This window comes from Lipotes vexillifer, unplaced genomic scaffold (assembly GCF_000442215.2).
Source record: "Lipotes vexillifer unplaced genomic scaffold, Lipotes_vexillifer_v1.1 scaffold439, whole genome shotgun sequence".
In the NCBI taxonomy this organism is placed as follows: domain Eukaryota; kingdom Metazoa; phylum Chordata; class Mammalia; order Artiodactyla; family Lipotidae; genus Lipotes; species Lipotes vexillifer.
In genome coordinates this window covers 3134600-3206688 of record NW_006798732.1, presented here as the reverse complement: position 1 = coordinate 3206688, position 72089 = coordinate 3134600, and the positions used below count along the sequence as shown (strand labels likewise).

General features: G+C 38.3%; 1 protein-coding gene across 3 annotated transcripts; it reads left to right on the top strand.

The window, feature by feature from the left end:
* The first annotated feature begins 21224 nt into the window (after positions 1-21224).
* On the top strand, positions 21225-54214 carry RAB18 (RAB18, member RAS oncogene family). Of its 3 annotated transcripts, XM_007470912.1 has the most exons (7): positions 21234-21355; positions 25647-25702; positions 43251-43312; positions 47281-47353; positions 48676-48794; positions 48868-48934; positions 52271-54214. In XM_007470912.1, the coding sequence occupies exons 1-7, from the start codon at positions 21288-21290 to the stop codon at positions 52444-52446; spliced, it is 621 nt and encodes a 206-aa protein (XP_007470974.1). In that variant the 5' UTR covers positions 21234-21287; the 3' UTR covers positions 52447-54214. The 3 variants fall into 3 exon arrangements, with proteins under 3 accessions (XP_007470976.1, XP_007470974.1, XP_007470975.1); XM_007470913.1 differs by lacking the exon at positions 43251-43312 and having other exon boundaries at positions 21288-21355; positions 25647-25692; positions 52271-52670; XM_007470914.1 differs by lacking the exons at positions 47281-47353; positions 48676-48794 and having other exon boundaries at positions 21225-21355; positions 52271-53687.
* The last annotated feature ends 17875 nt before the right edge of the window (positions 54215-72089 follow it).

Sequence of the window (72089 nt, the reverse complement as noted above, 5' to 3'; positions counted from 1 at the left end):
GGTGAGGCCAAAACAGTGAGAGGCCCGCGTACCACAAAAAAAAAAAAACAAAAAAAAAACTGTCTCCCTGTGTTCTCCTAGAAGCCGTTGACTGGAAAAATAAAAGCACAACCTAAAAGTTGAGAGTTGTTTTATTTGATGGATATTCTGAGGACTTCAAGCCTGGGAGACAGGACTCTCCCATAGCTCCAAGGGACCACTCTCAAGAGGTAAGGGAAGAGCCAGGATATATAGGAGGTTTTGCAACAAAGACTAGGTAGTTGGAACTTCAAAGGATGACCATTAATTAAAGACAACAAGACATCTCAAGTTAAAATTTAGCACTTTTCTATTTATGGGAAGATGCAAGAGTCTGGGCTCACTGAAATCATTCCTTTGATGTGCACAATTGTCCTTTGCTTTCTCATGTGGGGGGGTGGTGGCCGCGTGCAGCAGTTGACTGCTGGATGGCAGGCTTTCTGTTTCCATTCTGAGCTCCCTCGGGGCGCACTGTCATTGGCTGTAATGTGATGGCTGCAATACCCCTGGTTTACTGATATGGCAGGCAACACATTTTTCATGGACAAGGTAGATGATACTAGAACAGAATAGTTCTGTTTTTTCCCCAGCTGAAGCCTCTCTCATTATGGATGTAGTGAATGAGTCATATCTATTTACTCAGACTTTTGCTATACCTTTGAAGCTATGAGTCTTCAAAGTACAGTAGCAAAAAGAAGTAACAGGATAACTCTGAAATGTGTTTCTAGAAGTTAGAAAGTACATATTTTTAATTCACGGCCTCTCCACTGCTGCCGGAATACTACATTCTTGGTTTTGTTCTTCATAGTTATAAAGACAACCTATAATTTTGTAGCTATATAAAAAAAATTTGTAACTTTAAATAGCACTAGGAGTTCACTGTGAAACTTTTAACCCCTCTGAAAACAAACAAAAATAAAAACTAAAACTACCTTTGAACACATGAACACAAAAGAACCCTCATCAAAATGACTTCCTGTAACTGGAACACGTGTGACTCCACATTCTCAGAAAGAAAGAAAGATCTGTACATTCTCTATGAAAACAATCATATTGAGTAAGAGGAAGTTAAGGGGACTACAGATCCTTTCAGGGCAGAATAAATAGCTAAGAGAGTTAATGAAGGGAATAAGTCTATGCATTCAGGCCATGACATTGCTAATTCAGAACAAGCCATCTTCAAATGTTTAAAATAGTCATCCTGAAGAGAAACATATTAAATCACAGTAATATGGTTTAAATTAGAGTAATGGAGTAAAATTAGGCAAGAACAAAATTACTTATTATTTTATTTAAAGGCTGACTTTTAAAAAATCTTTCCAGGATGATTGATAATGATATGAAAATGACTTTTTAGGAAACAAACGATTTTCTCAAAGATTTTTGTAAGGCTGCTCCTTTTCTGGTTTGGAGAAAACCAGCGAGTTAACATATATTTGCTCTGGTGAAGGATTTCTGCCCCATTTCTGCACCCTGCAGGCCCTGCTCTGCCAACCTGGTACCTCCACTTCTCCTTCACAACTAGGATAAGCAAATCAAATCAAGAGAACTGAAAGGAAAGGACCATAACGTTAAACTTTAAATTTTTGTGTACAGAAGTCTACAGTAAGAGCTGAAAGATCTAGACACTTAAGAGCTGCATGATTTAGAATAAGACACTCAAACTTTATAGGTCTGTTACTTTGATCTGTAAGCTAGGGATAAAATTACTTACCTTGCCTACATCATTGGGTTGTTAAAAGGATCCAATAAATAAAGTGTTGTGAAAATAAAAAGTAAAGGAGAGGGTCATTATTACTCTAGGACAACCCCGTGCTGCTTGTTCCAGCGCACTTTCCTAGGAACCTTTTCCCCGACCCAGCTCTGATCTTGCTGTTGGACCGCCAAGCTCTGTCACTGAGCCAGTGATAGGGCAGAAGCAGTAGTGGTCTTGAAACCACACTCTTAGGATGGGATTCGAACCCAGTCGCACCTCATATGGGACTTGAACCCGCAATCCTGGCTTAGGAGGGGACTCAACCCCACAGTCTTCTGACTGAAACCGCACACCTGGTCTCAGGACTTACTGAAGCTCAGGTTCTTTGTGTCTTCACGAAGAAAGAATTCATTGAGAGGCAAAGTGATCGAGAGGTTAAGGAGTGGATTTAATAGTATAGGATGCTTGTGAGAGATACAAGTGGGCAGGCGAGAGGGTGCTGCCCCAAGAGCTGGGTGAACTACATTTTTATAATCAAGGAAAAGTGGGGAGGGGTAGAAGACCACCTTCTTCCTCACTCTGGGAGTCTTCAGTCATTAGCTCCTCCTACATGTTGGGCAGAGGAGTTTTCCACCCTATATGGCTCAACCAAGACTGTCATGGCACTATGGAAATGAGCAAAAAGGTGTAACTTATACTAAAATGTGGTGAACAATCTCAGGTTTCAGTATAATGTCACCTTTCCCATATATTTCTGCTCTTAATACATGTAGAAAAACCCCCTTCTCAAGGATCATTAACTTGCAGACTTCAGTGGGCTGGATGTAGGCCTCATTCCACCATTGTTTTATTGTTTGGGGGCATGTCTCCTGCTTCTACTGCACGGTTTTGTTGCCAAGCAAGCCTGCTCTCTTGAGTGATCGTTATACAGGGTCTCCCATGCCTCTCTCTCTACTTAACGATTCGCTAGTGGGATTAACACTATTGAATCATCTACTTTGTCCCTTTACTCTGTCCCTGTCAGCCTGGCCAATGGGAGGCAAAGAAGCTGCACAGAGCGGCCCTAACGGCTACGCCCCCTGCCATAGTCATAGCCAGGAAGAACGTTCCTGATAACTATTCTGTGATAGAAATGTTTCTGATCAATTTTTTTCTACCTCAGAGTCGTCTCATTCTGATCTCTAAAATGAAGATTTGAGTTGGCGCGAAGGACACAGCTCTTCCTCGGAAGCGATCACCTTCTCCACCAAGAAGAGCTCCATCCTCACTGCTGAATCATGGAATGAGTGGAGGATGGTGGAATTTGGTTTACTAAGTATTGTGTGAGCTAGGCAGCACTGTTCAGGTCTACAAAAAGGTGATGCTCTACAAAATAAAATGTATCTTCTAGTGGGTCGTGAAGAAGAATGTCTCATGGCAGGTGCTTTCCAGACTTTTCTGGGCAGAGCACAAGCCTTGCATTGATATTACAGGTGCATAATTTATGTGTCTAAATACATAATCATAGGGGTCAGTTTAGAAAGGAATTTTCCCATTCATTATGAGAGTTCACAGGCTAAGGAAGGAATGCGTTAAGGTTAAGGAATGCCAATATGTATGTGGGCATCAACAAAGTTGAGACCAAGACTAGCCAGACTCACTTGCCTTACCACAAAAACAGGGTTTCTCAACAGTGGTGTTATCCACATTTTGAGCTGGATATTTCTTTGCTGTAGGACACTGTCCTGTGCACTGCAGGATGTTTAGCAGCATCTCTGGCCTCCACTCACTAGATTCCAGCAGCACCTCTCCCACTTACGACAACCAAAAATGCCTCCGGACATTGCCGAAGTCTGCTGGGGAGCAAAATCAATCCTGGTTGAAAATCACTGTACTAAAACCATTAATTTAATTTACTGCATAAAAATACTGTATCTGGGCTTCCCTGGTGGCGCAGTGGTTGAGAGTCCGCCTGCCGATGCAGGGGACGCGGGTTCGTGCCCCGGTCTGGGAGGATCCCACATGCTGTGGAGCGGCAGGGCCCGTGTGCCACGGCCGCTGAGCCTGCGCGTCCAGAGCCTGTGCTCCGCAACGGGAGAGGCCACAACAGTGAGAGGCCCGCGTACCGCAAAAAAAAAAAAAAAAAAAAAAAAAAAAAAAAAATACCGTTTCCACCTCCGGAAATTTTCTCTTATAAAGTAATATGCTTTTCAAATAATCAACAAATTTTAGTTCCCACTAATTTTACTAACAATGTTTTTATGGCTTTATGAGTTACAAAATAGTTCTACATACAATATTATGGAAGTGAAAGAAGGAAGGGAGGTAATATTTATTGAGTATTTACTACATGCCATTTGCTAAAGGACTTGCTTCAAATACATTCTTCTATTTAGATCTTGGATAATGTCTACAGGAGAGTTATTTCCCCCCGTTTATAGACGAGGAAACAAACGTACAGCTGTTAAGTATCTTTCCCAAGAAATCTAGCTTTTTACCATCTTGACTTCAAGTTTTAACTGCTCTTGTCCCACATAACAGCTGCCAGTGAGACACTGATCTTTTATACTTGAAGGTAAAAATAGCAACTATAATCTATGTGTCAGAATTAGTTATCTCCTTAGGGGCCCAGGTCATTTTTTATGGGGTGTCACACTTTTCCATTTTACAATTTAAGATTCTGGCCCCAAAGCACCAAGTTACAGGCATGTAGCATCATTAAAAGAAAATTCAATGCAGTGTTCTGCACCAGGCCAGTTAAAATAACCAAATCAACCCACACTCTCTCTGGGTTGGTAAGTTACATTACCCTTCCATGCAGCTGGTCTGTAATATTAGAGGGCAGGTGTAGCTAGGGTAGCAGATGTTAGTGGGGATTTGCAACAGTGGAGGGAGTTTTCATTGCAGCCACATGAACAATTGGGCATTAAATATTAGATACCTCTTTTCTTAAAAGTCCTTTGCCCACTGCATCTCAGAATTCATCCCATTCTTTCTGGTCATCTTTTTCCCAGGCTTCAATCTGTCATCACAAAGTTAATCAGTCCTATCCCTCAGGTATCCCCTCTTATTCCCTGATTCTCTAGGTCCCTTCACCTTTGGCTCTCCCCTAAATTAGATTCCCTTCATTTACAGAGCAATTAGCTTTCTACTCTCTCAAAGATGCATCTATCATTTTGCCAAACGAAAATCCATCTCCTCAGGAGCTCACCCCTGTGCAGCTCTGAAGAACTGGCAGACCTTGCAGTTTCTGTCTTTCCTAAGTCCCCACTCCACCCCCATTTTCCTCCTCCCAAGCTCTGTGAGTGGAAGAGTTCAACACCGACATTTGTTTTCCCATTGATAAGAACTATCTAGCCACCCTGATACACATCATGAAAGGAAGCAGTGGTTAGTCGGTTTTTTATTTTTTTTTAATACTTTGTATTGAAGTATAAAATACATACTGAAAAGAGCACACAATTTATACGTGTACATCTCTATGAATTCTTATAAGCTGAACACACCTGTGTAACCAACGTCCAGAGCAAGAAACAGAACCTCACAAGCTTTCCAGAAACCTCTTTGTTCCCTCTACCAATTAGGGTAATATTTTCTAATGACAGGGTTTGTATATGCCAGCATATGCTCTCTAAGCAAGAGCACTGCAGTGAGTAACTTGGTTTTATTACTGTGTTGCATTCGATCAGAAGTTTACCACATGAAGCAGAATTGTTCACATTATTTGTACACAAGTCATTGAACATGTAGTGACTGTTTTAATATTGTGGTTTAAAGGTTCAAGAGGAGAGAGAAACCTCCTAGGTCCTCTTCCTGGGATTTCCTAGAGCCCATGAGCCCTCCCTAGGTGAGGTTCTCTCCTAGTCACCCAAGAACTCCCAAATTTCTTTGCGTTCCATGGGTATTATCTATTCTGATAAGTGATTACAGCTCTCCCAGCAGAGCTCACACTAATTCCATGTGAAGCTATTGCTCCCAGAATCACCACCACCACCATTTTACACTGTCTCAATGCACACGAGAGCTTGAACTCAGAGAATTCTCTACCCCAGTGGATCTCATCCCTGGTAGCATGTGAGAAGTATCTGAAGAATTACAACCCTCCCCCAACCAGCAAAACAAACAAAAAATATGCCCACCCTAAACCAATGACATCAGAATCTCCTGAGGGGTAAGTAAGGTCCAGCATTGATAGTTTAAAAGTTCCATGTGTTTCTAGAGCATTGCAACTTCCCAACCTCTCCTTGGAGCTCCCTTCCATTTCAGTTTTAGGCATCTCAGAAACTCCAATAATGTTCTGAATGTGTCCAAAAATACAGCCCAGGGCTTCCCTGGTGCCGCAGTGGTTGAGAGTCCACCTGCCGATGCAGAGGACACGGGTTTGTGCCCCGGTCCGGGAAGATCCCACATGCTGCGGAGCGGCTGGACCCGTGAGCCATGGCTGCTGAGCCTGCACGTCTGGAGCCTGTGCTCCGCAACGGGAGAGGCCACAACAGTGAGAGGCCTGAGTACCACAAAAAAAAAAAAACCAGCCCAAACTTGATTCCCTAACCAGCTGTCAAACATAGGGTAGGGCATTTTTTTTAAAGCAAGGCTTTAATACTTAAGTTGCCAGAAATGAACAAAACACATCTATTATCTCCCAATTTCCTTCCACTGAGCATTGGGCAGGATGGCCAGGCAACCTGGGGCCCCTGTGGTGAAGGTCTGCTCACTAGGATCCACTGCTTGGGGATGCTGAGTTTTCTCCAGCACTAAAGTGTGCCTCCATCTGGTTCCATTCAGTTCATGACTAAGGTCTGCCACAGGAAGTGTCGGGTCCAGAAGATGCCCTTGGAAGTGCATCCTGCCTCCACTGCCTGAATGATGCGGTAACTGGAGGGTGGGCAGGCAAGAAAGCATCCCAGAGGTGACATGTCACCTGACCTGGGGCTCATACACGGCTATGAAACTGGCCCCAATACCTCTCCCCCCATTACACCTTGCTTCACAAGTTTCAAAGAAGGTACTTGGAAAAAATCCCACCTTTTCTTTCTGTCCTCTTCTCTGCATGCTGCTTCTGTTTCCCCCCTCATTTCAGTTGCTCTAACATTTTCCTGTGTTGAAGGCTAGGAGAATGGATGTCACACTGAGTGATCTGCTCGAAATCACCAGACTTTCAAGAGATGTCTTTTCTGGAAGTAAAAGTATACCCTCTGATAAATTTACCTTTAAGCCCCAGCTTTGAAACTGGGCCCAAGGCAAACAGTTCTCAGGTCATCCTTCCACAGTGAAACCCCTATGGAATCTTCAACATTGGTGGCAGTCCTGACTGATGGAACTTGCTGAAATAATAATAATAGTATCATTATTGGTAATATGCTAGTCACCAGATACTGTATATTCATCATATTATATAATATAACCAACCCTTGAAGGTAGGTTAGCATCTCATTTTACAAATGAAGAAATCAGGGCTCAAAAACTTGAATGGCTAACCACACAGACAGTAAGAGCCTGAATGAAGGTTTCAGACCAGGTCTGTCTCATTAGAACTTGCTGCCTTTCACAACCAACATCAACCTTCTATGTCTCCTCTAAGGCAAAGCTGCTAACCCTTCTCAGGTGGCTGGTGCCCCTTAGGCCAACCCTGGATCCCCAGTCTCCCCCAGTTACAACCCAGAGCAAGCCTTTCTCCTTCAGACTCTCGCATAAAGAGGGTTGCCTACTGCTCTCCACCCAAGGCCCTGTCTTATTTTAGGAGGTAGCTGACCAAAGCGGCAACAGTTCTATGCACCTTGCAAAATGTGGTGAGCTCGCCTTTGGCTCTTCCTGGATAATACCTTTACTTTATGAGAGACTTCCAAAAGCAATGCCTTAACCAAGATTGCTGCTGATGGTTGGGATTTTAGGCACCTCAAAGAGAGAGATACATGGGGCACTTTAAGATGTTTCCTGAAAGGGTCAATCAGAACTCTTTGGTTGACAAGTAAGGGAAACTCATACTCAACCTGACTAGAGGGAAAAGAAGATATACTAGCAAAATACCAGAACATCAAAGAATGATGAAGGGCTTCCCTGGTGGCGCAGTGGTTGAGGGTCCGCCTGCCGACGCAGGGAACACGGGTTCGTGCCCCGGTCCGGGAAGATCCCACATGCTGCGTAGCGGCTGTGCCCGTCAGCCATGGCCACTGAGCCTGAGCGTCCGGAGCCTGTGCTCCGCAACGGGAGAGGCCGCAACAGTGAGAGGCCCACGTACCGCAAAAAAAAACAAAAAAAAGAATGATGAATACATAGCTTTATGGAATTTAGAATACAGCACTTTAAGTGAACTAGAGCTGCAACTCATAACAGTTAAATCTCCAAAACATAACATGGAATGAAAATGTCAAGTTGAAGAAGTATCTGTATAATTTGATAAAATTATGAAGTTTAAAAATATGTAAAAAAGTTTAAGGATAGCTAGATAGGTAGTAAAAATATAATGTCATGTATGGACATGATAAACCCTGAATTTATGACAGTAATTGTCTCTGGGTTGAGAGGAGGGATCAGGGAGAAGCACACAGCGTATCTCAAATCTGTCTTTAATGTTTTTTTTTTTTTTTTTTTTTGCGGTACGCCGGCCTCTCACTGCTGTGGCCTCTCCCGTTGCCGAGCACAGGCTCCGGACGCGCAGGCTCAGCGGCCATGGCTCACGGGCCCAGCCGCTCCGCGGCATGTGGGATCTTCCCGGACCGGGGCACGAACCCGTGTCCCCCCGCATCGGCAGGCGGACTCTCAACCACTGTGCCACCAGGGAAGCCCTGTCTTTAATGTTTAATGCTTTCTTTTAAAAACATCTAAAGTATGGATGCTTAACAGATTTGATAAAACTGGGTTTCATTGTATTATTCACTACTCTGATCTATATGTTTAAAATATTGCCTAATTTTCTTTAAAAGGGGAAACTTCTGGCTTACGTAACAGAAAGATCTGTGCGTAACTGGCTCAATCAGGTTGATCAGGAGCTCTCTGGCTCCACATCTAGGCCCTACTTTCTTCCTCTGGGTTCTGGGTTCTATTCCATTCATGTTCCTTATCCATGATAGCTACAGGGCTCCCAATAGCTCCACTCCCATGTTCTAACCTCTCAGCAGCTCTTGTAAAATGCAATTCTCTCTTGCGACAATTTCAATAAGAGTGTTAGAATTTCATCCCATTGAGTCATGTGTCCATCCATGAATTAAATCACTTTGACTAGGGGACTGAGCTGATGAGCCAGGCCTTGGCCCTGTGCCTCTTCCTAAAACTAGTGACATGGAGATCGTTTCCCAAATGACACTGAGGGAGGCATTTCCCGAGGAAATTAGGAGAGTGCTAGCAAGAAGAAGGGAAAGTAGAAGAAACAGCAGATGTCTACCACAATAAGCCCTGCCACAAAGAATTGCCTGTATGTATACTCTACCTGTGATTATCTTAGAACGATGCTGTTGTGCTCTTTCATGGCTAAGTGAAAGTAAATCAGTCTCACTTCGGAATGTATTTATATATGCCAACTCATAAATGAAATGCCAGAAAATATCATTGAACAGTATATAAAGGAATAACTTACCAAAATCAGTCAAGATTTATCTCGGCATAGAATAATATAACAAAATCCATTATTATATTACATTAATAAGTTATGAGGAATAACAAACAATAGGTGAAACTCTATAGGCAGTCCCATTAAAATCAGGAACTAGAAAAAAGTGATGCACATTATTCTCATTATTATTTAATATTTTTTTCTGAAATGCTAGTCAGTGCGATAAGGCACAAAGCAGATATAAAAATATCATAAATAGAAGGTGGGAGAGTTTTTCTAGCAATAAAAGACCAAAACTAACAAAAGTGGACAGATTCAGTCCAGTTTATCAACAAGGAGAACCTGATCTAAAGGACAAGGGACAGACTTGCTCTGGAACGAGGTCAGTGGGAGTATAGATACAGAGCCAGGTTGTTCTCAGAATTACCTCAGAACTAGCGAAAAACAAGAACAAGACCCAGCCTCCAGGAAATAGGGCTGGCAGGGATGAAGTGGGAAGCATTTTCCAGCCAGCTGGCTAGATGTCCAGAAGACACTGACACCCTAGCACTGACAGTAGGGAAGACCCGTGCTCTCAAGAGCTCCAGGTAGACAAGAGTCAGGTAGGGGCCCAGACTTGCCATGTTCTGTATTTGTCAGTGCCTCGTGGTATACTGGAACTATAGACATACTTAACACAAGCACACTGAGGTGAGAGCAAAGGGCAAGAGGCTTTGATGTGGTGCTGGGCTGGCAGCCTATTCCTAAATAGACACTCCTTTGACAATACAACTGGGTTGAGAAGTTATATTCTCATGGGACAAGTCCTGACATCTTCCATGTGTATCAAGGATGTGAATTGCAGGTAGGAAGTGATGTTGTGTGGGTTTTAGAGTCAGTTACAGCACAAGGCCCTCTTCCCAGTCTGAGCTGTCCCATCCCGTGGGCCTTGAGACAGCACAGTTTGTGTCAAGCAACAAAGCCTCTTCTGGCTACTCCAGCTCTTGACCTTGACCTTTCTTATCCTAGGGTTGAAATCCCACCCACGGAGCCAAGAGGGCAGGCCAGCTACCTCCTCCAGAGACTTACCCTCTCACCCATCTCTCCCAAGTCCCTGGGGCCTTAGTAAAACAGCCACACAAGAAAACAACTCCTCCTGGACTGCAAACCCAGGCTCCTGTGCATACCAGCAGAGGCTGGAGCTGTCTGGAAGGCGGGGGTTGTTGGAGCCTCTGCTCAGCTGGGGCAAATGGGCTCGGGTGGGGGGAGAAGAGGGGTACTGTACGGCTCTTCTCACCAGGAGCACCTGAGCTGTAGCCACAAAGGCCTCTTACGCTCAGACACAATTAGCCCCATCCAAGCCATGAGTCACAACGCTCGTGTTGGTGCTTGTTCAGAGCATGTGAATTCTGCCAGCAGCATTTCTAGTCTTCTCTGCACCGATGCTGAGAGAAACAGCAAAAAGGTGCAGAAAAATCAAAGGTCCAAATTTGATCTTTTTTTCTCCCTTGCTGTCCTGTCCCTTTCTGGGGCTGCTGCTGTGGGCATGTCGCAGACAGCACAGACTCCAGAAGCCCTCCCATCACACCTCCAGGTCATTTCTTAATTACAATCCCTACCTCCATACTGGGCTTGCTCATAGGTCATCCCAAGCTTCAGGTCTTAAAAATATTCCCTTAGATGTACCTTTATGAGCTGATCATATCTTCTCAATATGGCAGAAAGACTTAATACTAGAAGATGGATCCGTAAGGAAAATGACAATTAATGCTAGAAGATGGATCCATAAAGAAAAGGACAATGTCTGAAGCCTGAGAAAAAATGACTATTTTTTTCCTAGGAATTTAAGGATAATAGTGCATATGAGGCCCCCTCCTACCTACCTCAGCCCTTCGTACTGGGCCATTGGGGAGGGAGTTGTGGCAGGCGGAGAGAACTCATCAAGGATTCTGAGCCGTGTGGCTGACAGGGTCTTAGTGCTCCAGCCGGGCATCAGGCCTGAACCTCTGAGGTGGGAGAGCAAAGTTCAGGACACTGGACCACAAGAAACCGCCCAGCCCCATGTAATATCAGTGGGAGAGAGCTCTCCTAGAGATCTCCGTCTCAATGCTAAGACCCAGTTCCACTCAACGGCCAGCGAGCTCCAGTGCTGGACACCCTATGCCAAACAACTAGCAAGACAGGAACACAACCCCACCCATTAGCAGAGAGGCTGCCTAAAATCATAATAAGGTGACAGACACCCCAAAACACACCACCAGACACGGTCCTGCCCACCAGAAAGACAAGATCCAGCCTCAACCACCAGAACACAGGCACCAGTCCCCTCCACCAGGAAGCCTACACAACCCACTGAACCAACCTTACCCACTGGGGGCAGATGCCAAAAACAACGGGAACTACAAACCTGCAGCCTGCAAAAAGGAGACCCCAAACACAGTAAGTTAAGCAAAATGAGAAGACAGAGAAACACACAGCAGATGAAGGAGCAAGGTAAAAACCCACCAGACCAAACAAATGAAGAGGAAATAGGCAGTCTACCTGAAAAAGAATTCAGAGTAATGATAGTAAAGGTGATCCAAAAATTTGGAAATAGAATGGGGAAAATACAAGAAACGTTTAACAAGAACCTAGAAGAACTAAAGAGCAAACAAACATTGATGAACAACACAACAAATGAAATTTTAAATTCTCTAGAAGGAATCAATAGCAGAATAACTGAGGCAGAGAACGGATAAGTGACTTGGAAGATAAAGTAGTGGAAATAACTACTGCAGAGCAGAATAAAGAAAAAAGAATGAAAAGAATTGAGGACAGTGTCAGAGACCTCTGGGACAACATTAAACGCACCAACATTCAAATTATAGGGGTCCCAGAAGAAGAAGAGAAAAAGAAAGGGACTGAGAAAATATTTGAAGAGATTATAGTTGAAAACTTCCCTAATACGGGAAAGGAAATAGTCAATGAAGTCCAGGAAGAACAGAGAGTCCCATACAGGATAAATCCAAGCAGAAACACACAAAGACACATATTAATCAAACTATCAAAAATTAAATACAAAGAAAAGATATGAAAAGCAGCAAGGGAAAAGCAACAAATAACATACAAGGGAACACCCATAAGGTTAACAGCTGATTTTTCAGCAGAAACTCTGCAAGCCAGAAGGGAGTGGAAGGACATATTTAAAGAGATGAAAGGGAAAAACCTACAACCAAGATGACTCTACCTAGCAAGGATCTCATTCAGATTCGACGGAGAAATTAAAACCTTTACAGACAAGCAAAAGTTAAAAGAATTCAGCACCACCAAACCAGCTTTAAAACAAATGCTAAAGGAACTTCTCTAGGCAGGAAACACAAGAGAAGGAAAAGACCTACAATAACAAACCCAAAACAATTAAGAAAATGTTAATAGGAATATACGTATCGCTAATTACCTTAAATGTAAATGGATTAAATGCTCCAACCAAAAGACATAGACTGGCTGAATGGATAAAAAAACAAGACCTGTACATATGCTGTGTACAAGAGACCCACTTCAGACCTAGGGACACATACAGACTGAAAGTGAGGGGATGGAAAAAGATATTCCATGCAAATGGAAATCAAAAGAAAGATGGAGTAGCAATTCTCATATCAGACAAACTAGACTTTAAAATAAAGACTATTACAAGAGACAGAGAAGGACACTACATAATGATCAAGGGATCAATCCAAGAAGAAGATACAACAATTGTAAATATTTATGCACCCAATATAGGAGCATCTCAATATATAAGGCAAATGCTAACAGCCATAAAAGGGGAAACTGACAGAAACACAATAATAGTAGGGGACTTTAACACCTCACTTTCACCAATGGACAGATCATCCAAAATGAAAATAAATAAGGAAACACAAGCTTTAAATGACACATTAAACAAGATGGACTTAATTGATATTTATAGGCATTTCCATCCAAAAACAACAGAATACACTTTCTTCTCAAGTGCTTATGGAACATTCTCCAGGATAGAGCATATCTTGGGTCACAAATCAAGATTTGGTAAATTTAGGCAAACTGAAATCATATCAAGTATCTTTTCCGACCACAACGCTATGAGACTAGATATCAATTACAGGAAAAAAAAAACTGTAAAAAATACAAACACATGGAGGCTCAACAATACGCTACTAAATAACCAAGAGATCACTGAAGAAATCAAAGAGGAAATAAAACAATACCTAGAAACAAATGACAATGAAAACATGATGACCCAGAACCTATGGGATGCAGCAAAAGTAGTTCTAAGAGGGAAGTTTATAGCAATACAATCCTACCTCAAGAAACAAGAAAAATCTCAAATAAACAACCTAACCTTACATCTAAAGCAATTAGAGAAAGAACAAAAAAACCCCAGAGTTAGCCTAAGGAAAAAAATCATAAAGATCAGATCAGAAATAAATGAAAAAGAAACAAAGGAAACAATAGCAAAGATCAATAAAACTAAAAGCTGGTTCTTTGAGAAGATAAACAAAATTGATAAACCATTAGCCAGACTCATCAAGAAAAAAAGGGAGAGGACTCAAATCAACAGAGTTAGAAATGAAAAAGGAGAACAACTGACACTGCAGAAATACAAAGGATCATGAGAGAGTATTACAAGCAACTATATGCCAATAAAATGGACAACGAAACAGAAAAATTCTTAGAAAAGCACTACCTTCTGAGACTGAACCAGGAAGAAATAGAAAATATAAACAGACCAATCACAAGCACTGAAATTGAAACTGTGATTAAAATTCTTCCAACAAACAAAAGCCCAGAACCAGATGGCTTCACAGGCGATTCTATCAAACATTTAGATAAGAGCTAACCTTCTCAAACTCTTCCAAAATATAGCAGAGAGAGGAACACTCCCAAACTCATTCTACTAGGCCACCATCACCCTGATACCAAAACCAGACACAGATGTCACAAAAAAAGAAAATTACAGGCCAATATCACAGATGAATATAGATACAAAAATCCTCAACAAAATACTAGCAAACAGAATCCAACAGCACATTATAAGGATTATACACCATGATCAAGAGGGGTTTATCCCAGGAATACAAGGATTCTTCAGTATATGCAAATTAATCAATGTGATACACCATATTAAAAAATTGAAGGATAAGAAACATATGATAATCTCAATAGATGCAAAAAAAACTTTCGACAAAATTCAACCCCCCCATTTATGATAAAAACTCTCCAGAAAGTAGGCATAGAGGGAACTTACCTCAACATAATCAAAGAAGAAAAAGAAATAAAAGGAATCCAAATCAGAAAAGAAGAAGTAAAACTGTCACTGTTTGCAGATGAGATGATACTATACATAGAGAATCCTAAAGATGCCACCAGAAAACTACTAGAGCTAATCAATGAATTTGGTAAAGTAGCAGCATACAAAATTATTGCGCAGAAATCTCTTGCATTCCTATATACTAATGATGAAAAATCTGAAAGAGAAATTAAGGAAACACTCCCATTTACCATTGCAACAAAAAGAATAAAATACCTAGGAATAAACCTACCTAATGACCTGTATGCAGAAAACTATAAGACACTGATGAAAGAAATTAAAGATGATACAAATAGATGGAGAGATATACTATGTTCTTGGATTGGAAGAATCAACATTGTGATAATTACTATACTATCTGAAGCAATCTACAGATTCAATGCAATCCCTATCAAACTACCAAGGGCATTTTTCACAGACTAGAACAAAAAATTTCACATTTTGTATGGAAACACAAAAGACCCCAAATAGCCAAAGCAACCTTGAGAAAGAAAAATGGAGCTGGAGGAATCAGACTCCCTGACTTCAGACTATACTACAAAGGTACAGTAATCAAGACAGTATGGTACTGGCACAAAAACAGAAATATAGATCAGTGGAACAGGATAGAAAGCCCAGAGATAAACCCACGCACACATGGTCACCTTATCTTTGATAAAGGAGGCAAGAATATACAGTGGAGAAAAGACAGCCTCTTCAATAAGTGGTGCTGGGAAAACTGGACAGCTACATGTAAAAGAATGAAATTAGAACACTTCCTAACACCACACACAAAAATAAATTCAAAATGGATTAGAGGCCTAAATGAAAGGCCAGACACTATAAAACTCTTAGAGGAAAGCATAGGAAGAACACTCTTCGACATAAATCACAGCAAGATCCTTTTTGACCCACTTCCTAGAGAAATGGAAATAAAAACAAAAATAAACAAATGGAACCTAATGAAACTTCAAAGCTTTTGCACAGCAAAGGAAACCATAAACAAGACGAAAAGACTATCTTCAGAATGGGAGAAAATATTTGCAAACAAAGCAACTGACAAAGAATTAGTCTCCAAAATATACAAGCAGATCATGCAGCTCAATATCAAAAAAACAAACAACCTAAACCAAAAATGGTCAGAAAACCTAAATAGACATTTCTCCAAAGAAGGTATACAGATTGCCAACAAACACAGGAAAGAATGCTCAACATCACTAATCGTTAGAGAAATGCAAATCAAAACTACAATGAGGTATCACCTCACACCTGTCAGAATGGCCATCATCAAAAAATCTAGAAACAATAAATGCTGCAGAGGGTGGGGAGAAAAGGGAACCCTCTTGCACTGTTGGTGGGAATGTAAATTGATGCAGCCACTATGGAGAACACTATGGAGATTCCTTAAAAAAACTAAAAATAGAATTACCATATGACCCAGCTATCCCACTACTGGGCATATACCCTGAGAAAACCATAATTCAAAAAGAGACACGTACCGCAATGTTCATTGCAGCACTATTTACAATAGCCAGGACATGAAGCAACGTCAGTGTCCATCGACAGATGAATGGATAAAGAAGATGTGGCACATATATACAATGGAATGTTACTCAGCCATAAAAAGAAACAAAATTGAGTTATTTGTGTGAGGTGGATGGACCTAGAGTCTGTCATACAGCGTGAAGTAAGTCAGAAAGAGAAAAACAAATACCATATTTTAACACATATATATGGAACCTAAAAGAAAAAAAATGGTCCTGAAGAACCTAGGGCAGGACACGAATAAAGACGCAGACATGCAGAACGGACTTGAGGACACGGGGAGGGGGAAGGGTCAGCTGGGATGAAGTGAGAGAGTGGCATGGACATATATACACTACCAAATGTAAAATAGATAGCTAGTGGGAAGCAGCCGCATAGCACAGGGAGATCAGCTCAGTGCTCTGTGATCACCTAGAGGGGTGGGGTAGGGAGGGTGGGAGGGAGACTCAGGAGGGAGGGGATATGGGGATATATGTATACCTATTGCTGATTCACTTTGTTATACAACAGAAACTAACACGACATTGTAAAGCAATTATCCTCCAATAAAGATGTTAAAAACAAAACAAAACAGTGCATATGGGAAACAGATCCCCCAGGCCAGACTGTTGGCCAGGAATGTCATCTTCCTGATTCTTCTGTTTTGGTGTCTTGCTATCTGGCCTGAATTTCAGAAGCACAGCTCTAAAAGGGTTCTGAAAAAATTTTCCTCCAAGGTGTACCTTCACATAAAATTCAACCTGGCTGAAATGTAACCCATTTTCGTCACCATTTCTGTCATAAGTTTTCCTGCTTATTGGTGGCACTGAGACTTACAATAGTAGAGAAATTCTTGATATTTTGATCACCCTTTTCTTCTCCTCATCCTTCACTGGGCGTGGGGCAATTGTTCCTTGCGTCATTTGTATATATGCCTCCATTTCCAGTTCCCAACCCCCATCACCACCACATTCAGGTCTTCCCCTAATTTCCTATGAGGTCTCCATGCTGTGGACTAAAAACAAAATGCACAATCTAAAAGGTGAGAATTACACTTCATTTGTGTTGCGGTCCGGGAGCCACATGCCTGGAGTCGAGTTCCCCGGTAAATGCAACGTGTCCCAACCAAGGACACTCGAGAATCACCAACACCAAGCAGAAAGATTAGCAAAGGATTTATACAAGTACAAGTATAGAAGCTTACACAAACTGTCCGGACAGGGTCCCACTCAGAGAGAAGTGAGTGAGACCCCAACTAACAGTCGGGGGAGGCCTTTATACCCTTCACAGGACGGGAAGTTCCCAAGGCGGGAGGGAGCTGTTTAATTTTGAATGAGCCAATCAGGAACCCGGTTCTTCCTGCCCCATGCAAGTAAGCAAAGCAACTTTCTTACGGAAGTCAAAACGTGCTGTTAGCCCTGAAGCTGTTCTTCCGTTTCTTTCATCACATTTGGTTGACTTAACAGAGGACTTAAGCCAGGGATACAGTCTCTCAGATAGCTCTGAGGGACTGTTCCAAAGAGGTAAGCAAAGAGCCAGCATATATATGAGTTTTTGGAAAAAAGCATAAAACAGGTGATCAAACATCAAAAGATTACTGCTAATTAAAGAAACAGACATCTCAATTTAACGGATTTAGCATTTTTTCTATGCACGGGAAGATGCAGGAGTCTGGGCTTATTGAAATCATTCCTTTGATATGCATCTTCACTATCTAGTGCCAGTATCCTCTTCTTTCCGATTTTGAGCCCCCTCAGGGTACACCTCTGGGTGCGGCTGCAGTAGCTGACAGCTTGGTGGTGGCAACATCCTTTGTTTACTGATATGGCAGCTGACATTCTTTGTCCACAATGTCTTTACTCCTGTCTGTTCCTTAATTCTTCCTGTACATAGCCAGATTTATCCATCTAAAAGGTTTTATTTTACGTAGAGTCCTGATGTCTTTGTTTATGCTAGATTCATTCTGCCTGAAGCGGTACCTCCTTTCTTGCACTTGTCTAAACTGTACCCCTTTTCAACTCCTGCTTCCTTCCTGAAGCCTTTTCTGGTGGCCCTAAGCTTCAGTAATCAATTACTCTTGCCTGAATTTCCGGAGCATTTATTTTCTGTGTCACCTATTTAGCACAAAAAATACTACCTTGCCTTACCTGTGCATGAATGCTTGCTTCCTTTCTAGCAATACCTGGTAATGGTTGTGCATTAAGAGTTACCGAGGTTTTTCTTCCCCTAATGTTCAAGACAGAGAGTCAAGAGACACTCCAACCCATATAAGCAACAAATAAATAAGAAGACCTCACTGTTCCAAATTTCTGAAGTTGATTTGAGGTTTTTATATTTACAAATATTTTTTGAGCAGCTACTCTATGCTTGGCATTGTACTGCATGCTGGAGACAGAACAGTGAACAGGACACTAATCAATTCTGCTTTCAAGAAGCACACATTCTGGTAGGAGAACAAGCAATTATAATACTGTGGAGTACATACCACAATAGACGCATAGGACACTATTGGAACACAATGTAATGCTGACCTGGGAGGCCTGAGAAATCATTCCAGAGAAATAGATCCAAAAGCTGGAACATGGAGTATGAGTAGGAGCTGCCCAAGCAAAAGTGTGTGTATGTGCAGGGATGGGACTGGGGGCAGAGGAAAGAAGAGGACTCCAGGCGGAAGGGATGACAAGGTCCTGGAGACTGGCGAACACGGCTCACTGGAAATATGAAAGGAGTTTAATTTGGCCAGAACACATAGTGCAAGGCGTGAGATAGCAAGAGATGAGGTTGGAGGGATAACCAGGGCCTATGATAAAATAATAAATACTTGGAAGGGCAGTGAGCAACAAAAAGAAGGTGGGATGACTGGACTGGGTTTGCACTTCAGCAGTTGCCACTTTGGCTGCAGGGTAGACAAGAGTCCGAGGGGAGAGAAGAACGAAGGCAGGAAGGCCAGCGGGGCAGCTAACAGGGCAGGTGATCCAGCAAGAAACTGAGGTGGCGACCTGACATTAGCAGTGATGGTAGGAGTGAAGAAAGTGGATACATTTCGGGATGCTTAAGGGATGCGGGTAGTGAGGCTGAGGAAGGTGTGTGGCTGTTAATGTCATTCCTTAAAAAGGAAATCAGGAGGAAAAGCTAGTACAGAGGAGAAGACGATGACGTCAGCATGATTCATGTTTAGCTTGGTTTTCTGCACCTGGACAGACCCACGTGGAGACGTCTTGGCAGCTGTGCCATGCAACAGTTCTCAAACTTTTTGGTTGTACAGATTATTGTACACTGTTACAAATTATTGCGGACTTGAAAGAGCTGATGACTCTTCATATTTACTATTCAAATTAGAACTGAGAAAATTTTAAACATATGTATTAAACCATCTTAAAACATAATAAACCTATTACTAGTTAGTATAAATGTTTATGAAAATAATTATTTTAAAACAAAAAATTAGTGAAAAAGTGGCACTATTTTACGTTTTTGCAAATCTCTTTAATGTCTGGCTTAATAGAAAATAGCTGAATTCTAAGATCTGGTTCTGCCTTCAATCTGTTTTGCTATCACACTGTATATAGCCTCTGGAAAACTCCACTGTAGTATCAAAGAACCAGAGTGAAAAAAGTAAACAGCATCTTGAATAACTGTGAACATAGTTTGACCTTGTGTTCATCCCTGAAGGGGATCTCTAGGGATCTGGGGACTACACTTTTAGAATCACTGCCCCAGAGCAGGAGAACTTGACAATATTGTGAGTCTCACTAATAAGTTCTTGATGCCATGGCCAAAAGTAGGCTGCATAGTCTTGATTGAGGTTTCAAGTGCTATTTTGAGAGGTTGAGGTTGCCTGGTTGACATCACCTTCCAAAGTTAGGAATGGAAGAATGTTCATTCAATTAATTCATTTAACAAATATTTATTTAGCACATATTATATGTCAGGAACTACTCTAGACACAGAGGGTAGAGCGAACAAAACAAAACAAAAATCCTTGCCTTCATGAAGCTTCCCTTTTCTTTGGGGAAGATTAGACAGTGAACAAAGTAGTAGAATATATATCGGAGCGCAGTAAGTACATGCAGAAAAACAATGGAAAGAGGTATAGGGAATGTTGGAAGGATTTGCAGATTTCGAGTAGTGTGTACAGGAAGGCAACATTAGAGCAAAGACCTGAAGGCAGAGAAGGGTATCGGCGGGTGGGGTACCATTTGGGTATCTAACACAAGAGCTTTTCCGGGTATTTAAAAAAGATTATTTCCTTAATTTATTTTAACTTTTATTAACATGTATTCTTTAATTAAATATCTATTGTATCTGGCATTAGCTGCAGGTAAAAGAAGATGGGAGGCTAATATTTATTTAGCGTCTGTCACATACCAGGCACTTTGTTAGTTACTATACATGAGGTTTGGCGCCCTCACTAAGAGTTACAGCTTGCCAAGAAGACCAAAGCATGTACATACTTTCCTGCAGTTGTGGTGTAGCAGCTCTTATGAGTAACAGTTAGCTTGAGTTGCACCACCAGAGATCTGTATGCACCTGATCTATGTGAGGTTTACATCTCTCTGAACATGAAGTGAGGTGTGAATGGTATTTGTCAAACGGCCAGGAAGTTAATAATACCAGATCACACCTTTTATAGAGCACTTGAGTTTACAAAGTGCCATCCGAAATTAACTCATTTAACCTTCATAATAATTCTAAGACGCCGGTCTTGTTCTTAGAAGTATAATTGTGCCGACTGAGGGGAACAGACTCAGAAGTCTAGGTAATGCAAAGCGGTTATACGGTGGCTGGGACCTAAAACTAAGATAATACTGCCTTCGCGCACAAGACTCTTGCCACTGCAATGCAGCTGTTTTGAGCAGCTATTGAAATCAAAGAGCACCATACTCCCCTGACTCAGTCCTCTTCCGAGTACGTGCACCAAGGAAGGACGGTTAAGTGAGGGTTGGAGAAGCGGAAGAATCTGCAAACCGGGTGAAATCACAACCGGCGCTCTCCCTCTGCGCTTGCGCAAGGGAGGAGTTGCCCTCCCCGGAAGGACACCTGGGACTTGGGTTTGCGCCGACGCAGAGCTACCTCCAGGCGGAACCCGGGCGTGCGGGGCTCCTGCAACCTAAGCACCCGGTGTGAAAGGAAAGTGGCCCCGGCGGGGCGGGGCGCATGCGCGGCAGCTCCCCCTGGGGAAGGGCTGAGAGGCAGAGCAGGGCGGCCAGCTGTGAGCCGAGCGGAGCAGGGTCAGGATGGACGAAGACGTGCTGACCACCCTGAAGATCCTCATCATCGGCGAGAGTGGCGTGGGCAAGTCCAGGTGAGGCGGCTCTGCGAGCCGTGACAAGGGTGACAGGGCCCTTCCCGTCTCGGTGGCCGCTGTCACCTGGGCCGCGGCGGGAACGGTAAACGGCGACGGCCGGGCGCGGCCCGAGCTGGGGCGGCCTCCGCCCGCGGCCTCCGGGCCTTCTCGCTGCGCGGCCCCGCGGCCCCGCCACCCCGCCACCCGGTCCACGGCTTCTGCCAGGCCCGGCTCCCTGGATCGCTTCGCCTCCTGTCGCACCCAGAGGAAAACAGCTCCGGGGCCGCCGCCCGGCCGGCGGTTTGCTGTAGAGGAGCCTAGGGCGCGGCGGGCGGGCTTGGGCCCGAGTTCGGCCGAGGGCGAGGCCTCTGGGCCCCGGGGCCAGGCTCCCTGCACCCCGCGAGTTGAGAGGTGTAGCTCTACCGCTGGGGTTTCGGCCGGCCTGCCTCGTAATGCGTCAAGTTCTGCAAGGGAAGTTTCGCGACGCCGTAGGTCGCATTCCTGGCCTATTATGGTGCACCCCTCAACCGCTTTTTTTTCTTTTTTCTTTTTTTTTAAATGAGTCAGCTGTGAAAGAACTCTTCAGTCTTCTGGTTGCTTAAATAATTCACTTTAGCCTGAGAAGGTAGAGCTTAAGCTGTGGGCCGCTTTTGAAAATCAAGTGTGATTGTTACTTGTCATTGTGCCGCATCATACAGAGGTAAAAGAACACATTAGCATGTGTCTCTTCTTTCTTGACGCTTTCTTGGGGGAAAATAACGTTGACAGTGGAGTTGAGTATAAGGGAAGACGTGGAGCCTGGGGCATATCGCAAGAGGGCTGTGATTTCATCCACATCCTGGAACAAAGTTGTCCAGGTGAAGGTATCCTCGCCATATGATAACGAGCTCCTTGTATTCTACGCTGCTTTGACCTTCAAATAATATCCAAATTCCAGGAGCTGCAAGCAATTTCATATTTTAGCTATACCTCCTGATAAACTTATCCTTCACATTACTTCGTGAAGTCTTAACTTTTTAAAAAATACTTTAGTATTTGAAACCTTACTCTGTAAATATATTCTGAAACTTTATGTGTTTTTAAAGCATGACAGTACATTTTCATAGTTTCTCTCATTTAATGTACTCTGTATGTTAGAGTGAGGGATTTGTACCTAAGAAGGAATAAATTAATGAAACACTAATGGGCTAAAAAGATAGTATGATTTGTGTGTGTGTGTGTTACTTAAAGGGCTGAATAAAATCATTTTCATGATCACCATCTATTGTATTTGAGGGTTAAAAAGCTAGGTAATATATAAACATTGTCTTAATAGGAATTCCTTGGCCTTGTGACCATTTTCTTCTTGAGATGTGACCCTCATTTAGGTTAAGACATATGAAATTGCTGATTTTGCAGTTAGGAATGGTTGAATGTCCTTTCATGTGGTTCAGCCCCAAACATGGTTGATTGGCACCTTTTCTAAATGTGTTAGATGGGTGATTACTTGAAAGCTAACTGCAGTGCAGTGTTCACATAACTGAAGTTCTTCCTCTAGAGTAAAATCTGTTAAGTGGATTTACTGGTTCCCTCCCCTCAAACAAATTTATTTGGATCTAATATGCTCCAGACTTCTTCTCAATAGTTAGTGGTGAATTATCAACTACTCACTGCAAAATTTTAACACCTTTACCTCTTTCAAGAAAGGATTGCATTTAAGGAGAAAGTTGGCTTATTTTTCTGGCTAGATATACATTTTTGGTGTATGTCATAAGCTACGGAAAAAACTTTGAACACTTTCTGGATAAGATGAGAATAAATGACTTTAGAAGCCTATCTTTTTAAGGTAAGTACAAAAACACTTGTCATGGATATAATCTTACAGGGTTGTTCTAACCAATGGTTTCTATTTCTTTATAAATCTAGAGTTAGTGGAAGTGATGTATCACTTGTGTTGTTGAGAAATCATTGCACAACAAAGGACATCTTAACTAATTCAAACTAGTGGGTTATTTTTCCAGTTTATTCCATACTTGGAGTGTAATAAGCATGTGTGAGAGGAGCCAGGAGACGAGAATGACGAAACTGGTGTTGCCACTTGTGTGACCTTTGTCACTCGGACACTCCAGGCCTTCATTTCTTTGTTCGAAAAGTGAGGTTGGGTAGAAATCTCTCAGGCCCTATCAAGTGTTAGATGTGCAGTGGTCTTTGATTCCGTGGCTATAGCCATAGGGAAGTGAAGTACCCAGGTGTTTCAGAGACTGGGAGGGATTATAGAGACCTTCTGTTATTTAAATTGCTGTCCCTCCTGTGCCCCTTATATCCCATCCTTTTTGACAAATTTCATTTGTAAATTGAGAAATGCGTGTTAGTTATAATCGCACTGATTAATTACAGATTTGGTCTCCAAGTGGATTGGTGGTCTCCTTCCATCTATAGCTCTACATGGAGAGCATTTTGCTCCTTTAACTTTGAAAATATGAAGGCTTAAACGTACATCCTTTAGAGCAGTGGCTCTTAATCATTTTCGGGTTGTGGGTTCCTGTCAAATCTAATAGAGAAATAGACTCCCTGCCTAGAAAAATGTACACATAGAATTTAGAATACATTTCGAGCTAATAGTTTACCCCTGGCTAAGATCTGCTGCCTTATACTCGAAGTCTGTATTAAAATTTGTTGCTTTAAACCCTTTTCTTTCCTGACAAAATACCATAATGACAAGCCAAGAAAAACCACTGGCTCAGTGTCTGCCACATTGTCGATGTTTAATAAATAATAGCCAATACCACTGTTATTATTTATGTTATTATGGTGTTATTATTACTACTCAGCAAGGTTCTGTGTTTTTGTAATAATATTTTCTTCGGTGACTGAGTATAGATACACAACCTTTCTATTCTTAAATTGTGAGTAACTGAAAGTTTTAGTGAAATCTTCACTTTTATTGATTTGAAGTTTAATGTTGGGGAGAGAAGAAAATTCTCATGAGTAGTGTTTTAAGATTCTTATTAGTGCTGTCACCTAATTCATGTTGGAGGTAAGTAAAATGAGTTATAGTCAAGAGTGTTCAATGTTAAGTAGAAAAACCTACAATATGATTCTTTTTACTTTGCTTTTGTGGTGCTGGTTTTATGATCAACAAAAAGCAAAACCAGGAAACGGAGAGTTAATCCTTCAAATAGAATTAATGACACTGGGTTCGGGAACTACCAAGAGGCCATTACGTTTTGCAACCCTGTGGACAAAAAAAAAATCTTTAGCAGCAATAATTATAATCTATAGAAATATTCATACATTGTTTTGCTGCAATTCAGACATGAGACAGCTATTGTCTTGATTTTATTAATGCAAATAGGTCAATAGAATGGTCTCGCCCTACTTAGGAGATAACGTGAGGGGCAGTTGATTAATTTTATAAATCTAGGGCTTTAACAAAAGCTTAGATTTTATTTTTGAACAGCTAATAACTGACACTTCTGCCTTATGTTAAACAAAATAATTCTGGGAGACAAAATCTTGCAGTACTCTCATGGTATCTTTTCGTTTCATGCCTTCCTTTCTAGTTTCTTTACCATTTCCTAGGTTTAGTCCTTCATGATCTCTCACTATAATCATGGCAGTTGTCTTCTGTTGTTTTTCTTGCATTTTTTTGCTGGCGTTAAGTTTTCAAGATAAAGAGAAGTTCCTGCCATTCCTTTCGGTGAAAGCTTTTGGTGGCTCCATGTTGCCTCCTTGATTTCATACACCCTACCCAGCATTTGCCGGAGGCCACCTGCTCTGGCCATCATGTGACCTTTCTGCCTTCGCTTTTTATTATGTCTCCTTCCACTTGCGTAATAGTCTTACTACTTGTTTCAAAATGCTAGACTTCACACCTTTCTGTTTTTACCTGAATTCGGAGTGAATTATGCATTAGATTTTTTAAAAAATTAATTTGTTGCATTCCAAAAGACTTAACTTTTCCCCTTTTTGTCCATGTCAGTTAAAGTGTCACATGTTTGCTAATATCATTTTCTCAGAAGGACATACCAATACAGTTATAAAAAAGCAAAAAACACAGTCGTTTTCACACGTGGGGAATTGAGCAGGGGAGCATAGGGAACATATTTTCAAGTAAAAACTACTTTGCTTTTGGGACTCTTTAATTGCCGTTCTAATAATTTAATTCCTCTGTATATACCTGCACTGAGGCTGTATTTCTGGGAGCGGGCTACATCAGCTATTCTTATCTGCGTCTAACTAGTGACAAAATAAAACAATCAGGAAGATTTATCAAGTGATTAGAAAGAAAAGCCAAATTACTAATCTGTCTTCTTAACATCTCTTTTAGCCTGCTCTTGAGGTTCACAGATGATACTTTTGATCCAGAGCTGGCAGCAACAATAGGTAAGCCTATGTTTAAAAATTTAGTAGAAATGCCAAATATTTTCTTGCTTCAGGCTGTTTCATCTAACTCCCCCTACCCATCCTCTCACCACCCCATTGCTTCCATGTCTGTCAAAATCTTATTTGTCTTTCAAGTCTTAACTTTGGTAGTCATTAAATTTCTGAAGCCTTTGTAGATCTCACCAAGCAAACAAAAGTCCTTTCTGTTGTCTCGTGGTACTTTGTTAACACTGCGGATATTACGATTATCTGTATACACAATCCTGTGCTATGGGTTGTCTGTTATTTAGCAGCATACAGTCATTTGAATGTTTATTGCATGCCAGGCACTGTCCTAAGAGGTGGGTTATAATGTTCAATAATGCAGACTTGGTCTGTGTCATAATGGACCTAGCAGCATCACCCAGCAGTAGAGTGTGTTAATTTTGTATTTTTAGCACTCAGTACAGTATCTGGCATGTATTCTGGCAGCATATTTATTGATATTAGTTATTAAAGACTGTTAGAAGCAGTAATACATAAATGCCTTTTAAAAATGAAATTTAGATTGCCTGAAAGTGGTTTGTCACACCAGCTTATTAGGATATATGAGAAGATAGAGCTAAATATTCTGTTGTCACATGTTTAGGGAGTAGGTGACAATGTAAAGGAACAAGAGACAGCTTGCAGCAGTAGGAAGAGCTGAGTCAGAGCAGGATAATAGTCTTGGCTCTGCCTTGAACGTTGTCATCTTGAGCAAGTCATTCACTTCCTTGTCTTCTGTAAGTTGAGGAATTTTGGTGAGAGAATACATTTTTCTTCCAGCTCTAAAATTTCATGATCTGCTGAGTAGAATGTAGTAAAGATGATCCTTGTGTTATTATTAGGCAAAATAGTTTCTATTAACTGGGTTGATTTTTTTCCTTTTTATTGTTAAATAATTTCATACTTGGAGAAAAGTTGTAAAAATAGTTCAAAGAATTCCTGTATATCTTAATCAGATTCCTCAAATGTTAACATTTATCACATATGCCTTATCTTTCACTGTCTACATACACATACACAGTATTCTTGCTTTTTTCAAATTGTTTGAGAGAAAATTGCAGACAGTGTCTTCAGTGTCTTTAACCTCTAAGTACTTTAATGTGTATTTTCTAGATGAACATGGATACAGTTCTCCTGTACACAGACAGATTTCATCAGTTGTCCCATGAATGTCTTATATACCAGAGAAAAAGAATTGTTTCTGGTCCAGAATCCAGTCCAGCATCACATATTGAATTTTTTTTTTTTTTTTTTTTGTGGTACGCGGGCCTCTCACTGTTGTGGCCTCTCCCGTTGCGGAGCACAAGCTCCGGACGCGCAGGCCCAGCAGCCATGGCTCATGGGCCCAGCCGCTCCGCGGCATGTGGGATCTTCCCAGACTGGGGCACAAACCCGTGTCCCTGCATCGGCAGGCGGACTCTCAACCGCTGCGCCACCAGGGAAGCCCACATATTGAATTTTGTTGTCATTTTTCCTTAGTCTCTTTTAATCTGAACAGTTCTTCACTCTTTCTATGTCTTTCATGGCCTTGACATTTTTGAAGAGCGCATACAGGCCAGTTATTGTAGAATATCCTTCAATTGCATTTGTCCGTGTGTCCTCATGGTTAGATTCAGGTTATGCATTTTGGTCAGGAATTCCTCAGAAGTGCTTGTCAGAGCATGGTGTATATCTGTGCCATTACTGGTGATGGGACTTGGTTCCTTAAGATGATGTACACCAAGTCTCTCCACTGTAAACTGTCAACCTGTCATTCCAACTATGGTGGTTGTCCAGCCGTGGTTTTTCAAATTCCATCCTTCCATTTCCATTTCTTATTTAGAATTCTGTAAAGAAGAGTTCTTCTTTGTTTCTTTCCATCAGTATGAGCTCACGGTGCCTCTAAATGTTTAATAAATTATATCAGGCATTACTTAGCTTTTGGATGACATGTTAACATTGACAGACTTACTGTTATGTGTGTAAAAGGGAATCATTTAAAACACTAGTAATTCAAAATCTATTTAATTTGGTTTTGGTATATCATTTGCTCCTTTAAAAAATCAGTTATTAATAAAACTTGATTTTGTTCAGAACATACCTGGTATTGGATAAGCGAGGAGTAGAAGAATAATAACTGGCAGGAAAATAAACTTGCCTAGAGTTAAAATTTTCCTAAGGGAGTGATCTTATATATATTATAAATTATCTGTCTTCATTTCAAACCCAAATGTAACTGGGGACTTGCAGATTGACAGATCATTCGTTGTCTTTATTACTAAAAAGGCTTTGCTTTAAAAGCAAATACTAAGATTGTAGCATACTGATGAGAATATACATAATTTGTTCCCCCAATGGGCCTTGGGCCTTGAAAAGTATCTTTTACATTTCGGCATCAGATAATTTTCTGCCCTAGGTTATAACCAATATACATGAGTTTTTGAAATAAAAATAATTAGTCCAGTTGTTAATGGCCATATGAAAATTAGTATTTACCTCACAGTATAATAGTAAGGAAAGCACACCTTTATCTTTCAGTAATACAGTGAGACACTCAAGTTTCTGTCTTGTATAAAATACTCTATTAAGGTAATTATTGGATTTGGGGTTTGAAGATGGTACTATAGAGTTGGCATTTTCATCTTTTGCTTTCTGGCAATTGACTAATAACAAAGAGAGGGAGAAACTAAAACGCCAACCCCGTAGACCACTATACTAGAAGGCAGCTAAAACACCAACCCACAAAATAGGTGGAATGGCTGCCAAGAGCAGTGGGGACCAGACAGGCCGCCTGTAGGAGAAAGTAGGCGATGCCAGGGCTGCAGAGCTCGGAGCCAGCAAGAGGTGCTTCATGAGGTTGAGAGGCCCACTGTGAGGTGCAAAACCTATATCCCTTGTTTGTAAAAGCAAAATGGCTTCTTAAGCTAATGGCAGGAGTTGCCCTGCATCTGGTTTGGTTTTAAGAAGTTGGGAAGGTGAAGCCAAACAAGGAGTCATACAAACCAGCCATTTTTGCATTTTGTCTGTCTCTGTAGCAGTAGGGGAGGAGATAGATGCCTTTGAAAAACCTCAAGGTTGCCTATCTCCTCTGAATGTTGAGAAATAAAAAACTAACTGATTCTCATGTAAAACCCTGAATCAAGACAAAATTTTTCCAGTGCAGAACTGATCCACTATGGCTTTCTGCATGAACCTCCTGCAAATAGCTTGTCCAGGAAAACCTCACCACTTTCAACTATGACTTAGTAAAAAATAATCCAGCTCAAGGCCACTACCACCATTCAGGAATCGAAAAGGAAGAAAGGAATGGAAAAACAAAGGACAGTTGAAGAATCCTCACCAGAAAAAAATATTGCTGTAAAGAAGATGAAAATAATGACCAAACATTTTGCCATGAATTTAAAAGCCTTAATGGAAATATTTATCAGTGAGAGCACAAAACAGTGATATAAGAGGTCGGGGAAGAGATAGTGCGACTACATGAGAAAATGCAGTGTGAGCTGATTGAGTGGAAAGAAAGAAAAGATAAGAAAATAGAACCATCACTGAAATGAAGGTGAGATTGGAAGGATCACAAGGGACAGTAGAAACTGGGAAACACAATAAAGAACATAGAAGCTAGGAATGCAAAAGTGGGTAGAATTTACCAAAGTGAATAAGAATATTAAAACAAATTAGAGTGAGAAAATGACAGATGTGGAAATCAGAAAAAGAGATTTTACATAGTATGTTTGAGTCTTAAAAGAAGAAACATAATGAAACACAACCAATATTTAATGACATATAATCCAACTCTGACCTAAAAATAAACACGCACAGACAAAATTGGAAGAATATTTTGACCAGGTTTTTGTTTGTTACATGGGAATGTTTGGGGGGAAAATAATAAGCATTAGATTTCTCTTTTTGCTATGGTCAGGCCATAAGATGGTGCTTAATCAGGTCTTTACCTGAGGTGTTTAATCAACTGCATAGATACAATTGGTTGAAACTTAAGCATGGATATAGAAAGTAGTTACATTAACTTTACATAGTATGATTAAATAGGCAAAATTTGCTTTTTGTTTTTTTAATTTACCCTATTTTAGGTAACTTTGAATACAAAAAGAGCACTTTAAATAAAAATTTTCAAATAAAAAAATTAGAAAATTTAAAACTGGCTCTCTACTTAAGACAGGCTCACAAACTATTTCTTAATCTCGAAGACTTATAATTGTTACAATATGTGAAAGTGTTTTTTGAGGGTTGATAACATTTCAACTAAATTTAGACAAATTTTGTTTGTTGTTGGTTGACTTTAGATCAGTGATTCTTATCACTCCCTTGGTAAGTTTTTAGAAATACCCATGACTGTTTGGCTTCTAAGGGCAGGTGTCAGATAGATTTCATCCACAAGTTACCTTATAGTTTGGGCTTACTTAACAGAAAGATAATTTAATTAAAATGCAAAGTAGTTTATACATCTTGCTTAACGCCACAACATAAACTTGTTAAAATACTTGGGAATATGAGATAATTCAGAAACTAAAATAGAACTATTCTATTTCATAATATTTCATTCAATTAAACATGTTAAAGTAATAAAAATGGCTCTGACATTTCTTTATTTAGAATAATGACAAACGGTCTTGATCATATATAGATTGTTTCTTTCTTCCATTCTACTGAGAGGCTTTATTAGGAAAGGTTGTAATGTTTTTCATATGCCTTTTCAGCACTGACTAATGGTCGATAGACCTTTTTATACTGAAATGTCCTTGCTTTCCTAGATAAGCCTTCACTCATTTTGTTTGATGTATTTCTGGATTCTGTTGACTAATTTAGAATTTTTACATCTATTTTTATATGTAAGATGGACTCTTCTTTTTTGTATTTTTAAAAAATCAGAATTTGGTATTAAAGTTGTATTAGTTTATACAATGAAGGAGCTTTCCGTCTTTTAAAATTGTCCTTACTTGCTTAAATACTACTGGAATTATCTGTTCTGTGAAGGTTATATTTCACCTGAGTCAGTCTGATCCAGCTTCTTCCTCACTGTTACAGCCTCTTCAGGTTCTCTGTTTCTTAGGACAGTCTTAGGAGTGCAGCTAGGAAGGAAAATCCCAACTCACTTGTTAAGTTAGTTGCATGTAGTATCTTTTCTTTTTTTTTGGCCAGCACACAGGATCTTAGTTCTTGGTTCCCGACCAGGGGTGGAGCCCGTTCCCCCTGCAGTGGGAGCACCGGGCCACCAGGGAAGTCCCTGTCGGATTCGCTTAAACTCTTCATTATCTGTGTTTATGTTCCCCCATTTCTAAACTTGTACATTTTTTTGGTCTGTCTTTTCCTTAAGGAATGTATCTATTTTATTGTTTGAGGAATTGCTTTATTTCCCCCCTCTTTCTCCTTCCTACTTTTATTTTGGTTTATTTTGTTAGTTTCTTGAGTATTAAGTTCCCTTCTTTTTAGTCTTTATTCTTTAATTAAAGATGTTCTCTAAGAACACATTTTACTGTGTCCCATAGGTTGTGATAGGCTGTTTGTTTTTCATTGCTCTCTGCATAGTTTAAATTTTCAGTTTTGCTTTCCTCTTTGAATATTTGAAATCTTTGATTTAGGAATGTGTTTCCTAATTTCCAGGCTTTTTTTGGTCGTTTTACTTCTTATTTATTGGATAATGACTTCCATTTGGAGTAGAGCCACCCACCCCTCTGCCAGCCTCATGTCCATCTGCAAGAGTCAGGTTAGCCTCAGAATTTAGCCTACTCCTGACAAGACCTTCCTCCACACCCCTCTTTCCCCTCCAGATGTTCTTATCTTGCTACTGCTAGCCGCCGTAAGACCATCAGGCATCATAACCGTTTTTCCCTCTAAGTAGCCTCCACGGAAAGGCCTGGTGTGTCTTCATTTCCCAGACTTGGATCTTCGTAACCTTGTTCACCGTCTTTCCTCGCCTCCAGTGCTCACTCCTTCTCAGCTCTGTCTTCTGGGGGAGCAGAGCACTTAGCACATTTCATTGTTAATACTTTTTAAGTTGTTTGTAATCTGAGACTTGGGGATCTAGGTCTTCCTAATCTTGTTCTCCTTGGATCCTTAAAGCTTTTATCGTATCTGTCTTGATGCCCCCTCTCTGCTTATCCTCTACCCCCTCCCCCAAAATAACTAAATAGCAGATAAACCAGGAATTTTTATATTCTTTCATGAGAAGGGGGAAATTGACTTAAAGAGATTAATTAATAAGCTCTTGGCTATCGAGACCTTAGTAAGAGGGGCTGAGACTAAATCCAGCCTCCTGGCTTGGTATTCTTTTAATTACAGCACAGAAATACAACTCAGCAATGAAAAAGATCAAACAGAGATTTGAACAGAATGTCAGAAATGCTAAACATAAGAGGGAAGCAGCAAAATTAGATTTATCAGTTAATTAAATGTAAATGGGCCCAATTCTCTTAATAATTCAGATTGCCAGATTGGAGTTGAAAAGTACTTAAAAGAAATATGGAAAGGTTGAAATAAAGGGATGCACCAGTATAGAAGTAGAGGTGGTAATATAACATGATTTAAGGTAGAATTCAGGGCTAATGCACTGGACAAAATCAAATAGGATATTATGTAATGATGAAAAGCCAAATTAATTAACAAAACCGCTATAATAGTCATAAACAAGTAGGCACCAAACACAGAAGTGATATATAAAAGCAAATCTGTTTCAAACACAAGAGAAGAATTTGATGAAAATACATTTATATTAGGAGATTTGTTATATCTCTTTCATAATTAGATAGATCCAAAAGAAACAAATAAGGTCATGGGAAATAGAATAACACAGTCAAGAAATATTTTGAATGAAGAACTAATTATTTTAAAAGCCCATGGAACAGTTTTACAAAATCAGTCTTCGGCAGCAAAATAAATTGGAAAGAAGCAGAAATTTTACATGTTCTCTGATAATTTATTCTTTCAGAAAGTATTTTTGATCTATTATGTTCCAAGTAGATAGCAATATTTTTTAAATTATGATATAGTAAAATTGACTTCTTTGGGGCTATAGAGTTCTTTGAATTTAATATGTGTTATAACAAATGTATCGCAGTCAGGATACCAAACAGTTCCAACATCCAAAAGAGTTCCCCTAGTGCCATCTTTTTTCAGGCACACTTTTTCCCCGTCTCTATTCCCTGGCAGCCACTGCTAGGTCTTTATCACTATAGTTTTGTGTTTCTGAGAATGTCATATAGATGGAATAGCGTGTGTAACCTCCAACCTGAGTTTTTTCACTTAGCATGATGCCTTTGAACTGCCTCTGAGTTTTTGCGTGTCAATAGTTTGTTCCTTTTTATTGGTGGGTTGTATTCCATTTCGGAGTTGGTTAAGTCATCTGCCCATTGTAGGACATTTGGGTTGTTTCCAGTTTTTGGTGATAATAAATAGACCTGTTAAAAACATTTTAAGTACAGGATTTTACATGAAAATTAATTTTTATTTCTCCAGAGTAATTACCCAATAATGGAATTGCTGGATCATATGGTAAATGCATATTTAACTTTGGAAAACAGTCTGTCCATCTTTTTATAAAGTGGTTGTGTCATTTTACATTCCCACTAGCAGTATATTTTTTTTTTGTTTTTTTAATTTTTTTTGCGATACGCGGGCCTCTCACTGTTGTGGCCTCTTCCGTTGCGGAGCACAGGCTCCGGACGCGCAGGCTCAGCGGCCATGGCTCACGGGCCCGGCCGCTCCGCGGCATGTGGGATCTTCCCATACCGGGGCACGAACCCGTGTTCCCTGCGTCGGCAGGTAGACTCTCAACCACTGTGCCACCAGGGAAGCCCCTTTCCTGTTCTTCTGTAGCCCCATCCATTATACTTAGTATGGTCAGACTTTTACATCGTAATCATTCTAATAGGTGTGTATTGGTAATCTCATTGTGATTTACTTTGCATTCTCTAATGACTTATGATGTTGAGCATCTTTTAAAGTTCTTATTTGCTATCCATATGTATATATTTTGTGTGTGTGTGTGAAGTGTCCAAGTCTTGTTCAGTTTTTAATTGGGTTTTTTCTTATTGTTGAGCTTTGAGTTCTTTATATATTCTGCATTTAAGTCCATTATTAGATGAAATATGCTTTGTAAATGTGTTTTTCTTAGTCTGTGGCTCCTCTTGTCATTCTCTAAACAGGTTATTTCTAAAATCAGAAGTTGTTTATTGTGATGAAATCTAACTTACCAAATTTTTTCTTTTATGGATGATGATTTGTGTTATATCTTGTGCTCAACAGATGATTGCAATGATTTTCTCCCGCATTTTCCTCTAGAAGTTTTATATTTTTGTATTTTACACTAGGTGTATGGCTCATTTTTTTTTTTAATTTTCACTTATAATGTTCTTTTTTTAAAAAAATTTTATTGGAGTATATTTGATTTACAATGTTGTGTTAGTTTCAGGTATATAGCATAATGATTCAGTTATACATATACTTATATTCATTCTTTTTCAAATTCTTTTCCCATGTAGGTTATTACAGAATATTGAGTAGAGTTCCCTGTGCTATACAGTAGGTCCTTGTTGGTTATCTATTTTATATATAGTAGTGTGTATATGTTAACTCCAAGCTCCTAATTCATCCTTCCCCACTCTATGTTTCCCCATTGGTAACCATAAGTTTGTTTTTGAAATCTGTAAGTCTGTTTCTGTTTTGTAGATAAATTCATTTGTATCATTTTTTAAAAATGAGATTTCACATATGAGTGATATGATATTCGTCTTTCTCTGTTTGACTTACTTCACTTAGTATGATAATCTCTAGGTCCATCCATGTTGCTGCAGATGGCATTATTTTGTTTTTTTTATGGCCAAGTAATATTCCATTGTATATATCTACTACATCTTCTTTATCTGTTCTGCTGTTGGTGGACATTTAGGTTGCTTCCATGTCTTGGCTATTGTAAATAGTGCTGAAGTGAACATTGGGGTGCATGTATCTTTTCAAATTATGGTTTTCTCCAGATATATGCCCAGGAGTGGGACTGCTGGATCATGTGGTAGTTCTATTTTTAGTTTTTTAAGGAACCTCCATACTGGTGAGCTTTCCCAGTCATAATTTTCTTGTTTCTAGTTATGGCCTTTTCTTTTCTGCCTAGAGAAGTTCCTTTAGAATTTTTTGTAAAGCTCGTTTTGTGGTGCTGAATTCTCTGACCTTTTGCTTGTCTGTAAAGCTTTTGATTTCTCCATCAAATCTGAACAAGAGCCTTGCTCAGTAGAGTATTCTTGGTTGTAGGTTTTTTCCCTTTCATCACTTTAAGTATATCATGCCACTCCCTTCTGGCCTGCAGAGTTTCTGCTGAAAAATCAGCTGATAACCTTATGGGGATTCTTTTATATATTAATTCTTGCTTTTCCCTTGTTGCCTTTAATTTTTTTCTTTCTGTTTAATTTTTGTTAGTTTGATTAATATGTGTCTCAGCAAGTTCCTCCTTGGGTTTATCTTGTATGGGACTCTCTGTGCTTCCTGGACTTGAGTGTTTCCTTTCTCATGATAGGGAAATTTTCAGCTATAATCTCTTCAAATATTTTCTCAGGCCCTTTCTCTCTCTTCTCCTTCTGGGACCCCTATAATGCAAATGTTGGTGGGTTTAATGTTGTCCCAGAGGTCTCTAAGACTGTCCTCATTTCTTTTCATTCTTTTTTCTTTTTTATGTTCCACAGCAGTGATTTCCACTACTTTATCTTCCAGTTCTCTTGTTGTTCTTCTGCCTCATTTTTTCTGCTATGGATTCCTTCTAATGTATTTTTCATTTCAGTTATTGTATGGTTCATCTCTGTTTGTTCTTTAAATCTTCTAGCTCTTTGTTAAACATTTCTTATATCTTCTTGGTCTGTGCCTCCATTCTTTTTCTGTGATCTTGGATCATCTTTATTATTGTTACTCTAAATTCTTCTTCAGGTAGATTGCCTATCTCCACTTCATTTAATAGTCCTTCGGGTTTTTATATTGTTCCTTTGAAACGTATTTCTCTGCCACCTCATTTTGTCTGACTTTCTGTGTTTGTGGTCTCCGTTCTGCAAGCTTCAGGATCGTAGCTCTGCTTGCTTTTGGTGTCTGCCCCTGATGGGTGAGGCTGGTCATGGGGCTTGTGCAGGCTTCCTGGTGGGAGGGACTGGTGCCTGTCCACTGGTGGGTGGAGCTGGGTCTTGTCCCTCTGGTGGGCAGGGCCATGTCAAGAGGGTGTGTTTAGAGGTGGCTGTGGGCTCAGTATGACTTTAGACAGCCGTCTGCTGATGGGTGGGGGGGGCTGTGTTCCTGTCTTTCCAGTTGTTTGGTCTGAGGTGTTCCAGCACTGGAGCCTGTAGGCAGTTGGGTGGAGCTGGGTCTTGGGGTCGAGCTGGACATCTCTGAGACAGCACACACTGATTAATATTCCCTGGGCACAGGAATTCTCTGGTGGTCCAGCATCCTGAACTCAGTGCTCCCACCCCAGAGGCCCAGGCCTGACCCTATTTCCTGGCTTCTGGGGTCTCCTGAGGTCACAGCGCTGTAGGTGCTGCAGCAAAAACACCTGAGACCTTTAGGTGCAGGTAAAATGCCTCAGAGTGGTTACATACATACCTTTCACATCTTTTGTGAGATTTAGCCCTAAGTATTTTATAGGTTTTTATGTACAATGGTAGTAAATTTTTAAAAAATATTGTTTCTTTTCATTACTATTATATAGAAATACTGTTGATTTTTTTTAATGTTTATTTAGTGTCCTCCAACCTTGCTAAACTTGCTTATTCGTTCTAGGTGCTTTTTTAATCCCATAGATTCCATTGGGTTTCTACATTCTTCCTTTCCAATCTGGATGCCTTTTATTTCTTGTTTTATTGCCTTGGCTGAAGATCTCCAGTGCAGTGTTGTGATGAGAGCTGATATCCTTCTTTTGTTCCTGATATTAAGGGGAAGACATTCAGTCTCTACCACTGAGTGTGCTGTTAGTTGTATCTTTTCATAGATGCTGTTTATCAGGTTGAGGAAGTTTCCTTCTGTTTCTGCTTTGCTGAGAGGTTTCATTAGGAATGCATGTTGGATTTTGTTAAATTCCTTTTCCACATTTGTTGAGATGTTCATACGAAGTTTCTTTTTTGGTTTAAAATAGTAAAATCCACATTGATTTTTTTTCTCCCCGTGTTATGTCAACCTTTCATTTCTGAAATAACGTTACTTGGTTGTGCTGTACTGTTCTTTCACACCTATTTGGATGACTTATGGTAAAATTTTGTTTAGGATTTTCATCTATGTTCATGAGGGATATTAATCTGTAGTTTTCTTTAATTATAGTGTCTTTGTCTGGTTTTGGTATCATGGTACTGTAGAACTCATAGACTGACTAAGGAAGTACTCATTCCTCTTCAGTTTCCTGCAAGAGTTTGTTTGTAATGGATTATTATTTAAATGTTCAGTAGAATTCATTTGGGGCCTGGAGTTTTTTCATGGAAAGGTTTTATCCACAGATTTAAATTCTTTCATAGATATAGGATTCTCCAGTTATCTATTTTTTATTGTGAAACTATATATAAGATAAAATTTCCCATTTTAACCATTTTTAAGTGAATGATTCAGTGGCACTATGTTCACATTGTTTTTCAACCATCAATACTCTCCATTTCCAGAACTTTTTCATAACCTCAAACAGGAACTCCACCAGTTAAGCAATAACTCCCTCCCCCACATTTCCTCTCAGTCCCCGGTAACTTGTCCTACCTTCCATCTCTATGAATTTGCCTCTTCTATAGATACCTCGTATTAGGAGACTTATACAATATTTGTCCTTTTGTAATTTGCTTATTTCACTTAGCATAATGTGTTTAAGGTTCATCCATGTTGTAGCATATATCAGAATTTCATTCCATTTTATAGCTGTATGTATTGGAATTTCATTCCATTTTATGGCTAATAATGTTCCGTTATATGTACCTACCACATTTTGTTTATCCATTCATCTGTCCATGGACACTTGAGTTGCTTCCACCTTTTGCCTTTTGTGAATAATACTGCTGTGAACGTTGTTGAACAATTATTTGTTTGAGTTCCTGTTGTCATTTCTTTTGGGTATGTACCTGAGTGGAATTGCTACATTATATGGTAATTCTATTTTTAGTTTTTCGAGGAACTGCCAAACTATTTTTCACAGTGACTGTGCCATTTTACACTCCTACCAGCAATGCACAAGCATTCTAATTTCTTAATGTCCTTGTTAACACTTGTTATTTTTCACTTTTTTCTTTAATTATAGCTATTTTAATGGATATGAAGTAGTGTCTCATTGTGGTTTTGATTTGCGTTTCCCTAATGGATAATGATGTTGAGCATCTTTTCCGGTGCTTGTTGGCCATTTGTGTATATTATGTGGAGAAGTGTCTATTCAAATCCTTTTCCCCATTTTTGAATAAGGCTTTCTGTTGTTAAGTTATACGCATTCTTCATATATTCCAAATACTAATCCCTTATCAGATAACTGGCTTGCAAATATTTTTTTCCCCATTTTGTGAGGTTTTTTCCCACTCCCTTGACATTGCCCTTTGATGCATATAAGTTTTTAATTTTGATAAAGTCCAGTTTATTTTTCTTCTGTTGCCTGTGCTCTTGGTGTTATATCCAAAAAATCTTTGCCAAATCCTATGTCATGAAAAATTTTTCCTATCCTTTCTTCTAAGAGTTTTTAAGATTTAGTTTTTACATTTACATCTTTGATCCATTTTGGGCTAACTTTTGTATATGGTGTAAGGTTAGGGTCCAACTTCATTCTTTTGCATCTGGATATCTAGTTTTCTGAGCATCATTTGTTGAAAGGACTGGCCTTTACCTATTGAATGGTCTTGGCTTCCTTGTTGAAAATCAGTTGGCTATATATGTGAGGGTTTATTTCTGGGTTCTCTATTTATTCCACTGGTTTAAATGTCTGTAGTTAATGCTAGTACCATTGTTTTAATTATTGTAGTTTTGTAGTAAGTTTTGAAGTTTGAGTCCTCCAACTATTCTTTTTTTTCAATATTGTTTTGTTATTTAGAGCCTCTTGTAATTCTATACGAATTTGAGTGTCAGGTTTTCCATTCTGCAAAAAAAAGCTATTAGACTTTTTATTGGATTGTGTTGGATCTGTAGATAGCTTTGGGTAGTACTGTCATCTTCACAATATTAAGCCTTCCAACTCATGAACACAGCATGTCTTTCCACTTATTTGTGTCTTCTTTAATTTCTTTCAGCAGTGTTTTGTAGTTTTCAGTGTATAAATATTAAAGCTCCTTGGTTAAGTTTATTCCTGAATACTATTATTATTATGATCATCGTCATCTATTTTAAAAGTATTTTATTCTTTTTGATGCTATTGTAAATGAAATGATATTTAAAATTTTTCTTTTTGGATTGTTCATTACTAGGGTATAGAAATGCAACTGAGTTTTGCATGTTGATTTTATGTCCTGCAACTTTGCTGAATTCACTTATTAGTTCTAACAATATTTTTGTATGTGTATGGAATATAATCATTAGGATTTTCTACATATAAGAAATGTTGTCTGTGAACAGAGATAATTTTACTTCTTCCTTCCCAATATGGATGCCTTTTATTTCCTTTTCTTGCCTAATTGCTCTGGCTAGGACTTCCAGTACTCTGAGAATAGAAGTGGTAAGAGTATGCATCCTTATCTTGTTCTGATCTGTGGGGAAAAGCTTTCAGTTCTTCACCAATGAGTATGATGTTAGTTACAGGTTTTTCTTATGTATTCACTTGTGTTTTCTTCTGCATTGTCTAATCTGCTGTTAATCCCATCCTGTGTATTTTTTTTTTAATCTCAGACATTGTCATTTTCATCTCTAGATGTTTGATATGGGTTTTTAAAACCTCTCTCACGTCAGCTTAACTTTCTGAACCTGTGTGGTGTACAGTTATGTGTTTTTAATATCCTTCTTTGCTAGTTTTAACATCTTTGCTAGTTCTGAGTCAGTTTCTCTTGATTGCTTGTTTTTCTTTTGATAAGGCAGATGATTCCATTGATATGTTCTGGTTTCCCATTCATTGGTATTTCTTTACAGTGTAGTTGATATTATCTTTGGTAAATTTTCATGTCTCACTTATTGCTTGTTTCAAAGGCTTTATTGGTTATATTATCTAGTTTTAACTAACTTAACCTTCATAAAATAGGCGTGTGCCTATAAAAAGATTCCTGCAGAGGAACAGAATTGAATATTGTATTAAAAATGCAAGCCCAAATGAACAACTAGAGAAAAGCTGAAGTGACAGTTCTTCTGTGATTTTGTAATTTATGATAAGAAATATACGTTTGGTTCCTAGCACTGAACTCCGAAAACCCTTGGATTTTCTTAAGTGATAAGAATCATTAAAGATGTCTTTTGTTTTTCTTTTCTTTTTTTTTTTTTCTTTTTTGGCTGCACCACATGGCTTATGGGATCTTAGTTCCCCGACCGGGGACTGAATGAACTTGGCCCCCGGCAGTGAAAGCACCGAGTCCTAACCACTGGACGGCCAGGGAATTCCCAGCATGTCTTTTGTATTTTCATAACAAGCCTTTTTCAACTACACCTCAGTTTATGTTAATGATGTGACTTCTAGAAAGCCCCTAAGCATAGAGGCTGGTTGCCAGGAGAACCAACCATGTATTGGGTTGGCCCAAAAGTTCGTTCAGGTTTTTCTGTAAGATGCTATGGAAAACCCAAACAAACTTTCTGGCCAGCCCAATAATTAGAGGGTTGGAACTTTTCAGCCCTATCTTACCTCCCTCACTTCCAGGGTGCGGAGAGAGGCTGGAGGTTTTGTTTAATCACCAAAGGCAAATGATTTAATCAGTCCAGCCTCCATAAAAAAACCCCACAGGTTCAGAGAGCTCTGTGTTGGTGAACATGTGGAGGTACTGGAAGGATGGCATGCTTGGAGAGGGCATGAAAACTGTGTCCCTTCCCCATACCTTGCCCTGTGCCCAGATCTCTTCCCGCTGGCTGTTCCTGGGTTGTATCCTTTTATAATAAAATGAAAATCTAGTAAGTAAGTAAGTAAACTGTTTTCTTGAGTTCTTTGAGCTACTATATCAAATTAATCTAATTGAGGAGGGCTTATGGGAACCTCTGATTTATAGCCCGTTGATCAGAAGCACAGGTAACAATGTGGACTTGAGATTGGACTCTGAAATGGGGGTGTGGCAGTCTTGTGGGACTTCGCCCTTACCCTGTGGGATCTATCTTTTAACTTCAGGTAGATCATGTCAGAACTGAATTGAATTGTGGGACACCCAGCTGGTGTCCCTGGAAAGTCAAAGAATTGGTAGTTGTGGGAAAAACCCTATGTATTGGGTCACAGAAGTGTTCAGTGTTGTAGAGGAGAAACACAGGAGTGTTTTTTCCTAAACAGTCTGCTTCTATTATGAGCTCCTTGTTTGTCATCCACATGAGGAGGCTGAAAAGATAGTTTAATCAAATGTAGTGAGAAGTTGGCAAAATAAAATTTATCAGAAATATTCCCACTGCTGCCACCAATAAGGCAAATTAACAGCCACTTGCAAAACAGAAGACCCAGACTTGGTGAAGGAGCAGTCTGAGCATCTAAGAGCTAAAGAGATCAATGTCTGCACATGAGATCCACCAGAGGAACCAAGGGAGGATGAATGAGAACTGAAGGTCCTGTGTCCAGGAGAGGTACCCTTTCAGGTTGCCTGTCTCTTGACTTTGATGGTAGGACTCCAGGGGCAGTGTTTCCTGAGGGTGTTATCTGTAGCTTTCAAATCTAACATGTCAGAAGAGTAACTTGGAGACAGTTATTGATATGCAAATTATACGTATGACAGAGAAAGTCATTAGACTGCCAAGAAATATATGCAGGAAATTATAAAAGAGAAAGAGGATATTGGGGGAGGGAAGGAGAACACAAACATTCTGGGAACATTGAGTTTCTTTTCCTGGGTAGACTAGCTGGTAGCAGTCTGCCCTTGAGCAGATTTGTCTTAGGTGTGTAAGAATAGAAAAGTTCTTTCTATCTTCTCTGGAGAACCTTGAGAATTTAACTGTGGAGCATGTGTGACAGGCCGTCTCTTTGCGATGTCTACCAGTGGCCTTCATTTAGTATCTCTACCAAGTTAGAACCATTTCTTCCATCCACATTTTCTCAAGTTTGGGTGTCTTTTTTTTAAGCTATATGAGTAAAATGTAAATAATTTCATATTTTTTATAAAAATGGTGTGGCAGATTTCTTTATCTAGACCTGGTGAATACAAGATTACTTAATATATAGAATTTTTTGTTTGTTTTGCCTCAAAGAAACTACACTTAGGTTTTCCTTGGACTGTGCAATTGGCACTGTCCCTTAACTTGTGGTTGCCTGACATTCTAGGAATGACTTTATTAACTTCTTTATCACCTTAGCCCAAGACACCAAACTATTTTTTTTTAATCTTTGGCATGCAGAAAGACCTGGTGTAATGCATGTTTTGAAATGCATTTTTATTACCTAATTTGTGTGTGTAATGGATTATCAGAAATCATCCAAGAATTACTAATATATTTCCATATTGGTGACAGGTGTTCTAGGAAGCATTTAGTATTTGAGCATTTACATATATCATCTTAGTTGTGGCTGTTTTGAATGAATTGTGATAAGCTAAAATCTTTTGAAAGTTTCTTTCCAAGTGTCTTGAGTTAATGTTTTCCCTCTGGCCAGTGGGATAGACTGCACATTATTTTTGATACTCTTTTAAGACATGTGGGCAGTTACTGTTCATTTAAGCCAGATGGCATGTGTCAAGTCCTTTTCCAGGGCAGGGAGAGGTTTTGGGGGCTGCTGTAGTAGAGCCCAGTATGACTTCTTACGGAACTTGTCTTCTCTTCATATAAATCAGTACATACAGATTTCACTGCACTTCGAGCACTCCTCTTTAACTTATGAAGATTCTTAAAGGATTGGGCATGAACATTTTTTGTGTGTAAATTCTCTTTTTGCAATTGTGCAGTAGCAAGTGATTATTGATAAGGTTATATAAAATGAATAGTTTTTTAGGATAAAAACAAAGAATTCTTAAGGCAAGAAAAGAGGGGCCCTTTTATAATTTTACCAGTCTTCCAAGCTGCCCACAGCCAGAATCTGACTTAGGGTGTTGGCCAGCTGTGGACAACGCTCCTAATAATAGCTTAGGGGGCCCTGGGAAAGTGCCCCGACGCACAGTCAGCCAGAGATCTTCTCTACATCAGTACGGTGAACTCTAGCTCTTGGCTTTTAATGTGCAGGGTCGATCACCACCTTACCCCTTACACTTTCATTTTTTTCAATAAAACGTTTGCTTTTTCAAGAAGTACAGGTAGGTGAATAAATTTTACAAGCATTTGGTTTTCATTTTTCTCGATTAAATTCTAAGCTGCTAAACTTTAGTGACACTTTTTCTTTTATCTTCACATCCATAACTAAGAATTCGGATGTGAATTTGGGCATTTAATAAAGTGGCTTTTCTGTTTCTTCATTTTCTTGGTAACTGATTTAAAATGTATGTTTTACTGGAATTCTTATCAAAATTTTCATTTTTCCAAGGTGTTGACTTTAAGGTGAAAACAATTTCAGTGGATGGAAATAAGGCTAAACTTGCAATATGGGTAAGAATTTTTAAAATGTATTCTGTGTAAATATTAAACTTGTACTTTTTGAAGAAGCAGAAATTGATGTGTGTAGTGTTCTAGAGGTGAATGAGCAATGTGTGTTTAATAACTTGGGAGATTTGATGTTCATTAAAGGATAGACATAAATAGTTATAATTCTGTAATCAGGCAGAGACTTGTTTTACTTACTCAGATTTTTAAAATATATAATCCCTTCAGAATATTTGAAAACAGAGTATTAAAAAAATCATCGTCTGCCAGAGAGAATCATTGTTATTGAATGTGTTTCTTTAAAGTTTTAAAAAGACAACCTACTCTGAACTAATGCTAAAGGCAGTTGTTGGGGAGAAGGGAATGAAGTGATAGAAAAAATGATTTTTCATGTTTGTTAGTGTAAATATAAAATTTGAGCTTTCCAACTTTGGATTTTTTTTTAATACTGACACCGAGTGTTTACTTACTAGCGTCTTTTCATTTGCCTGTTAACCCAATGAATGGTTCTGATCCGCATTCTCTGCTAATTAGACCTCTTCCTGGTAGTGCTGAATAAGGTAGCACTAGCTGCCGGAACGTCCAGGTTACTCAGTCTGCGTCTGTCTGCTTCTCTTTCTGCCTCTCCTTCCTTCCTTCCTATCTCTGTCTCTCCATCTAAGTATGATTGCTTATATATTGAATATATTACATATAAAATTTATAAAAATATACTCATAAGCTAATTCCCACATATGCTATAGTTAAGTATCTAAGTATATTTTTATAACATGATAATAATATTAGGACTGGTCTGCAGTCATCAAATTGAGTCATATTTCGGTGGCTAAGTAGTAAATGCTGGCTGGGTGGGTGTCAATTACAGATTGAAACAGCAAGTGTTCATGCATTGTATGATCTCATTCATGTTAATGGCATTCTCTGAATGGCACACTATTTCTCACACACATTTTATTCCAAATGACTGTGTGTCTTATGTTTTTTTGGTCAATTTTTTTCTAAGATACAATGCTTTATATGATTGGTAGCCTGTTTGTCCCTTCCCCAAAATATGTTTAATATCAATCAGTACAGTAATGTCTAACAAGAAACAATTTGGAAAATGTTGGACTAGACCACAGTAAAATATATATTGAAGTTTAAGAATGCTCCCTTCTTTCCGAACTGAAGTGGAGCCTGATTTTCCATGTTTTTCTTGTTTGATTTATTACCTCTTCTGCCGTTGCTCCTGCTGTGACATATACAATTTAGAATAGGATCTGAGGCTTGATGGTTGCTGTGAGATCTTACTTTCATACAAGAGGTTTTTTGTTTGTTTGTTTTTAATTTAGTTTCTAGTTCCTGCTCAGTAAAAAGGTTGGCAGGTGTTACTGAAGTGACATCTTTATCATAGGCTTATAAATATTTTTTAAGTAAGAGAGGCTTCTCCTGACTGCAAGGATAATATAGTTTCATTCTAAAAAGGATAATCAAAATGGTATGAAATTAATAGAGAAGAAAGTTCATCTTTAACCAATGTCTGCATTTTAGTGAACATCCTATAAAATATGTCAGACACATGCACATTGTTACACGTGTTGTATATGCAACTTTCTGAAAGAAAGGATTCACCTGCTTGTCACCCTCCCCCCAACACACTGTGTACATTATTCTGCGTCAATAAATATAGAAGTACATCAGTTTAAATGACCATCTTAAGATATTTACACCGTTAATAGTTTTTCACAAAGATCAGAAGTGCTGTGATGAGCATACTAATTTTTACATCTGTGTGTACTTGTCCAGTTACTTTACAGTGTATACTTAGAAGCTGAATTATTGTCTCAAAGAATATGAAGACTTAACATTGGGGTATAGGAAGAAGGTCTTCTGTACTATATATTGTTAATCTTTCTCATTTTTGCCTTTCTGAGTAATAATTTTTCACTTATATTTGCATTTCTTTTGATTAGTGAGATTTTTTCTTACATATTTATTGATTATATTTTAATGAATTTTCTTATATGCTTTGCCCTTTTTATATTAGCTTTCATCTTTTTCATGATTAAAGTCTTTATATAATAAAAATACTAGCTTTTTGTCATATGCCACATTTTTTCCACTCTGTCATTTGTCTTTAAAATCTTATTTAAGAGGAGTTGGGCTTCCCTAGCGCGCAAAAAGAAAAAAAAAAAAAAAAGAAAAAAAAAAAAAAAGAGGAGTATACATTAATGTTCTTGTGTGTGTGTGTAATATGTCATATACTGCAGATTTTTTCCCCTAGTTTGTCATTTACTTTCAAATCTTGTTGAGGATGAGTGGGGGGGGGGCGGGGAGAGAGCATGGTGTTGGGGAGGGGTGTTCTTGCCATACCAAGGGTTCAGTATTTACATGATTAAATCAGTTATTTTCTTCATGCACCTGAGTGTCATGTCATATTTAGGAAGGCCTTCTCACTCAGGATTAGAAATATATGAATCTACTTCATGTAAATAAAATCGGCTCCTCTCCCACTTGGATGCTCCTTCTAGGATTATTCAAATAGAATAGTCAGGCCCAGCCCTGCCTCCTGTGCCCCCGAAAGTGCGGCACACACATCATGACCTACTTGGCACCCACCTCTGAGGTGGTTCTTCTCTACATCCTTCCCTCACTTCTACTCCCCACATTCTGTCATTTAGCCTTTCTAGATCCTTTCCAGCTTTGTCCGTTTCTGTCTTTAATAATCCTCTCTTCTCCCATCAGAAAATAAAACCACATACAATAAGCTCTGCTTCCTTTATCTTACAAAGATGTTATTACTTACTGCAAATTCCTGTTTTGAAGGCAAGCAAAGATCTAACTTCTGACTATTTAAACATAAAAATTTTATAGTCATTATAAATTCTGATCCATCTGAGCTTCTGCTTGCCCCGTAGCTAAACTCACTCTTACAACCATGGGACTGGCAGTTGTTAACATTTGATATACGTCTTTACTTTTCTTCAGGTTATTTTACATTAGCAGACTGCAAACTTTTTCTTAAAAGACTGGAAAATATTTACTTCAACCCCAAGGTGGGCCGTACAGCAGTACATAAGTGAATGGGCCTGGCTCTGTTCCAGGGAAACTTTATTTAATAAAAACATATAATGAAACAGGTGGTGGGCTGAGGCAGCAGTTTAGCAACTGCTGCTTTGCTTAATCTTAGGTAGATTTGAGCCACAGTCCGAGGATGGTAGAAAGAAGACAGAAGGAACCAGGCCCAGAAGAAGAGACTTGTTAATTAGTTTACTCCTTTTTTCAACAAAAGTTGAGCAACTATTCTGTGGCAGGAATTTCTCTGGGCTCTGGGGTTAAACTGGTGATTGAGCAGATGTGGTCCCTTCCTTGTGAAATTTACATTTCCTAGCTTGTGTACGTCTTATATTCATGACCCCTAATATGAGTCAGAAATGTAATAAGGAGTGGTTTGGTTTTAATGCATTTTCCTGAAAGAAAATACATAGAAAACATTTTTAAAAGTACAACCTAAAAATTGCCTACTTAAAATAAAACACCCCTGTAATTCTCTTTAAATCACTGGTTCTCAACCTTGATTCTGTGTCAGAATCACCTGGTGGGAAGAGTATTAAAACTTCTGTCATACCCTCGTTAAGTCAGAATCTTCATGGGTTCAAGCAAGGCGTCTGTATTTTTCATTTCCCAGGAAATTTTATTGTGCCACCGGAGTTGAGAACCATGGCCTTCAATGAAATGGGTTTCATGTGTGATAAAAATCTTAAATTCAAAATTGTAGAAAACCTATACTTTGTTACATTTTTTCTAGAGATGAGGCAGTATTTGTTAGTTTTTATGTTACATTTGTCAGTAAAAAACAACATGTCTTACTTAAATTTTAAGTTTTAAATGAGCTTGATATTTTAATAATGCTGTTCAACTTTCTGCTCTTAAGTTAGTATGTTGAAGGTTTTTATTTATACTTTTGTTTAATAATAATTGATTGCCACTTTTAGGATACTGCTGGTCAAGAAAGGTTCAGAACATTAACTCCCAGCTATTATAGAGGTGCACAGGGTGTTATATTAGGTAAGGTTTTACTTTAATATACCGTTTAAAAAATATTGTTTTATTACTGGGGAATTTCTAATTTTCCTTGTTTGTGAAGGTCAATAAGTTTTTGTTTCATTTTTCTTTAGGGCTACTTTTATGTGACTTGAAGTTATATTAACTTCATGTAATATTAATGAATATTTAAACTTTTAAAATTTTGTTTCAGCCCTTTGTCTAGCAATTTAAAAATAAAGATCAGAAACATGTACTAAGGAGTGGTTTGGATTTATGCATTTTCCTGAAAGAAAATACATAGAAAACATTTTTTAAAGTACAACCTAAAAATCGCTTACCTAAAATAAAACACCCCTATAATTTATCTGGTTTAAAAGCGCGTGTTGCTGAGGACATAATTGAGGACCAGTCCTCCTGTCATTGGTCTGTCTTAGAGTATTACCAGAAACCAGTCTTCAGTCAGCAGCTTACGAATATTTACTGCCAGATTATAAAAGGCGGCGAGTGTTGGTTGCTTAGCGGAATCTGTTTTATTAGTCTTGAAAAATAGCACAAAGCACTTAGTACTGTTGATTTATAATCACACGGAACTTAAAAGCCAAGTGTGGATTTTCAATATAATTTATTGAAAAGTGCTTGTTCTTAATATTCCTGAGAAACTGTTTAAAATGAATATTGATCAATTGTAGGGAGAAATCTCTTTTTATAGATCAGGACTTGTGAGACTTTGATTTCATTTCTGTTAACTTGACAGTGACTCTCATAGTTTTGGTTCAGCATCTCCTAAGTTTAGAAAACACTTTAAATTAATAAGCTCTTTATTTAGTAAAATGCAGAGTGATGTGAGATGAAAGTGAAAACAGGAAGACGATCAGGTTTCCACCCACTAACTTTACATATTTTTTTCAAATTTTCAAATTCTGGTCCTTGTGAGAAATAAAATAACAGGGTCATAGATGCTGAAATTTATGTAAAATTTTTTGGTATTTTGCCACAGATTTGAATCTAAACACCTTTTGGTTTTCAGACAGACTTTTTTTATTGTTATAAATGGAGACACAGCTGTTGTTTTGCTTAATTTTCAGTTATCACATAGGATATAATTTCATTTCTCTCACAACATACGTAAATAACTTTGAATTATGTATGTAAATGCATATATTTTTTTAAAAAATACACTTGTTTCTTCCATCTGGATCAGTAGGCACTGATTTTTAAGCATTGAAGGCTTAAAAAACAGACTTGTCTGTATAGTAATGTCAGTTCCTAGTACATATCAGAAATGTAATGTCATTGTTTCTTACTTTTGATATTTATTTAATAAATTATTCTTTTTATTTCAGTTTATGATGTCACAAGAAGAGACACCTTTGTTAAACTGGATAATTGGTTAAATGAGTTGGAAACATACTGCACGAGAAATGACATAGTAAACATGCTAGTTGGAAATAAAATTGATAAGGTGAGAAGTCAGACACTTGGCAGCTTGGTTCTGTATTTTGGTAGCTTTTCTTAATCTTTGATTTATCTTTTAGGAAAATCGTGAAGTTGATAGAAATGAAGGCCTGAAGTTTGCACGGAAGCATTCCATGTTATTTATAGGTAGGTGTGTGAATCTTTATCTTTTCATTATTAATGAAGAGTTTTTAAATGGAGTTTCTGTTACACTGTTCTCTTTATGAACCATAAAATGTGTGTATATAGCTCATGGTTGTCTTGTGCTATAAAACTAACCAACTGTAGAACCAGGTTCCTTATTTTTCTTTCTGTGAAAAACAATAGGATCTCACATCATGTGAAGCCTTACAGAACACAGTCACACCATTCCTCTCCTTCAGGAAAGCCAGGAACCCAGCCCTGCAGTCGCACCTGCTGGTTCATGTGCTGGCAGCAGTGGCACCACCTGAGAGCTTGTTAGAAATGCTTCATTTCAGACCCTGGCCCAGTTTTTCTGAATTAGAATCTGCATTTGAGAAAGATGTTCATGTGATCCGTATGCACGTTAATATGTGAGAAGCACGGTAGAGCAAGTGTTGGCAAATACAACACGGGCCAGATGTGGCCCCACTGTTTGTATGGGAACACACTGCCCGCTCATCTGCGTTGCTGTCTGTGGCTGCCTTTGTGCTTCATGGCAGAGTTGTCATTACAGTGGAGGCAGTATGGCGTCAAAGCCTAAAATACTTTCTCTCTAGCCACTTACAAGAAGACGTTTGTTGACCCCTTGTCTGGCATAGTGGACTGGCTCTACCAGTTGGGAGCTTTTAAAAATTATACTCTCTGGGCCTTACTTATCACAGGTCTGAAACAGAGCCTCGAAGGCAGTTTATAAGAAACACCCTAGTTGATTCTGATGTGAAGCCAGCCTTAGGAATTACTGTTTTAGCTATTCTTCTGTATTAGAACCCAGTAGGAATCAGGAAATGGAAATGGGAGAACATCACATATAAAGAGAAGTGGGGTGGTATAAGTGGAAGGTATAGGGAATTTTAGAAAGGGATTGAGTAGTATCTCTACTGCTTACTTGCTAGGTGTCTTTCATTTCTATATGTTAGTTTGTTCAATTAATATTTATTGAACACTGAGGATACAACAGTGAACAAAATGGTCCAACTTCCTGTCCTCAGGGAGTTTACATTCCAGGCAGGGAAACAGACTTGTATAAGTAAGTAGTGCTATGCAGGAAATAAAACATAGTAAGGGGAGAGGGAATGACCAGGGTGGGAGGTAATAAGGAAAAGTTCTTTGAGAGAGTGCCGTTTGAGCAAGAATTCGTGGTATGAAGATCAAGACGGAGAGCATCTCAGGCTGAGAGAATAACAAGTATTTCCTGAGGTAGGAACCAGCTTAGTGTGTCTGAGCAACAGGAAGAAAGCTGTGGGCTGGAGCAGAGTGTGTGCTGGAGGAAAGGGTGGTGATGATGGGACAAGAGATCTTAAAAGGTCATGTTGGACCTCCTAGGATATGGTAAAGAAGTGAATTTTATTCTAAGCAAGGTGGAAAGCAAGGGAGTAGTGCTGTGATTTGAAAGTCTTTTAAAGAGACTCATTTGTGTGGCAAATGGCCCATGAGAAGCAGAAGCAAGAGGCTGGTTATTCTCTTACAGTGGCCTAGATGAGGGGTGCTGGTGGCGCTGACTGTGGTGGCAGTCATGGCTGGTGGGAAGTCGGCAGATCCAGGAGACGCTTTGAGGGTAGTGCTGACAGCACATAGGTTGGGTGTGGAGGATAAGGGAAGAGAGCAGTCAGGATAAGTTCAGATCTCTGGCATGAGCAGCTGGGTGAATGGTGGTGCCGTAACTGAGATGTGGAAGTCTGAGAAGAGAACAGGTTTAGGCAGAGGAACAGGGAACCAAGAGTTCTGCTTAGACGTAAGACCTGTCTTTCAGACAACCAGTGGACATCGTGGTCACTGGCATTTAGGTGGCATTTAAAGTCATGGGATTGGAGCAATCACTACAGGAAAAACTGGATAGAAAAGGGCTGACGATTGAACGCTGGAGCACTCCAGCAATCAGAAGTCAGCAGAAAGAGGAGGTGCCAGCAAGTAAGGCTGCGAAAGATACGCCAGTGAGAGAGGAGGTGCCAGCAAGTAAGGCTGCGAAAGATACGCCAGTGAGAGAGGAGGTGCCAGCAAATAAGGCTGCGAAACATACGCCAGTGAGAGAGGAGGTGCCAGCAAGTAAGGCTGCGAAAGATACGCCAGTGAGAGAGGAGGTGCCAGCAAGTAAGGCTGCGAAACATATGCCAGTGAGAGAGGAGGTGCCAGGGGTGTTCAGTGTCCTGCAGGCCACGTGAACCAAGTGTTTAAAGGAAGAAGGCGGTCGGCCGCATCAAATTCTGCAAGGGGTCAAATGAGAAAAGGACATTGGATTTGACAAAGCAGAGGCTTTGGTAGTCTTGAAAAGAATAGTTTCCATGGAGTGGTGGGAACAAAAGTCTAAGAAGAGTAGTTTGAAGAAAATTTTGAGATAAAGTGGAAACAACTTATATGGACAACTCTTTGTGACAGTTTTGAGAGAGTAGAGAAACTAGGTGGCTACTGGAGGAGGTGTGGGCTGGAGGGCAGGTTGGTTGGTTGGGCGGGTGGGTGTTTAATGAGACGGACAATAATTTTGGTGGGTTTGAAGCTGACTGATATAATCCAGTAGAGAGGGCACATGATTTTTCAGTGAATGAGAAGGGATGGGATCCCGGGAACTAGACAAAGCGGGGGCTCGGACAGCAGCCGGGATGGTTCACCTGTTGTAACAGGAGTGAAGGCAAAGCCTAAGGATACAGATGTGGGTGGGCTGGTAACCCTGTTAGTGGGATGATCAGTAATTCTTGCCAGGTTGTTTCTGTTTTTCTCAATATAGAGCTAGATCATCAGCTGAGGTAGAGGAGCTTTAAGATGACGGAATAAATAGTCATCTCAGACTGGACAAAAAGGTAGTCACTGGGGAAATACAGGATTGGGGAGCAGGGCTAAGTGCCCACATGCGTCTCATGAACATAAATTTAAAATGGGACTACTGTTCATGGTTGTATGTCATTTATCCAACCACCTATGGCTGCTGGGTCACAGGCACAGAGCAACCAGATTGTTTAACTTAGAGCCTAGATTTTCGTATTCTGAAATGGGAATGATACCTGCTTCAGGGGCTAATTTTAAGAACTAAAAAAATTAAGGAAAGAACTTTGGCGTAGTATTTGAGTAGGGCTTTAAAATTTACAACTCTATCACAAAATCTTGGGCTTATATACCACTAGTCTTCTGGATAGAATTTAAATAGCTCAACTTTGAGAGTTGCAGGAAATTCGCTAATCTTAAACCTGTGGGGAGAGATTTGGCTTTTTATATATCATCAGCTGATACTTCTGCGGTAATAGTTTTCCAGAAAAACGTAGAAATATGATCAGAAGAGAATATACTCTGACATTTTTCCTTGAATTTCAGAGGCAAGTGCAAAAACCTGTGATGGCGTACAGTGTGCTTTTGAGGAACTTGTTGAAAAGATCATTCAGACGCCTGGACTGTGGGAAAGTGAGAACCAGAATAAAGGAGTCAAACTGACACACAGGGAAGAAGGGCAAGGAGGAGGGCCCTGTGGTGGTTACTGTTCTGTGTTATAAACTCTGGGGAACTCCATCTCTTGCATATTTGATCAGATAATGTCATCTTTCTGTATATAAACTCTTTAACTGCTATTTTAGGGTCCTTGCAGTTTGCACATATTTGTTTTGTATCATGGCAGTAAATATTTGCAAGAAATCCCACTTATCGACTTTTCCAGGTAAAACATTATGGTAAGCATGCACAGTTTGCAATCTGCAGTTTTTTATGTAACATAAAATAGGTGTACCTTTATAAGTACATTTGATTTTATGATTTACATTCATCATGTGATTTTTTTAAAAATCCACTTATCTAGTGTATGTTGATACAAGGTCTATTTCTGGTGTCCTTTTCATTTAAATACTCATCAATTACTGAATTAATTGGTATGTAGAACTCCTAGGACCCCTGGGAGATATACAGGTATCATCAAACCTGGCAAATTTCCCTTCAGAAATAACAAAGAGCATATGATTCCGTAACTTTTCTAGGATGTTTGTGGATGGATTCTCTTTTAGTACTAAGCAAAATTCTCTTTACAGGATGTAGTCCAGGCCAATTTATAATTAAATCTCTGTTTGTTCTGATGATGCTTCTAAAATAGCATCGATATGTTAAAGAAGTTTGGTCTTACTTTTAATTTAGTTCAAGAGTAGCTCAGTTGCTTAACTGGAGTTTTAATTCTGTGATATGTACATGGGATTCATGACCCTTTGTGCAGCATTTTTGCTTATGTGGTGTTTGACAGGATAGCAATAAGGTTTCCCCCCATTTTCTTTTCAGAAGGACAGGAATGGTGTGTTTACATAACTCATGTAGTACTTTTACCACCTTTAGAAACAACACCTTTTCCCATAAATGTTGGTGGTGTTTGTGCAAGCACTTCAGTTGTAGCTTGTGTAATGTTAATGAATATCTGTATCTTATGACTTCCATAAATGGCTAGTTGATACTCAAAAGCCTACTTCTGTGTTTTGAGGGTTGGGGGAAAACACACTAAATTATAATTTGAGGAAGGCGTATTGCTTCCAGATGTTGATGTGTGTGGGAAAATACTGTTGCAATGAAAATCTTGGTAATTTACTGTAACAAGTAGCCAATACTTTATCAAAACCAACTTGTACAGACTAATAAATCTTTTCCACAGTATTCAGTTTTCTAACCTCTTGCTGTTGTACACTGTATATTTTTTCACTCATATATTTAATTTACATTGATCTCTGCTATTTTAAGCCTCCAGATAAGTAATTTGTCCTTTCAGGCAGGTACTCTAATACCCCTCAGTAAGATTAATAAGAAATATTAATTTCTGGGCAGTTTGTTCTCTGTATACAGGTGCAAATGATAAACATTTTTGTGGGTCACCTTTGCAATATGTGTGATAATGGGCTGAAATGTACATCTTCACATAAGAAAACCTTACATTCTACGTGGTTCACACTTGTTAGACTACATTTGATTAAAGGTTTTCTGCATTATGTATGTTTTTACTAAATATGAAACATATACTACTTTAATGTTGGAGAAAGATAGCTAACACATGTACTTAACGATTTGTTGTTACATTAGAACTGTAGATTTGTATATTTATGTAGTTTCTGTATTGACACTTCTGTTTATTGCTTTTTGCTCCTTGAACTATATAATACTCTTTCTGTGCATTGGATTGTCTTGACTTGGTCAGAATTTGGATACATATGAGTCACTTAACTTTTAACAACTAATTTTGTTTGATTTATATTGTAACCTTTATAGTGTTTAAATAAATATAGGCTGCTTTCCCTAGATGCATTTGTGCAGGAAGTATTATACATTTCCCTATTACTCTCATCAGCTGAGGAAGTCCTGAATACAGTGTTATTCACATTGTCACTATTTTGTTGCAAGCTTCTTGTTTCATAGTGTAGGTTTTCTAAGTGACGTAGTAGTAATATCTAAAATTAGTCACTTAACAGGATTTTGTCAGTTCTTCCGTTTCTCAGTCATTTGTAGTAGTTTTAAAGTGCCTTTTGCAGATGGAGAAAATCAGAACAATTAGAATATAGTGTTTTGAGTCTGGGAGTACTGAGATAGACCTAAACAAAAAAATAACTTCAATTTATATTAACAGTAATAGTTAACATTTATTGAAAGCTTACTGGGTGTCAGGTCCAGTTCTAAGTGCTGGATTATCTCATTAAACCTCACAGCAACCTTAAGAGATTGGTTGGTACTGCCATTATGCCCATTTTAAAGATGAGGATAATGAAACATAGATAGGTTAAGTAACTTCCCAAAGATCACAGAGCTAGTCAGTGATGGAGCTGGATTCCAGTCAAGGCATTTTCACTCCTGAGTCCGTACTCTTAACCACCGCTCCCTTTGCTACGGCTAGTTTTTGTTTTAACATAGCAGGTTTATCATTCTTTTGTTATGTGTAATAGAAGCTTTTCAGGTTTTTTGGTTACAGAGTAAATCCCATTGATGTAAACCAACTGTGTAAATCATTTGACCAGAGTAGGTGGTCTCTTAGTGAAAATCTTTGACTTAGTAAAGGTACAAAATCAGGGGACTTAGGGCACCTTAATTTCCTATTTGTAATTGGATATGGGAAAAGTTATTAAATCTGGGAACAGCCTTTCGGCTCAAAATTGAAATCTAGGGGATGTTTTCATTTCAAGTACTCAGTTGCCATCTATAAATTCACACTTGGCTTTCTAACTGAATGCAGTGGAATTGGACTTGATTTTGATTTATTGTAATTTGCATACTTGAAATATACATGATTACATGATTCTGTTTTAAGTGTAGGATAGCACAAACCTACCTCATATCTATAATGTCTTTAAATACAGTTTAATATATATTTTTTCTAACTGATTTTCAAGTGAACTGGGATAATCCTCCAGATCCAATAGCTTGTAGGTCTTTTCAGTATTCAAGCATTATGCTTCTATATTTTGGGGTCCATTTCATCAGTCATACTTATGAAGTTTTTGCGTCCTTCATTTATTTTCCCTTGTTAGAGATAGGAATAAAAGCATTTAATCAGTTTTAGAAGATATTATACTAGTTCTGACCCCAGCTATGCTGAGGGTAATCAACTATAGATTTCATCTTGGGTTTTGTCTGGTAATGTTGAAGGAAGAGAATAGAAAGAAATAAGCTGAGTCAACACTTGGAGCTAAGGAATATAGATTTACCCAGGAATCTCCGTTTTTATTATCATTTTTAATGGGAACATCTATCAGGCTAGAGGAAAAGAAACATGCTCAACTTCTGTTACATTATGGGCTTTAAATTTTACTGTTTGTTGCTAGCTTTTTGTTTCATATTTAGGACTCAGTAACATTTCTGGTAGTGGTATAAAGTTTGCTTCAGTGCCTCTTAGTTACAACTGTTTTGTCACAAACGTTTCCAATAGTACTGTGAGCTTCTGTTCTCACAGGAGCTGCCCCCTCACCATCTCTCTCTCACACACAAAAGCAATGTTTCTTTTTCTTTTATTAACCTGATAAACAATAAACTATGTAATTTTATTTGTATTTCTTTGATTACTAGTGTGGTTGGGCACTTTTAATATTTTATTGGATATTTGTATTATTTTCTTTTATTCCTTGTTCATGTTATGTTGTGCTTGCCCATCTGGCATCCACCACCCACTTTTTCTTTGGATAACTGCCCTCCGTCATCACACATGCAGTTTGGATGGGATTGTCGCACCTTCAGCTCTGGAGCTGACGTGGTTATCTTTAACCAGTGCCACTTCCCCCCCAGTCCCCACAGTAAATGGTTCAGATGAGGCTACTTAGTTATAAGATGTTTGCTGAGGCTTCCTCAGGAACTGCAGAAGAAGACACTTTCTTGGAGATAATGTGGTGTGATAATTCTGAACTTGCTGCAGCCAGCTTTTCTATTTAAAGGAGCCAGCCCGAGGGCAGCACTAAGAAAATAAAAGTGTGTCCAAGTTGGACCCTTGATGCAATCTGGAGCCTCTGGATCAAACTGGACCTGAAGTTAGTTACACTTCTGGACTTTTCACTTATGTGAGCCAATAAATTCCCTTTTGGTTTAAGCCAGTTTGAGTTGGATTTTTTGTCTTGTAACCAAATGTGTGCTCTGTGAGTGTATATGGTCTTTGTAGGGGCTCTTTGTACATTGAGTTCAGTATGTTGATGACTATCACTTGAAAAACCATTATTCTTAAGTAACTTAATATTTTAGTGAGGTTGTTTCATATATTTCTTTGTGGATGTATACATATATATAATTTTAAGGACTCCATATTTTATAGGGTCTCATGTTTTTTGGTTTAATTTCCTCTGTCATCCCAACACTCACTCTTCCCCTTTCCCACCTGAGAGAATCATTGTTACAACCTGGCATGCATATATACCCTTTCTGCATTTCTCCATGCCTCTTTAATCATATGCAAGTATGTATATATACATTACTTTACTCCTCTTGTTATTTTACAAGAATGAGATTGTCTGTATATTCATCTCTGCATGTTGCTGTTCTTACCTAACAATAGACTGAAAATACCTCTAAGCCAACTTGGATGCATCTATTATCTCAATGATTGTACAATATTAACATTCCATGGTATGGATTATCACAGTTTATTTAACCATTCTTCTAGGAATGGGCACTTACATTGTTTTCATTTTGGCCTTTGCAGATGGTGCTGCAGTAAGTATCCTTGTACACATATCGTTTTGTTTCTATGGGATAGATATTTAAGAGTTGGATCTATGGGCCAAAGAAAATGTATATATTTTCTAGTTTTGATAGATCTTATAAATTGCTTTCCAAAAATCTTTAACAATTTACATTTCTACTAGCAATATGTAAGCGTATTGTTTTTCCCCCTGCATTCCCCATCAGCAGTAGGAGGTGTTCACAAAATTTAATTTTTGCCACTTTGATGTACATTAGTTTGCATTTTCTTCAGAGCATTTTTTCATGTTTGTAGGCTATTTGGAGTTACTCTTTTTTGAAATGATTATTTATATCATTTGTCAGTTTTTCTGTTCAGTTTTTTTCCTGGTTTTATTATGTTTTACGAGCTCTTTGTATAGTACAGATACTAACCCATATATATGTAAGTTTTAAGCATTTTTTTCTAACCCAATGTTTGTTTTTCAGTTTGTTTATGCTATGTTTTTTCTTACGATTTATTTTTTAATATTTTATATCTTTTGGGTTCCTCGGCTTTTAGACTGTACATGCAATCTCCTTAACCTCTTCTGAGACTTTTGTTTTACTTTTTTCTTTTTAAATCCTTAATACCTTAGAATTCACTTTTGCTTATGACACAAAGTAGGGAGCCATCTTATTTTTCATATGGGTAGCCAGTTGTGTCACTACTACATATTAAATAAACTTTCTTTTCCCCACTGAACTGAAATACCAATTTTGCCCTAGATAAAATTCCCATAAGTACTGGAATCTACTTTGGCCTTCTGTTTTGGGCTCTCTTCACCTTGGAAGGTTATGGATTTCAGTGAAATTGGTTTTCTTTAGTCCCGTGTGTTTCATTTATGCTTTAAAAACATTCTTAGAAGGGCTCTGTGGGTTCCATCACACTATAGCAGAGGCCTGGCAAAACAAAGGTTTTGATGTTAGTGGCTCTATAATATGTTCGTGGCTGATAAGGAAGTCCTTTCTCACTCCTTTCAATTTGTTTTTTTTACATATGATTCTTTCACTTTATCCTTTGCCCATTTTTCCTTTTTGTGGTTCCTTTTTTTAATAGAGGTCTTTTATAAAATGTGATATGGATACTAGTCTTTTGTCACTAATATATATTGCTGAAGTCTTGTCACAATTAGTGGTTTGTCTTTTGAATTTGTTTGAAATAGTGCATAATTAAAATTTTTAAACTAAGAATTAATCATTTTAGTCCGTTTGTAAAAACTAGAATTCTAATTGGAATCACCTGATAAATATTTCTATGTTAATTATGAGAAAACTGACAATTTAATGGTAAGACTTGCCATTAGGAAATGAGATATCTTTCTGTCTATTCAGATTTTATACTGTTTTTATATTTATAGTTTTCTTTACAGACGTCCTGAACCTTCTTTTTCAAAACTGTTCCTAAGAACTCGTGTGTGTGGTGTGTGTGTGTGTGTGTGTGTGTACAGAGTTGGTCTTCTCATTTCAGAATCTATGAACTTGTTGCTAATAAGGAAAAGCTGTTGACTTTTCTGTCTATCCAGCTGACTAATCAATTTGGTACTTTGGTTTAAAATAAGGTTTCTTGGTGCTGGTGGTGCAGTGGTTAAGAATCCGCCCACCAGTGCAGGGGACATGGGTTCGAGCCCTGGTCCGGGAGGATCCCACATGCCATGGAGCAACTAAGCCCGTGAGCCACAACTACTGAGCCTGCGCTCTAGAGCCCACAAGCCACAACTACTGAAGCCCGTATGCCTAGAGCCCATGCTCCACAACAAGAGAAGCCACTGCAAAGAGAGAAGCCTGCGCACCGCAAGGAAGAGTAGTGCCCATTCACTGTAACTAGAGAAAGCCCAGGCACAGCAACGAAGACCCAACGTAACCAAAAATTAATTAATTAATTAATTAATTTTAAAAATAAAATAAGGTTTGTTTTCTAGGTAAAATAGAAAAAATATAATTTGTAATTTTAATACATATATATTTATTTAGAGGAAATTACAGCCATCTGTTTTGTTTCTAATATCATTTTGAATCTTTTTTTGACAAAGTGTTTGGAGGGAGCCTCCCATTTCACAACTGCTGTTAGGGTCTGCAGCCTTCCAAAGAGGCAACTAACATGCAGCTAGCTCCTCGACCAACCCTCCCAGCCTCTCCAAGGCCAGGGGTCTTCTTAGAATTCCACAGGCCGAGCTCTCCCTAGGATCCAGCTTTCTGGAAGAGAGCTTTCTGCTTTTTTCTTAGGTAGTCATAGTGAGACTTGGCTATTGTTTCTATTGGTGCTAACCTCATGTTTTGCAAGATTCATAAAATTGAGGATTCCTTTTCTACATGCTGGAATACTTAATTTTAAAAATGGGTACTGCCTGTTTGTTTTAAGTTTCCTAGACTTGGTTCTCAGTTTCTTCAAATTGAAAGCAGGATAATAATAGTCTCAGTACTTTGTAGGGTTGTTCTGGGCATTAAATGAATTAGGGAGTATAAAGCTTGACAGAGTACACTTCAAGAAGCTTAGCTATTCTTAGCATATCATGATTATTGGTCTTCTTAGTTTTTCTATTCTTAAGTCAGTGTTTATAATTCACATAGAGAAAACAGTGGGGGGGTTTTCTTTTGAGATTTAAATTTTTCTGGAACAAAATTCTGTATACTCATTTGAAAATTATTTTTCTAAGGTTATAGTTTCTCATTCCATAGGTGTATACGTGAATTTTCCTTTTTTCTTCTGCAAGCAGTTTGTCTCTTTGGTCTTTTCAACAGGCAAAAACTAGCATAGAAGAGTGAACTGGAAATAAATGATACAGTGATTTCTAAGGAGAGCCAATAGTGCAAATGAGGCACCCGTTGAGGATGCTGCCAGGTTCCCTGCGTTGTGAAGACCTAGCTGTTGACGGCCAACTCCACGTCAGGCTCTAAGGCATCCTGCGTGTCCCAGCCTCTGAAGTCTGCACCTGCCACCGTGTCAGGAAATAGGACAGGCTCCTGGCCACGAGGCAGCCGTCCTCTTGAGATTCACGTACCTTTAGCCATATTTCCTTCACTAGGAATTTTAAGCTACTTAAATATTCCTGTGTGTCACACTCATACCACCTTTTTTAAGTTAGAAACACAACATCTAAGTTTTCTCTAAAACAACACTAATAAATCTTGCAGTGCTGGATAGAGAGCATAACCATGTACATTAATAAACATGTCTGTTTACACGTACCTCTTGCACACTTCACTTTTCATTAATAGAAATACAAATAAATCACTCTTTACAAAATGACTTCAGAGTTATAATACCAGTAGAACTACCAAGCATGAACCTGCTAAGAAAATGTCAAAATTCACTTGCATTCTTTTTAACCTTAAGGTGTTTATCTCACTACGGATGTACAGTCAAGTGTTCAAATTACTTGAATACATACTTTTTTATGTGGTCTTATTATCTATTTGATATAAGTTCATTTGTTCCTGCGTATGTTCAATTTTAGGGTTACTTTTTTCATCCCTTTTAATTTATTTAGTCTTGAATAATTAAAACATTTCACATGGCTCAAAAGTCAATACCATATAAAAAGTTAAATCAGACAAGTCACGTTCCCAAACCTATTGACCCCATTGTGATCTTGCCTTCCCCATATGTAGTCGTTATCAATAGGTTCTGGTTTATTCCTCCTATGTTTGTTTTTGCAAAAATTATGCAATATTCTTTTTTTCCATTTCTTATACAAAAGGTAGCATGCTGCAGACACTCTTGAATCTTGCTTTTTTACTTAACAGTGTAACCTGAAAAATCACTCCATGTATCCTCAGTTTGTAGCGTTCTTCCTCTTTCTCTTTTTTTAATGGTTACAAGTCCTCCATTGTCCTGGGTTGCACAGTTTATTCAACCAGTTGCCTGTGAATGGGCAGTGAATAACCGTATGTGTTGTTTCGTATCTGTGGAGGATAAGTTCCTAAGGCAATTTAAAAAATCTTTATTGAAGTATATTCTACATAAAATAAATTCACCCATTTTAGGACTGTAATTTGATGGGTTTTAATAAATACACTTAGGAAACCGCTATCACAAGATCTGGAACCTTCCTATTACCAGGACATCCAAAAGTTCCCTTGTGTACAATGTTTGGTCCCCTTCTTCCTCCCATCTCCACTACGCCTGACACTGCCTGGGGCTTCCTCTGTGACTCCAGGCAGAATGGCTCTGGCCTCTATTGTATTCTCTACCTGCGAATTCTAGACCTACAGTTTCTCCTCTTTTATCCAATAGAGCCAGCCATCTTTTCTCCATTTTGCATAAATCTAGAATCATAATGTTCCTCACTGCTAAGAAGATTTGTTCTTCAATTTCTTTAATATACTTTTAACATGTTTTTGGGAGGACATACAAACAAACTCACGTGCTTTGGTGTACCCTCCTAAGCTGGAGCCATCTTTTTTTTAATTCAAGTATAGTTACTGCACATTATTATATAAGTTACAGTTGTATAATATAGTAATTCACAATTTTTAAAGGCTATGCTCCATATATAATTATTATAAAATATTGGCTATATTCCCCATATTGTATAGTATATCCTCATAGCTTATTTTATACCTAATAGTATGTATCTTGTAATACCCTACCCTTATTCTGCCCCCCCCCCACTTTTCTCTCCCCACTGGTAACCACCAGTTTGTTCTGTATATCTGTGAGTCTGCTGCTTTTTTGTTATATTCACTAGTTGTATTATTTAGATTCCACATATAAATGAACAGCCATTGTTAACTAGCAAGGTCAACAAGAAATTGTTGATGGAGGGAAACTGTAGAACCAAAGGATGGGTATTCCCAGTAGGGTCAAATATTTTGGAATGGGTATATCAAGGCAAGTGAGCTAGAAAGACAGGCAATAGTGGAGAGATGCTTGATAATGAGATTCTGGGAGTAGATCACAGTTACAAACATGTATGAGTGCCTGATGTGGGGTGAAGACGCCAAAGTACTAGACGGGTCATGGATGTTTCTTCAATCGATAGATACACAGTTGAATCAGCTCTAGATTCTATTCTGTTCCACAAATGTAGTCCTCTACCAGGTCATAATGATTTGATTTGCAATATATTTATAAATCGTTTTCCCCCTCGCAATTTTTTTTTTAACATCTTATCTCGGCAATCATTTTATCCAGTTACAAAATAAAGTTCTTTGGAATTCTGACAGGAGCCTCGTTATATTTATGTATTAACTTACAAGCTGACACTTTAAAAAGTCTTCCCATCCAGAAACATGGCATATCTTCCCATTTACTGAGTTCTTGCTTTATGTCTTTCAATAAAATTTTAGAATCTCCTTCATATACACCCCTCTAGCTATATTTGTTAATATATTCCTAGGCATTTTATTCTTATTATAGTGTATCATGGGTTTTTTCTTATTTCTTTTTCTCTGTAATAAAGAAAAATTAGTTTATATGTTTCTTATAAACATCATCAATAAATTTATTAATACTAATCTCTTTAGTGTTTCTTATTATCTAGGTTCATAATAATATGTGTGAGTAAAGATAATTTTATTTGATCCTGATTTTATGGCAATAGTTTCAGTATTTTGCCTTTTAATGTACTATTTGCTTTTTTCTTTATTTCAATAAATAGCCTAATTAGAATATTGGTTTACATTCATACTTTTAATATTTGAATTCAGTCTTATTAGGAATGGCAGCTGAATTTTTTCAATTTTTTTTTTTTTTTTTGCCACCTGTTGATACAAGCAAATGGTTTCACTGTTTGGTTTAATGTAGGCATCATGTTGAAGATTTCTTGTTGCAAAACCATCCTTACATACTAGGAATATATTGTACTTGTCTGAATTGTATTTTTTAAAAATATTCTACTGGATTCAACTTACATGTTTGTAACTCTTGCATCTATAAGCTATCTCAAGGGAATCTTGTAAATTGATCTGTCCTCAGCACCAAGAAAAGGGCAGCTCATGCATACAATTTTGTTTCCCCCCCCCCACCCTGTAGACTTCTGGCGTCTTTTATAGGAGTGAATTCAGTGAGCACAAGCTGTGTGGCCATCCAGGGAGGCTCTAGCTAGAAAAGTGGCCTATAGTAGATGAGTTTACTGTAAATTTTAAAATTTATTGCCATATATAAATAGACGAATATATAAGGTCTCCTTATTTCTTCTGTAGTTGGGGTCTTACCTTGTTTCTTATCCCCTAACTATGTATTGTCATTTTCTCTCTTGTATGGTCAGACTTGTTGGGGTTTAATGTGTTTTATTTGTATTTTCAAAGAACAAGATTTTTATCAATATTTTAAATTCTACTTAATAACTTTATCCTTTATTTAAAAAAAAACTTTTTATTTTGGCATAATTATAGATTTGCAAGACGTTGCAAAGATAGTACAGAGAGGTCCCATGCACCCTTCACCCAGTTTCCCCCAGTGGTTACATCCTACATGACTATAATACAATATCAAAACCAGGTGACTGACGTTGGTCCAATAGGTGTGTGTATTTCTACATTTTATCACATATGTAGATTAGTGTAACCTCCACCATATTTATGATACAGAACAGTTCCATCACACAAAGCTCTCTCCTGTTCTATCCTCTTATAGTCATGCCTCCCCTTTCCCCCATCATCCCTAACCCCCAGCAACCAGTGTGTTCTCCACTATATAATTTTGTCATTTCGAGAATGCTCCTGGGTTCGCCAAGAAGTTCGTTTGGTTTTCCGTATGATGGCACTAGTAGTACTTGGCTGTCTTTAACTTCATTCGAAACAATTTTGTTAGATTGTATTGTGACAGCTGTCATAGCGTGCATTAAAAAAAACAAACATCAAAATTGGTGAATTTTTGTGTAGCAATTTTAATAATGAAGATGCAAGAAAACAACATTTCTGGCATATTATGCTTTATTATTTCAAGAAAGGTAAAAACTCAACTGAAACACACACAAAAAAGATTTGTGCAATGTATGAAGAAGGTGCTATGACTGATCAAACGTGTCAAAAGTGGTTTGCAAAGTTTCGCACTGGAGATTTCTCACTGGAGGATGCTCCATGGTCGGGTAGACCAGTTGAAGTTGGCAGCAATCAAATCGAGATGTTAATTGAGAACAATCAATGTTATAACACACAGGAGAGAGCCAACATACTCAAAATATCCAAATCAAGCGTTGAAAATCATTTGCACCAGCTTGGCTATGTTAATCACTTTGATATTTGGGTTCCACATAAATTAAGCAAAAAAAACCTTCTTGATCATATTTCCCCATGGAATTCTCTACTTAAACGTAACGAAAATGTTCCATTTTTAAAACAAATTATGACAGGTGATGAAAAGTGGTTACTGTACAATAATGTGGAATGGAAGAGATTGTAGGGCAAGTGAAATGAACCACCACCAACCACACCAAAGGCCGGTCTTCATCCAAAGAAGGTGATGCTGTGTATATGGTGGGATTGGAGGGGAGTCCTCTATTATGAGCTCCTTCTGGAAAACCAAACAATTCATTCCAACAAGTACTGCTCCCAATTAGACCAACTGAAAGTGGCACTCGATGGAAAGTGTCCAGAATTAGTCAACAGAAAATGCATAATCTTCCGTCAGGATAACATAAGACCACATATTTCTTTGACGACCAGACAAAAACTGCTACAGCTTAGCTGGGAAGTTCTGATTCATCTGCCATATTCACCAGACATTGCACCTTTGGATTTCCATTTATTCTTTACAAAATTCTTTACAAAGTTCTCTTAATGCAAAAACTTTCAATTCCCTGGAAGACTGTAAAAGGCACCTGGAAGAGTTCTTTGCTCAAAAAGATAAAAAGTTTTGGGAAGATGGAATTATGAAGTTGCCTGAGACATGGCAGAAGGTAGTGGAACAAAAGGGTGAATACGTTGGTCAATAAAGTTCTTGGTGAAAATGAAAAATGTGTCTTATTTTTACTTTAAAACTGAAGGAAATTTTTGGCCAACCCAATATATAACTAGAATCATACAGTATGTGACCTTTTAAGATTAGCTTTTTCTCACTCAGCACAATGCCCTTCAGATGCATCCAAGTTGTTGCATGTATCAAGTTCTTTTATTTTTATTGCTAAGTAGTAATTAATAATATGGCTGTACACGGTTCATTTACTCATTCACCTATTATAGGGCATTTTAATTGTCCAATTTGGGGCTTTACAAATAAAGCTGCTATGAAATATTTGTGTGGGCTATGAAAAATATGTGTGATGCCCAGAAGGGCTGGGCATCATTAAGGATGATGACCCAGACCCCCAAGGAGTGTGGGGGGCTGGGTCATCATCCTTGATTCTTAATTCTCTGGCTTTCTTTTGATTTACTATAATTTTATAAAGTGTTCTTTAGTTGCATACTTATTTATTGTCAGTCTCTTAGTAAGAGAAACATTTAAATATTCTCTACTGTATATAGTTTAGCTATGTTCCAGATATTTTGATATCAAGTATTCTTTTATTTGTAATGTATTTTCATTATATGTTTGAGTAGGAAACTATTCACAGAGTGTCTTAATTTCATATTGTAAGGACTTTGTTTTTTTCTCTTTAGGTTAGTTTTTCTTCTTGTAAACTTCTAGCTTACAATTCAGTTATGGTTAGAGAATGTGGAACATAAAATCTCTGTACTTTTGGGGATTCTTTAAGGTTTTCTTGGTGGCCAAGAATTTTATTTTTATTACTGTTTGGTTTGTTCATATTTTATCATTACTTATTTTAGATTTGCAGTTGTATAGCCCAGGGCAACCAAGGGCAAGAGCAGTCTACCTGGCACACTGTTGCAGTGTGTGGGGTTGCTGAGTTCAGAGCATTTAAATTTCCCAAGTTGAGGAGAGCTGTGATGTGAATGAAAAGGACTAGCACGCAAGTTGGGGAAGATGGCACCAAGAAGAGAGAGAATTACAGAAAGAAAAAAAACGCTATTATTTACCATCTCCTAGGTGCCAGTTCCTGTGCTTGGCTTTCACTCATTAATCACTAAACTTCAAATGCATTCACCACACTGTACTGCATGGAATACACTATGTAAAGACACATGTGTTAAAGATGTCTCTAAGAGTGGTAGAAAAAAATTATTAAATTGTCACAACAATCCACTGAGCAGATGTGACAGTTTTTATTTTACGGAGAAGGAAATAGAAACTCAGAAAAATTAAGTAACTTTTCCAAGGTCACACAGCTAATAAAAAATTGATTTGGAATTTTGATTCATTTTTTAAAATGCTTCATGGATATTAGAAATTTAATACACATCATTTATAGAGAACAAAGTTTGTTTGTTTGTTTTTTGCGGTACGCAGGCCTCTCACTGTTGTGGCCTCTCCCTTTGCGGAGCGCAGGCTCAGCGGCCGTGGCTCACGGGCCCAGCCGCTCCGCGGCACGTGGGATCTTCCCGGACCGGGGCACGAGCCCGTGTCCCCTGCATCGGCAGGCAGACTCTCAACCACTGCGCCACCAGGGAAGCCCCATATTTTACTTAGTAGATATATTTGTGGGAAGATTCCCACATGCCGCGGAGCGGGTAGGCCCGTGAGCCATGGCCGCTGAGCCTGCGCGTCCGGAGCCTGTGCTCCGCAACGGGAGATGCCACAACAGTGAGAGGCCCGCGTACCGCAAAAAAAAAAAAAAAAAAAAAATGTATCTTTCACATCTTCTATAACATTGTTATTTTGTGTATTTGAGCTGTCAAATTCTGAAAGAGTTAAAGGATATTATCATGATAGATGATTTTATCAAGTTCCTGTAGAGCTACGTGTTTTAGCTCTATGTTATTTAGTCCATAAGGAAACATAATGTACATATTCTTTATGCTTGTATCTTTTATCATTACATAAACGCCCCCTTTGTCTTGTTTAATTCATTTGGACCTTGAATTTTGCTTAACCTGGTAATATTGCAACCATGTACTCTTGTTTTTATTTCATTAATTTTTTCATGTTTATAAGAGAATATGGGTAATGTATATATGTTATAAAGAATAATATGATGAACACCCATTGAAGTTCTACTGTGTGTGTGTATAAAATTTATTTTTGGAGATTTCTTCAATTTCTAACTTGGAGATAAAATCAAAACTAGACTTTTTCCTTTAGATTTTCTCTTCCAACTTTGGAAAAATTTGAAGAATGTGCACAATACAGGAATTCAGATTTGTTTTAAAACCATGTTAATGTCTAAGTGCAAGCTCAAAAGAGTACAGCACTGGAGTGGGGTCAAAAGTAGGTGAACAAAGTTAGAAAAGCCTTACTTTTTACACAAATTTGATGGACAAGAGTTCCTTGTTGAAGCATTCAAAGAGGAGATGGAAATACCAAAATACACTTAGTTTCTAAGTGATTAAGATGCAGCTATTGGAAATCCCATTTCAAGCTCCAGTGATAAATATCATTTGTATAAATTACCTATTAGATTCGTCATTTAACTAGATGGGAGGAATCCTTTCACAATGTATATTTATATCAAATCATCATGATATACATTTTAAATGTCTTACAATATGTAATATATTTCCAGTAAAACTGGATAAAAAGAGCTTTTCTTTTTCTCAAGAATGAGTCTTATAAAGGATAAGTATTAGGTTAGTATTTGAAAATAGAGACTGAAGTAAATTCAGTAGTTTCTAAAACTTTATCCTCTTTGAATTTAAATTTAAAAGAAAACCAATCTTATTCTGTGGATGGATGGAGAAATTTCTATCCACATGGCATCAAATGTTTTGAAAAACTTAGAAATGCAACCAAGGCATAAGTGCTAGTGGAAAAATGATGGCTGTCATTGTGTAAACCAGTGTTAATTTTCTAATTCACATAGAAGTATTTCAAATTGCCTAACAACCTAGAACAAGACAGACAAGTTCCCTACTTTCCTGGAATTTATATTCTATTATAGTAGAACAAGACAGACAATTTAAAAATTAGATTTTGAGGTCATTTTTTCCCTTGATCAAAATGCACACTATAGCATATTATCCTCCCCTGCAGAAAAAGGCATGTTGCTTTGCTCTGCTACTAAGATATGAAAGTTCCTTGGAAGTGCATTTATTATTGTACTTTAGGTCTTGAGCTTGCCCATTTCTATTGCTAGGATTGCATGGCTTGAGATAAGACCTGAAACTGGGAAGGCAACAATACAAAAGATAAGAAGGAAAGATTTTTGATTTTTCAATCAGGATGTTGCAGGGAAGGTGGACATGGGGCAAGAAGACAACCTTCAACTGTGCTGCTCTCTAAACTTTGAAATTTCACTGTTAGATTTGTAAAGTGTGTGTTCAGGGCAGAACTGTAACCTGTCACATCAGACTGTTTCTCTCCACAGAGTGTGTGGGGCAAAGAGTTTGACATCTAAATCCACGTAAAAACTTAAAGTGAAATTCTATATTTTATTGCTTTCATATGCCTGTGCTACATAATACCAGGGTCATCAAATTTTAAATTAATTATTTTTAAAGGAAAATTATGTATCAAGAAGAGTGGGCATTTTCTATAGAAAATGTGCCTTTTTTTTTTAATAGTCCAATAAAAGAGAAGGCAGATTGTAAATGTGTGATTGCAGAATCAATGCTTCTAAATGAGATCTTTCAGTTTTCCACAAGGGGGCAGCAGCTCTTCAGTTATCTGAGAATTTCTGCAGTGAAGGTCACCGTCAAAGCCTTGACACTGTCCCATTTTTTGAGAATTTTTACAGCCTGTGGGGTTTTTGGGTTTTTTTTGGTTGCTGTTGTTTGTTTTTGTTTGTTTGTTTTGGGGTATTTTTTGCCATCTTCCTCCTTTCTCTCTCTTTCTGTCACTGTCTTTTTGTTTCTTTTCTTTTTTGGCAAAGTTCAGCCACAGATCACATTTTTATTAGATCTGAGCCTTTCTGTTCTGAAATGGCCTATTTATACTGAAGTCAACAGACAGACTTCACAACAGTGCTCAGGACCAAATTACAGTTCAGCACCCACAAGGGTTGATTTCGCCGGAGGCGGAGAAAATGGAAGCATAGTTGGTCTCGCAGTTTGGACGAGGACTGCTTCCTTCTGTGGTATGCCTTCATCATTTTAAAGAGAAGTTTGGAGGACTGAATAGAGGCATTACAGATAAAATGAGGATGCCACAAATAGTTTGTGAAGCTGAGTTAATTTAAGGCTTTAAAATTATTTACTTTTATGTTTTTGATTTAAAATCAGTTTAGAGCTTAAAGATGAGATTATATTAGGCTTCTTTTTGTGAGGAGAGAGAACTGTTTTCTGGAAACACTCAGTTAAAATAAAGGATTTTAAATTGCACTTCATTTTCCACCAAACTTTTAAAACTAAATTGTTCGATGATTTTGACTCCAGTATATTGAATACATTTAATTCTCATAGGCTATTTTTCTCCAAATGTTTCAAATTATAAGACAATTCTGTCATTGTATTCTTCATCAGAGTCTGGCACTACCTCTCTTTCTCTGCTTACTTTGCTTAAATGGCACTGTTTCTGGACTGAGTAATAGCAGACATGCTTGATATAAATATATGTTTATAATGTTAGTCGTTTTTAGAAGGTTCAGAAGTCTTCAGCTAATGTTCTTGATCACACTTGCTACTTTTAAGATGTTGGTTTTATTGATAATATGTCTACATTTTTATTGGTAATGTTTCTATTTAATTTTTGCTTCTGCATTGATTAATTCTTCCCTTTACTTAAAGAAATCGACTTTATTTTTTATAGCAGTTTTAGGTTCACAGCAATACTGAGCAAAAAGCAGAGTTCCCATATATCCCCTGCCCTACATATGCACGGCTCCCCCCAGCTACCAGCATCCCACACTAGCTATTTTTCCAGCTATTTTTTGTTATTAATTTGTAGTTTAATTCCAATGTCATCTGAAAGCATGTATGATTTCTATTCTTTCAAATATGTTATGGTGTGTTTTATAGCCTAGAAAGTGTTCCATCTTAGTGGAAGTTCCATATGAGCTTGAGAAGAACATGTATTCTGCTGTTGCTGGATAAATTTGTCTATAGATGCCGGTTACATCCAGTTGATGGATGGTGCTGTTGAGTTCAACTATGCCTTATTGATTTTCTGCCCACTGGATCTGTCTATTTATGATACAGGGATGTTGAAATCTCTCACTATATTAGTGGATTCATCTATTTCTCCTTGCAGATCAGTGTTTGCCTTATGCATTTTGATGCTGTGTTGTTAGATGTGAACACATTAAGGATTATTATATCATCTTAGAGAATTGACCCCTTTATCTAATGACCCTATTTATCCTTGAGAAACTCCTTGCTGTGCAGTTTGCTCTGTCTGAAATTAATAGAGCTACTCCTGCTTTCTTTTGATTAGTGTTAGCGTGGTATATCTCTCTCCATCCCTTTACTTTTAATCTATATGTGTCTTTGTATTTAAAGAGGGTTATTTGTTGTCAACATATAGTTTGGTCTTGTTTTTGATCCACTGGTAATCTGTGTAATCTAAACGTCAATTGGTACATTTAGACCACTGACATTCAAAGTGGTTATTGATATCGTTTGATTAATATCTACTATATTTGTTACTGTTTTCTGTTTGTTGCCCTCGTTCTTTCTTCTTATTTTTGTCTCCCACTCTTTTACTGCCTTTTGTGGGTTTAATCAAGCATTTTATATGATTCCATTTTCTCTCCTTTCTTAGCATAGTAATTATACTTCTTTTTAAACTTTTTCTAGTGGTTGCAATATGCATTTACAACTAATCCAAGTCCACTTTTGAATACCCTTATACTGCTTCATGGGTAATACAAGTGCCTTATAAAACCAAAATATTCCTAATTCTTTCCTCTCATCCCTTTTATCACTGCCATGATTCACTTCACTTATACATAAGCATATAGAAACATACACAAAAATACACTGTTGCCATCATTATTTTGAACAAACTGTTATCTGTTAGAACAAATCAGAGTAAGAAAAATAAAAGCTTTTATTTAACCTTCGCTTACTCATTCTCCAATGCTCTTCCTTTATGAAAATCTGAGTTTTTGAACTATATCATTTTCCTTCTCTCTAAAGAACTTCTTTTAACATTTCTTGCAGGTCTACTGGCAATAAATTCCCTCAATTTTTGTTTGTCTGAGAAAGTCTTTCTCCCTCACTTTTGAAGGTTAATTTTGCAGGACACAGAATTCTGAGGTGCTGGCTTCTTTTTTCTCTCAGCATTCTAAATATTTCACTCCACTCTCTTCTTGCTTGCATGGTTTCAGAGGAAAAATTTGATATATTTCATATCTTTGTTCCTTTATAGGTAAGTTTTTTTCCTGAAGGCTTCTTTCACTATTTTTTCTTTATCTTTGATTTTCTGCCCTTTGAAAATGATATGCCTAAGTGTAGGGTTCTGGGTTTTTGTTTGTTTGTTTTGTTTTTGTTTTTGCATTTATTCTGCTTGGTGTTCCCAGCTTCCTGGTCTGTTGTTCGGTGTCTGACTTTAATTTGGGAAAAATTCTCAGTCACTATTGTTTCAAATATTTTTTGTGTACTTTTTCTCTCTCTCTTCTTCTTCTAATATTTCTGTTATGTGTAAGTTATACCTTTTGTATTTGTTCCACAGTGTTTGGATGTTCTGTTCCATTTTTTTTTTCAGTCTTTTTTCTCTTTGCTTTTGGAAGTTTCTATTGACATATCCCCAAGCTCAGTGATTCTTATCTCAGACATATCCAGTCTACTAATTAACACATCAAAGACATTATTAACTTCTGTTACAGTGTTTTTGATCTCTACCTTTTCTGTTGTTGTTTTAATTTTCATTTGATTAATTATAAAGGAAGTTGAGCATCTCTTTTTTTCTAATTTTTTTCATTGTGGCAAAATACACATAACATAAAATTTACCATCTTAATCACTGTAAAGTGTACAGCTCAGTGGTATTATATATATATCCATAATGTTGTGCAACTATCACCACTGTCCATCTCCATAACTCTTTTCATCTTGTAAAACTGAAATCTTACACCCAGTAAACAGTAACTCCCCATTTATTTCCCCC

Coding starts and splice junctions, on each gene's coding strand:
- RAB18 (XM_007470912.1), top strand. CDS start 21,288: ATGGACGAAGACGTGCTGACCACCCTGAAGATCCTCATCATCGGCGAG. Junction 47,354..48,675: donor TGCACAGGGTGTTATATTAG/GTAAGGTTTTAC, acceptor TTTTTATTTCAG/TTTATGATGTCACAAGAAGA. Junction 48,795..48,867: donor TTGGAAATAAAATTGATAAG/GTGAGAAGTCAG, acceptor TTTATCTTTTAG/GAAAATCGTGAAGTTGATAG.